Here is a 60728-nt window from a genome sequence, read left to right on the forward strand (position 1 = left end):
GGCTCCTCAAGGGCAAGGCCTGGGCCCTGGTCAGCTCCATGTTCCCAGAACCCAACCTAATAACTTGGAGGACTCGATATATAATGAGTAAATGAGACAGAAACAGAGAAAATGAATGAATGAATGAGTGAGTGAATGAATGAACAGACAAGAAGGTAAACAGTGAACTCCATGAGGACAGGGACCAGACCTGCCCATAAATATCCTGTACCTAGAATAGCACCTGTCACCTGCTAGGTACTCAACACCCTTGCTGAATGAACGAATGAGACAGAGACCGAAAGACTAGCTGAGCCGCTCTGCCCCATCTAGGCCATCCTCACAGCCCCTGTGCCCTGCAGAGCGCAGATGCTGTCAGGGTCTCCAGCCCACACTGGCCCTTACCTTTCTGCAGGTGGATGATGTCGGGGAAGTTGGAAAGCAGGCCCTGGTAGAGAGACAGTGTGTCGAGCATCCGGAAGAGGTCATTCTTGGGCTGCTCGGCGAACATCTCACCAACCATTTCATAGGTTCGGCCCGTGTGAGAGATGGCGCTGTTGAGGGCCTCAGAGCTGAAGGGGGGGTCCATCTGGAAGGCGTGGCTGATGGCCTGGAAGGCATTGCCCAGCTTCTGGAATTCCTTGCGGAAGCCCCCCACATGCTTGCGCACCAGCTCCGAGGCCACCGTGCTGAGCTGCAGGACGCTGTCGTCCATCTTCTTGCTGAAGGCTTTGAAGGTGTCTACGCGGTCCTCCACGTCCTGCAGGTCCTGGTGCTCCGTAGGGATCTGGAAGGTGAGCAGGAAGCTGGCGCCCACCATCTCGTCCTTCTCGGCCCGGCGTTTGCCCATCTTCCACTGCTTGTCATCCAGGCAGCTGAGGAAATGCTGGAAACCCTCATACTGGGACAGCACAGGGTGGCTGGTCATGTGGTCCATCCAGAGGATAAGCCGCCGCTTCCGCTTCTCAATGAAGTCCTCCTCAAAGCGACCTGTGGCCTGCTTCTCCGGGAGGTGAGGCACTGAAATGACAGTGAATTTGTGCAACAGACGGTTGTAGAGCCAGTCGAAGTGTTTGTAGCGCCGGTAGACAGGTGAGCTGGCGTGAGTGGGTGTGAGCTTGTAGGAGATGTAGCTTTTGATGCCCTTGAATTTGGTCTGTTTGGTGGGGTCCTCCACGGAGCAGGAAAACGGGTGGGGGTTGGCCTTCCACTGGGGGCCGCGAGGGCCCATTTCAATGGAGTATGTCTCAGCGATCTTGGCCATCATGGGCACGTCGCCCAGGATGAAGGCCTCCACACCAGAGCGCACGAAGCACGAGAAGCGGTTGAGGTTGCGCCCCACCACGCTGCCTCGCTTGGCAGAGGCCAGGCTGTCCTGCCGCTCCAGCGGTGGCTTGGGCCGGAAGGCCATGTGTTGGCTGGGGTAGGCACCAGGGTAGGAGAGGTTGAGCGGAGGGTGCCCGTTGGTGCCCAGCCCACCAGCCCGTGGCTCCTCCACCACCGTGCATCCATCATCCCAGTCATCCCAGTCATCGTCATCGTCCTCCTCGAAACTACCCTGGTTTGACAGGAAGCCACCACTCCTGGAAGTGTTGGAGCTGTCATACAAGCTCACCTGGGTGCTCAGAGAGCCTGCAGGGCTGCCGGAGTAGTCGGCATGGTTGGAGCCGGTGTCAGAACGGAGGATCTCCACATAAGAGGCAGGGAAGAGCCCGGTCTCCCCACGGCTGTTCTGGCCCTGCAGCCAGCCATCCAGCGAGGTCTCGCTGAAGATGACCAGGTCCTCGTCCTGCCAGATGCTGATCTCCTCCTTGTTCTCGCTGCGGAAGTCATAGAGGGCTCGCCCTTTGAGTGCCATGTCTGGGCCAGTGGTAGAGAACGATGAGGAGAGTCCTGTCCAGAACTGAGGACACTTGTTAGGGTGTCTGAGGATGCACGAGCAGCTCAAGGCCGGCCACAGCCCTCAGTCTCTCAGTCCTTACTGCGGGGTCTGAGCACCCACAGAAGGTATCCAGCCTTCCTCTCTTCAAAGCAATGTCCACGGCCCAGAATCGGCCCTACCAGGTCTGCTGGCACATGCCTGTGAGCGGGGAGGGCTCATGTCCCTGGTCTTCCTCCCTTCCTTCCACAGCCCCTGCACGGGAGAGTCTCTCCTCCTCCCACTCCTAGAAGAAAAGTCAAGTGACTAGGAGAAAACCAGCCCTGAGCAGGCAAAATTGGACACTCTCCGCTGAAACAATGTTCTAAAATAGAAGAGAATCACTGGGAAACCACCGTCCCAGAAACTCCGGCAGCTCTGGCTCCCAGCTCCTTCTGGCCCCTCCAGCCTGGGCCTCTGGAGGCTCTCACATTCCTCTGCAGATCTCCTTCCTCCTTCCTCCTCCTCTTCCTGGGCCACTGGGTTTTCAAAAATCCAGAAAATCCAAGAGGGGCAAGGAGAAAAGCGGCAGCCTCCTGAGTCGAATCCAGGGGTGGATGTGTCCGGCTTCACAACAAGCCAGGCCGGGAAAACAAGGACTGAGGCTTACACAACAGGCCGGCCAACTCTGCGACCCGGCGGCCCGGCCCGGCCCCCAGCCCCCAGCCGGCTCGGGTGCCCTCTCCCCGCCCCCAAGCGGCCAGCCTCCACCCGGGGGAAAGGAGGGGACGCGACGAGGCGCTCAGGCGACTCCTGGCCACTAGCTGAGTGGCCTCTTTTGTTTGCCTAATTCCTCAGCAGTTTCTGAGCCTGAAGATGACCCTGATCTGAGTCCAAGGACCCCCGTCCAAAGGTAATCCCCTTGGTAACCGGCCCCGGCGAGCCGGACGTAGACCCCTCACCCCTCGCGTGCACGCACACACTCAACAGGAGTTTGGAGAGTGAGCTCGGAGAGGTGATGGTGCGGCCGGCCGTCTGTCCAGCCGTCTGTCCGTCCGTCCTCTGCTCTGCCCTGCGGGATCCCGCCGGTGGGCGGCGGGTTGCGCCCCGAGCCCGCGTTCTTCTCTAGCGTTCGCGGCTCCTCGGCGCCGCCAGCGAGAAGCCAGATCCAAAACAACAGAAAAAAAGGCGATTCCGGGAGGTGGCGTCCCGAGGAAGGAGGGAATAGCCGGCGGGGGGACGGGGAGGGGGGGTTGAGGGGTGGGGAGAGGGAGGGAAAAGGAAAAGCAGGCTGGGGAATTGGACAAACTCCGCGGCACTTCCGTGCGTCCTGGCTGGCCAGGGACTGCCCGGCTCCGCCCTCCCGCTGGCCTGGGACGCAACAGCCCGGCTCGCGCCTACTCCTCTCTTTTCTCTTGTGGCGGGCGCCTTCGCTCACTCGCGGTGAGATCGGGATGCGAGAGCAAGGAGACGATCGATCGCGGACGAGAGGCAGCCTCCGGGGACAGCCCTAGGGCAGCCGCACCCCCGCAGCCTGTCCGCGCTCTCAGGGAGACACCTCTCGCCCCGAGGGGCTCAAGCGCCGCGCGGGGGAGCTCTCCAGCAGCCGCCTCGCCTCCAGGCCTCCGTCACCCTCTTGCCTTTTCCGTGACGCAAGTGAGGAAAACTCTGAAAGTTTGCAACGTGCGAGGCTACAAGGAGAGCGCCAGAGCCAGGACACGCGAGGAGGAGGAAGGGTGCGCGGAAACCCGCAGATCCCCGCTCCCGCTTCCCCGCCCCGCCAGCGCTCCGGCGGACGCGGCCGTGGCGCCGCCTGGGGATTGTTTTCTGGAGGGGGCCCCAGAGCCAGCGGTGCCCTCCTGGAAAAAGCTTGAGCAGGCTGGAATGCGGGCTGCTGCGGGTCCTCGTACCCTAGACGGACAGGGCCAGGAGAACCCTTGTCCTGGGCGACTCGCTTCAGGAAGAAAGACAAGACTCTGCATCTGTAGTGACAGGGAACTAGAGTAGGCACGATCAGGTTCCGTCGTGCTTTGGGCGGCTGGTGGAGACCAGCGTCTTGTCTTTGCTAGCACCAAGAAGAAGAGGGGAATGGTCGGGTTGGGGCTCTGGGAGGAGGTAAAGGGGACTTGACCCTGGTCACTGATTCTGCCAGACATTGTGCTGGGCACTGGGGATCACGGTACCACACGGTAGTGGTGGTGCCTGCCCTGCAGAGTTTACAGTCTACCCTCTTGTACAAGAAGAGCCCGCACATTGAAAGAGACCCTGATGCTGGGGAAGATTGAAGGCAGGAGGGGAAGGGGGTGACAGAGGATGAGACGGTTGGATGACATCACTGACTCCATGGACATGAGTTTGAGCAAGCTCCAGGAGATGGTGAAGGACAGGGAAGCCTGGCGTGCTGCAGTTGATGATGTACCAAAGAGCTGGACACGCCTGAGTGATCTAACAATAACAACTCTTGTCCTCTGTTCATTCAGTCTGTCTTTGTCTCATTCATTTGATCCTGCACTCAAAGAAACATTAACTGAGTATTCTGTACCAGGCCTCCTGGGCTACAAAGACGAATAAAGGCATTTTCCTCACCTACCGGAAGTTCAGATGGATCAGGAAAATAAAGCCATGTTCCCTGCGCAGTGCGGTCAGTGCCATGAAATGTGACTGGAAGGTCACCTATCCCAACCTGAGTTGAGCAAAGATCAAGGAACGCTTCCCAGAGGAGGAGTGTCAACTACAAATTGGCACTTGCCATCTACCTATCTAACTCTGTAAGGATTAAAGCGTGTGCTGCTGCAGCACTGACCTTCAACATCCCTGAAGGAGTTCAGGGTGGAAAGCAGAAATGAGGTACTCTATGCTCAGGGAAAAACAGGTCTTCAGATAGATATTCTCGGGAGCTGTTATGAGCGCAATTCTTGTATCAAAAACTAAAATCCTTAATGCTGATTAACAGAAGCTTCACAAGACTAGCAGAGACTTCTACAAAAAAGATTTGCTTGATTACAATGTACTCCCCCTTTACCAAAATCACGTATATACTGTCCTCCCCCCCACCCACCTCTGTGGAACAGTTTCTCAGAGCTATCTGAGGTGCTGTTTCCCAGGCTACAATCTGCATTTTGCCCCAGATAAAACTTAACTTGCAACTCTCATGTTGTGCAATTTTTTTAAGTCGACAGGAGGTACCCAAGATGAACAAAGGCTTCAGCCGCTACTCCCCTTCCTGGCTATGCCGTGAGCCTTGTCTACCTCCTCTAACTAGAACCTCCTTCCCCCTCATGCTCATACTTCCCACTTGTTGTAGATTAACTGGCACAAGGTGGTGCTGTAAAGGTGGGCACCTTGCGCTGTTGTTTTAGTTTTTTTCTTTTGGCGGCTTAGCATGCAGCATCTTAGTTCCCCAACCAGGAATAGAACCCATGCCCCCTGCAGTAGAAGCACAGAGCCCTAACCCCTAAACTGCCAGGGAATTCCCCACCTTGGGTTGTTTTGAAGGGTGTAATTTGCAGGCTTCTGGCTCCAAAAGGCAATTTCACTGGTTCAGTGAGTAGATCCAATGCCCCACGCAGAGCTGGCATTTGACCAGAATAAAGGTTTATGTGTAAACCCCAGAAGCCCAGGTATTACTTTGCAAAAAGAAATTCAACTGTCCAGGCACACCTGAATTTATGCATCAATAGATCAAGGCAATTTGAGCTGCTCCCTGGGAAGCCCAGTTACCAGAAGTTTGGTTCAGTGAAACTGAGTGCCCCAGGATGGGAGGAACCAATGGTTCTCTCGGCCAAGAAACCTTGAGGTCTGGTCCCCTCAACCATAGGTGCAGCCTTGATTCTAAGGACTCAGTTCAGCCTAGGATCACCAGGACCAGAGCCTGAATATGTTTCCTACATATTCAGGGGTGCTTTGGGGACACCCCTTTTCTGTGATCTCTCTTCTGTTTGCAGAACCTCTCTCCAAACTTGGTTTAACAGAAGCAGCTACTCCCCTAGTGCTTGTTGAGTGCTAGACTGTTGTAAATGTTCTACCTTTATTAACTCACTTAATAAAATCGATGGGATTTCTACTCACCCTACTAGTTGCTGTTCAACTAGTTGTGTCCAACTCTTTGTGACCCCATGGATTGCAGCATGCCAGGCTTCCCTGTCCTTCACTGTCTCCCAGCATTTGCTCAAACTCATGTCCATTGAGTTGATGAAGCCACCCAACCATCTCATCCTCTGTCACTCCCTTCTCCTCCTGCCCTCAATCTTTCCCAGCATCAGGGTCTTTTCCAATGAGTTGGCTCTTCGGATCAGGTGGCCAAAGCATTGGAGCTTCAGTATCAGTCCTTCCAGTGAATATTCAGGGTTAATTTCCTATAGGATTGACTGGTTTTATCTCCTCACTGTCCAAGGGACTCTCAAGAATCTTCTCCAACACCACAGTTTGAAAGTATCAGTTCTTCGGCACTCAGCCTAACCCCTAGTCTAACCCTACCCTTCAGAGGGAGCCCCAGTCACCACCCTGATGGTCTTTAGTTGGTTCCCAAATGCTTCAGTCACATATTTATAATTTTATTTATTTATTTTGGTTGTGCTAGGTCTTTGTTGGTGCACGTAGGCTTTCTCTGGTTGCAGCTAGTGGGGCTACTCTCTAGTTGTGGTGCACAAGCTTCTAGAGTGGTCGCAGTGGCCTCTCTTGTGGAGTACCTAGAGCACAGGCTTAACAGCTGTGGCACACGGGCTTAGTTGCTCCATGGCATGTGGGATCTTCCCAGATTAGGGATCAAACCCATAACTCCTGCATTGGCAGGTGGGTTCTTTACCACTGAGCCACCAGGGAAGCCCAAGTCACATATTTATACACATTTACACCTTGGATTTATTTCCGTATCTGTTGAGGGAGGTGGTAGTTTCTGTCTCACAGTAGCCACCCTATTTTCAGGTTCTTGAGGAAAACTCATTCTTAAGCTTCACCGAGATTTCCAGAACCTATATCTTATATTCCCAACTCTCTTCAAACCTATGGGTAACAGGACCCAGAGTTACCACTCTCAGGCAACTGCACTAACCTTTGTGGTTTCCCCACACCCTGCCCATTACTTTGGGAAATTTTTTTATTAAATTATCCTCGTGTTATTCTAATTGGAGTGTGTTCTTTCTTTCCTGCTGCGACCCTGACTCAGACACAGGAAACAGCACCCGTCCCCCATCCCAGCTTTCCTCCTTTAGGAAAGGAATCAGTAAGGGAGAACAATGGCCAGTGGTTTCCAGGCTGATTCTGCTGGTGGCTAGCATGGTAGACACACTGGACTTTTACTACAGAAATGCATTCAAGAGATGATGAAGGCCTGAGGTAATGGTCTGGGGAGAAGTAGATTTGGGATTTTATGGGGGTAGAACAGACTGGAATGACAACCAACAAGATGTCGATATTGAGGGAAGAGTCAATCCACATCTTTAAAAAATAGATTCTTGACTTCACTCCCCCGCCCCGCCGCACCCCACCTCTGGTGTTTTTTTTTTTTTTTTTGGCTGCATCAGGTCTTACTTGTGGCATGCAGGATCTTTGTTAAGGCATGTTATGGGCTCCAGAGCGCAAGGGCTCTGAAGTTGCTGCTTACGGCCTTAGTTGCCCCGGGCACGTAAGATCTTAGTTCCCTGACCAGGGATCAAATTCATGCCCCCTGCATTGCAAGGCAGATTCTTAACTACTGGACCATCTAGCAAGTCCCTTATCTGCTCACCTTTGCAGCAAAGTCCTCAAAACAGCCATCTCTAACAGCTGTTTGCAACATTTTTCCTCCCTTTCTCTTCTTAAACCCCTCTAGCCATTCTTTCAATCTCACACTCCACTGAAACTCTTCTTGTCAGTCATCAATGACCTAATGGTTATTCTCAGCCCTTCTCTTGTACTTAGGCTCTCTGTAGCATTTGACCAGGTTGATCACTCCTTCCCCCTGGATACACTTTCTTCGTTTGCACTGGCCAGCCATACTCTCCTGGTTTCCCTTCTACCACACTGGTTCATCCACTTCTCTCCAATAATTCTGTTGTTTATTTTTGGGAGGGGGAGAAAATAATTTTTATTTTACATCTTTTTTACAAATACATCGAAGAAGAATGCAATGCTGCCAGCACTGGATGCAATCCTGGGCCACAGGTCTGCACACTCCTTTGCAACTGATCCTGTAACAGCAGAACCCTTCATCTTGCCTTTACTGTTTACTATGTGCTCAGTTGCTCAGTCGTGTCAGACTATTTGTGACCACATGAACTGTAGCCCGCCAAGCTCCTCTGTCCGTACACGGACAGGATACTGGAGTGGAATGCCATTTCCTCCTCCAGGGATTGTTTACTCTGACCCCTGCATTATCTTCAAAATAAAGAAACACACCATCTTTTCTCCAGTATAAGTTTCATTGTCAAATTACCATCACTGGATGTACGTTCTTTCTCAGCTCTGATTTGCCTTTCTTGATTGTGGCCATCACCATGTCACCCACACCAGCAGCAGGAAGTCTGTTCAGTCATTCATTGATTGCCTTCACAGAGATGATATACAGATTTTTGGCTCCTGTGTGGTCAGCACAGTTGATCATGGCTCCAACCGGAAGACCCAAGGATATCCAGAATTTCACACCTCACTTCGACTTCTTGAATGCTGGAAAGGGACAAAAAGTCAATAATTCTTGACACCAGAGTGCCTACTAGTAGCGTGGTCCTCTTGTCTTTTTCTATTTTCACTTATTTGACAATTTCACCCAGACTCATGGCTTCAAACACCATCTTTCTGCCAATAATATCCCAAATTTTAAATCTTCAGCTCAGGACTTTTTCTGGGCTGATACCAAACTGAGGGAACCCCCTGGTGGTCCAGTGGTTAGGACTTGATGCTTCCACTACAGGGGGCATAAGTTCTATCCCTGGTTGGGGAACTAAGATCCTACATGCCTCGAGGTTTGGCAAAAAACAAAAATAAAAAATAAAACACCAGACTTACATGTCGTTCTCCTTGCCATCTCCCTTTGCATGTCTAGTAGACATCTCCAACCCAACATGTCCAAAGCTGAATTTCTAATCTTGCCGCCCAAATCTGTTGTTTGGCAATCTCCCCCATCTCAGGCAGTAAGTACTTTCTGCCACTTGCTTAGGTCCAAAACTGGAGCGTTGACCTTTTGACCTTTGCCCTTTCTCCTTATTCTGGAACTCCTCTCTCACTGGCATCTCACAACTGCTTTCCTGGTCCCAGCTACCACCCTTCTCACCTACATCACCGTAATTTCCTAATGGCCTCTATGTTTCCACGTCTGCCTCCTGACAGTCTGTTCTCAACACAGCAGTCAGAGTGGTTCTTTTAAAACATAAGTTAGATGTCAGTTCTCAGTTCAAAACCCTCCAGTGTCCTCATCTCACTCAACCTAAAAACCAAAGACCTTAAGAGAGCCTGTGGAGCCTCTGTTATCTGAGCCCCCTTTCCTCACCTACTGGCCCACTCTGCTCTAGCCAAGATGGCTTTGTTATTCCTCTTCTGAGATGCCAGGCACATTTCTATCTTAAGGCATTTGCACTCACTCATTTCCTCTTCTTGAAATGCTCTTCCTCTAGATATCCACATGGCTAACCCACCACGAAATATTACCTTCTCAGTAAGACCTACCTTGACATGCCCTGTTTAAAATTACAGCCCATCCTCACCCCAAGCTCTGTCTGGCTCAATTTTGTTTCATGACACTTATCAGCTGCTAACAAATATAATTTACTTATTTATTATGTTTATTGTCTGGGGAGAAGGGAGTTAACCGAGTCCTCCCACACACACCAAACAAAGGCTGAAGATGGAAGGGAGTGGGGCTGGGGGAATATGAAGGGTGGGGATGAAGTGCAAACTGGGAAAAGATATTTGCACACCATAGATAACTGGTTAGGGATTACTATCCAGAATATACAAATCACACCGTCAAACAAAGTAGAAAAAAAGCAAACAATCTGTATGTTTCCTATTGCAGCTGCAACAAATTACCACAAACTTAGTGGCTCACAACAACACAGATTTATTCTTTCACTGTGTTCGAGACCAGAAAACCAAACTGGATCTCACTGGGCTCAAATCAAGGTGTCAGCAAGGGCCATGTTCCTCCTGAAGGCTCTAGGTAAAAAAAACCATTTCTTTGCTTTTTCCCACTTCTAAAGGTTGCCCACACTCCTCTGCTCCTGGCTCCCAATCATCCTCAAAGTCAGAAATCACACCTGAGACTTCTGCATGCATCATCATATATCCCTGACTCTTCTGCCTCCCTCTTCACTTCTAAGGACATTTGTGATTAATGAGACTCAGTTAATCCAGGACAATGTCACTGTCTCAAGATCCTTAATTTAATCACATCCGCAAGATCTCTTTTCTCATATAAGGTAACATCACAGGCTCTGGGTGGACATCTTGGGGGGTGGGGGGGTCACTATTCTACCTACCCCACAAACCAACAGAAAAATACACAAAGAGGCATTCCACAGAGGAAGAAACATATATGAAACCTTTATTCATCAGGAAATGCAAATTAAAATCACAGTGAAATACCATCACACACTCATCAGATTCACAAATATTTAAAAAGTCTACCAACCAAGCACTGTCAAGAATGAGGAGCAAAGGAAACTCTCATGTAGTGACAAAGGAATATAGATTGGTACAGCCACTTTGGAAAACAATTTGACAATAGCTAGTAAAGCTGAGCCGGAGAAGGCAACGGCACCCCTCTCCAGCACTCTTGCCTGGAAAATCCCATGGACGGAGGAGCCTGGTAGGCTGCAGTCCATGGGGTCGCAAAGAGTCGGATAGGACTGAGCGACTTCACTCTCACTTTTCACTTTCATACATTGGAGAAGGAAATGGCAGCCCACTCCAGTGTTCTTGCCTGGAGAATCCCAGGGACGGCGGAGCCTGGTGGGCTGCCGTCTATGGGGTTGCACAGAGTCGGACACGACTGAAGCGACTTAGCAGCAGCAGCAGTAAAGCTGAGCATGCACTTTACATGTTCATGTATCCTTTACAACTCAGTAATTCAACTTCAAGATGTATACTAGAAGCTACTGCATAGGTACAACAGGAAACCTACAGGAACATAGCACTGCTAAAAAATAGTCACTCAAAAAAAAAAAAAATCCAACAGGAGATGGATTAATAAATTGGATAGAACCAAACAATGGTTTTTCTAGTAGTCATATATGGATGTGAGAGTTGGACCATAAAGAAGGCTGAGCTCTGAAGAATTGATGCTTTCCAACTGTGATGTTGGAGAAGACTCTTGAGAGTCCCTTGGACTGCAAGGAGATCCAACCAGTCCATCCTAAAGGAAATCAACCCTGAATATTAATTGGAAGGACTGATGCTGAAGTTGAAGCTCCAATACTTTGGCCACCTGACTCAAAGAGCCGACTCATCAGGAAAGATGCTGATACTAAGAAAGATTGAAGGCTGGAGGAGAAGGGAACAACAGAGGATGAGATGACTGGATGGCATCATCAACTCAATGGACATGAGTTTAAGCAAACTCAAGGAGATAGTGAAGGACAGGGAAGCCTGGAGTGCTGCAGTCTGTGGGGTCGCAAAGAGTCGAACACAACTGAGCAAGTGAATAACAACAAAACAATGGAATATAATGCAGCAGTTTTTTAAAAAGCAACTGCAGCTATATATAAAAAATTCCATATGTGATATCATCTAAGCAACACTTCTCAAATATCATGCATGCAAATTACCTGGGGATCTGGTTAAATGCAGATTTTGATTCTGTAAGTTCAGAATGGGGTCTGAAACTCTGCATTTTCAACAGCTCTGCTGATCCATGGGCTATGCTTCAAGTAAGAAAATTCTCAATATACTTAGGGATGCATAAAATGATAGAACTCTTTTTCTTTTTAAATAAAAGGCAAAGATAAACACTAAATTCAGGACAACAGATATCTTTACCTCTGACTGGGACAGTGGTTGAATAGGTCCTGGTGATGCTTTCTTAAACTGGCTGTTGGGTCCACAAGTATTCTTTGTATCTCACATGTTACGTATAGTATCGCCCATATCAAATATTGTATCTTTAAAAAAACAATGAAAAGCGTACAAAAAATTATAGGCAAAGAAGCTAGGTGGCGTCATAGTCTTGGGTAAATAAAGAAGTTAGTCCTGTAGAGCTACACTAAACTAAAACAGATATAATTTGCAGGAAAAGTGTTGTCTGTTCACTAAATACTCCAGAAATCCAACCTGCCAGGCTAATTCTTTTCAGCCCGGATTAAAGAGTAAGGATTTGTACTATCCAAGTTTTTCAAATTTAGTGGATTTTATGAATCACCTGGCATTCTTGTTAACAATACAGATTTCCAAGTGACTCCAGTGTAGATCCTGATTCTGGGCGTGCAGGAAGTAGCCTGGGAATCAGTACTGAATTCAAGCCCCAATTGGTAGGGTGAAAAAGCTTCGCCCGCCTCGTAATGGACTTGCGGTTAGTAGGCTGTGGGGATACTCGATCAGCCCCTGTCGGCTCCGAGAAGCCCCCACTCGGTGGGAGGGCAGCACCCTACCCCCCCCCCCCACCGCCCCCCTCCACAGTTAGCACAGTAAATCCATATTAGCGCGGCGGTCACCCCTCTTTCCCGGAGCTATCCTCTTTGGCTCTTCTGGAAGAGGCTCTCCAGAGAGGCCCTGAATGACAGAAACCTAAACAAGAGGAAATAATTACGGCACTAGGTAATTAATTCTCAGCAACTTAAAACCTCACAGACTCGCCTCGGAGGCCGCCTCTCCCACCCCCGGCCTCTCCGGGCGTTTCTTCCCTCCGCCTCCCTCAGAGAACGCGGAGAAGAAACGCGAGATACGAACACGGGGCGTGGCCTCATCCTGACCAATGGAAATGGGAGGCCTGGCCCTGAGTCTTCCCTTCATTGGCGCAGGGTCCCCAAGGCGGCCGGGTCTAGCCGTACTGAGGCGGAAGTCGCGCGACAGCCGGAATGCGCGCCGAGCCTCCGGACCGGCAGCGTTTGAGCCGCCATCATGGTGCGGAAGCTTAAGTTTCACGAGCAGAAGCTGCTGAAGCAGGTGGACTTCCTGAACTGGGAGGTCACAGATCACAACCTGCATGAGCTACGCGTGTTGCGGCGTTATCGGCTGCAGCGGCGCGAGGACTATACGCGCTACAACCAGCTGAGCCGTGCTGTGCGCGAGCTGGCCCGGCGCCTGCGCGATCTGCCGGAGCGTGACCCGTTTCGCGTGCGCTCCTCGGCCGCGCTGCTGGATAAGCTGTATGCGCTCGGCCTAGTGCCCACGCGGGGATCGCTGGAGCTCTGCGATTTCGTCACGGCCTCGTCCTTTTGCCGCCGCCGCCTGCCCACCGTGCTGCTTAAGCTGCGCATGGCTCAGCACCTCCAGGCCGCCGTGGCATTCGTGGAGCAGGGCCACGTGCGCGTGGGCCCCGACGTGGTCACAGACCCCGCCTTCCTTGTCACGCGAAGCATGGAGGACTTTGTCACCTGGGTTGACTCGTCCAAGATCAAGCGGCACGTGCTGGAGTACAATGAGGAGCGTGACGACTTCGATTTGGACGCCTAGCGGATCTCCCCTCACCAAGACTGCATTTTATAGATGGGGAAGCTGAGACACGAGCTTGAGATTCTCTGAAGGCGCGTCTCCGCAAGAGTGTATCAGCCAGTCGTCGGTTCTTAAGAACTTGCCTCCTCAGCTACAGGCCACGCGCGGAGCCAAAGGGTACGCCCTTTTCCACGAAATTTTCTTAGCCCTCGGACAATTGGTAATTCAGTGACTGCCGTAAGAAACAATGGGAAGCGGTTTTGTGCTGCACTGGGGAATTGTTATGTTCTTGTACCTGAAACATTGCGGTGTGAATGCAGGGACTTGGGATGGGGGAGGGCCTACCCTCGCCCCCAGCTTTCCTTTCATTTCCTTGTAACAGGAAGTGTGGTTTAATTTAACTCGGATCCTTGCTCTTGTTCGTGATTAAACTGTATATAGATGTCGTAGAGGTTGGTCTCAAGTTCTCATAAAATGGATGAGATTTTAGTGGTCAGAGTTCTTTCTCGTTTAAAGGAATGCTCTCCTAATGCCAATAAATGACCTACCTGCTTTTTAAGTGCAGATTTTTGTCTGGGTTTGTCACATAGGGTCGCATCTATAGGTCTCCCTGAATTCAGGAACCCACAGAAGAATAGTGATGGCAGTGAGCTGCCTGTGGGTGAGACCTGCCCTGGGTTCCACGTGTGGAGGCTGCAGGATGTTGTACAGGGCTGGGCAGATTTGTCAGTTTACTGATCCCTTCCTCAGAATGAGTGTTTTGGCAGAACTCTTCCCCACAGGACTTCCTGTTACTATTCCAGCCTCAGGAAATACCATATTAAAGGGCTGAAGTGTTTGCTTGCCTAAGGAAATAATCACCCTGTAGCTTGTCCATCTAGTGGTTAGACATAGCCCAGGAGGATCTTGGAAAATTCTTAGGAATGGAGCTCTCAGGAGGCCCCAGGGCTGCCTGCCCAGAGCAGCGGCTCCACAGCTACTATCCATCACAGCCTGCCATCACTACCTGCCCAGCCTTTAATTTAGAGAAAGGTTAATTGCCCAATTAGAGTGGGTTTTATTGAGGGACACAAAGGATGAATTGGGAGTCAGGGAGCCTAGCCTGATGACAATTGAAGAACATGAAGGGAGAGGATCTGTTCTAATGCTGCCGGCTCACTGGAAGGAAGACTACTTCTTTTACTCAGTACCACTACAAGGAAAATAATAGAATGCCAAGACCACTGGGTTGCTTTTACCTGTACCATCTCCATTTCCCCAGGTGTAAGGCAACATTTGGTGAAGAAACAAGAGAAGGTGACACTGGAGATGACAATAATAGCAGATGCTTCTACTGTATGTCAGACAATTAGTGCATTATGTATCTTAATCCATTTAATCCAACAATTCAATGATGTGGGGAGCCCAGTTATCTACTTTTCAAATAAGGGAACTGAGGCAGAGATGGGTCAAACTACCCCAGATTGTATATAGCCAATTAAGTGGTGGAGCTGGAATGCTTCTAAAGAGTCATGCGGGACTTCCCTGGCAAGCCAGTGGTTAAGACTCTGTGCTTCCAATGCAGGGGGCGCTGGTTTGATCCCTGGTCGGGAACAAGGATGTCCCATGGCACAGGGCATGTCCAAACAACAAAAAAAGTGCAAACATTGTCACAGCCAGCCCTTGGGAAACATCAGGGTTTAGAGAGAGTTCCTGAACCTGAGTTTCCAAGCCAGCAGAGAAGCAGCAGCTCTAGACAACATGGTTGGTCCCCAACAGGGTGTAAACGTTTGAATTGAACAAGGAGCACGCATTGAGTTGCCAAGGTTTGACTAACATTCATTGAGGTCCTGTCTGTGTTAAGCTGCCATTTCTTTTCCTAACAACCCTTACAGGTAGGTGGTGGTATTTACACATTTTCAGTTTGGCAAACAAATTTGGGAGAACTTGTCCAAAGCTGGGGTTCAGGTCTAGGCTCATGCAGCTCCAAAGACTGTATTCTTCTCAGTGCCATTCATTTAAGAGAAGAAGAAGAAAGAATCCCACTCCTCCAATGTGGTGGCTGAGCAGAATCTCTTGCCCATTTGAGGAGTGTCCTCAGGGATCTTAGAATTAAGGATCTTATGGGGGAGAGTTTGGTGGTTCTAGAAAGTGGAAACTGCCTGCAGCCCTCCAACTCTCACTAGACCCCACAGGGCAAGGCAGACTGGTCCCTTTGGTGTAGTTGAATCCTGCCCTTAGCACTCAAGCAGATACAACTTCAAAGTTCTCATGAAGGAAACTTGGTTTAGAAAGTTAGGAGTAAAATTCAAGATTCTTTAGAAAAGCTATTTCTTCTCTCTTCGGAGGGAAAGAGTGGAAAGAAATAACTTACCAGAACCTGTAACCAGAAACTTTGGGCTTAAAAAACAAACAAACAAAAAAACCCCTGCAAGACAAGTGATTCAGAAGGCCACCAGGTCTGTGCCCAACTAGCTGTGTAATGATTATTTTACTTGGCCTCTATGTGCCTCCATTTTCCTTGTCACAAATATGGTAATATAGAGTGGGGGGAAAGAATGGGAAATTATTATTTAATGGGTCCAGAGTTTCTGATTGAGGCAATGAAAAAAAAATGGGAAATAGATAGTGGTAATGGTTGTACAACATTGCAAATATAATACCACTGAATTGTACACTTAAAAATGGCTAAAATGAAAAAAAAATGGCTAAAATGACAAATTTTGTTATACACACACACACACCTGGAGAAGGAAATGGCAACCCACTCCAGTATTCTTGCCTGGGAAATCCCATGGACAGAGGAGCCTGGTGGGCTACAGTCCATAGGATCATAAAGAGTCAGACACAACTTAGTGACTAAACCACCACCATATACATACCACAGTTTATAAAAATGAAAAGGGAGATGGGTAATAATAGTACTGACATTTAAAACTATAGAGAGGAATAAATGGCTTAATTCCTATAAAGCCCTGACAGAAGTTACTGGCATGTGAGCTGAGCTCCCATCCTTTTTCCCCAGGTCACAGAAGTACAGGGAGATAAACATATTACACAAAAAAAAGCCTAATGGATTAAAAATTGTGCCCCTGGAGAAGGAAATGGCAACCCACTCCAGTATTCTTTCTTGGAGAATTCCATGGACAGAGGAGCCTGGAGGGCTACAGTCTGTGAAGTGGCAAGAGTCAGACAACTTAGTGACTAAGCAACAAGTTTATGACTTGCCAGGCAACAAACGGATGCACCCAAAGGAGCAACATCCCCAAACAGACTCAACAACAGCTACAATATAAATTTTCTTATCTGTGACTTCTAGTTTGACAGAATGGCTCCAGGTTAAACTTGTAAAAAGTTTAATTTTTCATGTTCTCTCTGCTGCCTTTGATTAGTCCTTACCTCTCTTCCCACTTACTTGCCTATATTTGGTGGGGCTTTGAAACATGTCTTTCTTAATACAATGACTCGGAGAAATTTCCAATGTAGTTCTTTCTTTTTGGAAAGAATAACATCTCACTGGTACATCAGGTCATTTTATCATCATATGGCTCTATTTTCCTGAGTCTCTCCAACTGACTGCTACTGCACCCTATGGCAACAGCGCCACAATCCAAACCTCTGGAAACTGACCAAGAATTTCGAATCAAGCATTCTAAGGAGGAAACTGAAACTTATAGAAAATATAATGGGCATTCTGTCTCTGATCTCAACCATAGAGAAGTAGAGAAGATTCTGTGGTAATTCAGTTCAGTTCAGTCACTCAGTCGTATCCGACTCTTTGTGACCCCATGAACCGCAGCACGCCAGGCCTCCCTGTCCATCGCCAACTCCCGGAGCTCACTCAAACTTATGTCCATCGAGTCAGTGATGCCATCCAACCATCTCATCCTCTGTCGTCCCCTTCTCCTCCTGCCCTCAATCTTTCCAAGCATCACGGTCTTTTCAAGTGAGTCAGCTCTTCGCATCAGGTGGCCAAAATATTGGAGTTTCAGCTTCAACATCAGTCCTTCCAATGAACACCCAGGAATGATCTCCTTTAGGTTAGACTGGTTGGATCTCCTTGCAGTCCAAGGGACTCTCAAGAGTCTTCTCCAATGCCACAGTTCAAAAGCATCAATTCTTCGGCGCTCAGCTTTCTTTACAGTTCAACTCTCACATCCATACATGACCACTGGAAAAACCATAGCCTTGACTAGACGGACCTTTGTTGGCAAAGTAATGTCTCTGCTTTTAAATATGCTATCCAGGTTGGTCATAACTTTCCTACCAAGGAGTAAGCATCTTTTAATTTCATGGCTGCAATCAACATCTGCAGTGATTTTGGACCCCCAAAAAATAAAATCTGGCACTGTTTCCACTGTTTCCCCATCTATTTCCCATTTAATCACAAATAAGCGTCCTCCCACCTCAGAGCCTTGTTTGCTCATCTGTGAAATGAAGATAATGTGATGATATCACAAAGCCCTCTAATGAGCTTGTGTGCCCAGATGGACTCTTGGGCAGGCCTTACTCTCAAGGGATGTCCAAGAGACTCTGGCTGGATCTGAAGAGTCAAAACGATAGGATTGGGACTTCCCTGGCAGCCCGGTGGTTAAGGCTTATGAGCTTCCAAACCAGGGGCTGTGAGTTCGATCCCTGGTTGGGAAATTAAGATCCCACATAAACTGTGGCGTAGCCAAAAAAAAAAAAAATTATAGAACCAAGCTGACCTGGGAACGTTGTGGATAAAAGCAGGTCCCAGGCTGCCATTCCACCTGAGGCCTTTGCACGTGATTTCGCACATGAGCTATGTCAAGGTAAAAATGTCTCTGACCACAGTAGTCAAGAGCAGCTGAGGGTTTGGGGGCTGTAGAAGCCAGAGGAGTAGCAACAAAAGGAAAGAAGAGCCCAGGCCTCAGTCTGTAAGTACTTAGGTCAGAGCTTTTGGCACTGCCCAGTTCTGTGCCTGCTTAGTCACATGCACATCTGGTCTGAGGAATTTTTTTTTAATTTATTTATTTTTAACCAAAGGATAATTGCTTCACATTATTGTGTTGGTTTGGTCTGGCCAATTTCTGTATCAGTTATCTATTGCCTCAATAACGGTGTATAACAAACCCAACCCGAAACTCAAGAGTTAAAAACAGTAGGCATTTATTTAGCTCATGAATTTGCAGGTCACCTGGCACTTCAGATCTTTGCTGGGCTCACTTAGATTTTGTGATTGAATGTGTATCGGATTAATGACTCTGCTGACTTTGACTATGCTGTCTCTTAAGTCTGGGGATAGGCTGGCTGGTTGTCAGCTGGTCTAGGATGCCTTGGCTGTGAAAACTGGCAACTTGGCTGAGATGCATTTGTCTCATTCCCCAGCAGCAGCAGTTAACTTGCATGGTATTTTAATATTAGTCTCAAGTTGCCTGTGGCTAGTGTGACTGCCCAAGAGTGTGGCTCAGGCATGATGGAAAATTAGCTGTGTCACCACCATGAGACCTAGGATGAGGCCTTGCATACAGTAGATGCTTAATAACTGCTTCAAATTTAGCCTGTTTGTAGTGACCAGCTGGGCTGGGTCAAGGTGAGGCAAAGGAGGGACTTCCCTAGTGGTCTAGTGAGCTCCCAATGCAGGGAACACAGGTTTGATCCCTGTTCGGGGAACTAAGATTCTGCATGCCTCACAACTCAGCCTTAAATGTGGGCTTCCCATGTGGCTCAGTGGTAAAGAAACCACTTGCCAAGCAGAAGACACAGGTTCGATCCCTAGGTTGGGAAAGTCCCCTTGAGAAATGGCAACCCACTCCAGTATTCTTGCCTGGAAAATCCCATGGACAGAAGAGCCTGGCGGGCTATGGTCCATAGGGTCGAAAAGAGTTGGACACAACTTAGCAACTAAACAACAGGGAACTGTATCCTGCATGCTGCAACTAAGATCTGGTGCAGCCATATAAATATTTTTTTTAAAAAAAGGGGAGAAGGCACCCAGGGCACTTTCTAGACCCCAAAAATGAGCACCTGCTTAAATTTTGCACCCTTCATTGTCTCTCCTTAGCTCCTGCCCTGGTGATAGGCATGGTGCTCTCAAAGCTCGTGAAAAATTAGTACAGAGAAGTCACAGTCCCTATCTGAAGAAGACAGAGGCTACAGTAAGCTGGCTGTTTACATCTCTGGACTCACTAGCAGCTGAGGGTTTGGGAGCTGAGCAAGCCAGAGGAGTATCTAACAGGCCTCTCTCTGGGTCTCCCAGGGTCTGGTCATTCTGAACCATTATCACACCATTTGCCATAGCCACTTCCCACTGGCATTACAGTGTAGTAAAGAACTTAACTTAGGGGACTTCCATGGTGGTTCAGTGGCTAACACTCTGTGTTCCCAATGCCAGGGCCCTGGGTTCAATCCCTGGTCAGGAAACTAAATCCCACGAACCACAACTAAGAGTTCTCATGCTGCAACTAAAAAAAAAAAAAAAAAAAAAAACCCACATGTCACAACGAGTAAAGATCCATCACAGTTAAAATAAACAAACAAATATTAAAAGAAAAAAAAAGAATATAACTTTGCCCCAAAAGGTCATCACCCTTTCTTCTGGGAGGTAATCCCTAAACTTTTGGACCATCATGTCTGATAGGAATGTCTTTGCCTGGTGCCCTTGGCACAGATAACAGCAGTGTGAGTTAGGGTGGGGCTCTGAGCCACACCACAATGAAGGGTGGGAGTTTTGGAGCAATAGTTGGAGTCCCGAAGGGGCTGAAAACTGCCCCGAGGTGGACAGTTGGCCATTTATTTTTTAATTTATTTCTAATTGAAGGATAATTGCTTTACAATGTTGTATTGATTTCTGCCATACCTCGACATGGATCAGCCATGGGTATACATATATCTCCTCCCTCTTGAACCTCCCTCCCACCTTCCACCCCTTCCCGCCCCCTAGGTTGTCAGAGAGCACCAGTTTGAGCCCCCTGAGTCATATAGCAAATTCCAACTAGCCATCTATTCTGACAGTTAACCATTTCTGTGTAACGGAGCCCCAGTAAAGACTCTGGCCTGGTGATCTTCTCCGGGGGGCAGCATCCTGTGCATATTGTCATCCATGGAAGCTAGCAGAAGAATGTTGTCCTGACCCCTTAGGGAGAGGACAATGGAAAATCTTAGATCTGGGCTTCTTCCCTTGGGTTACTTTATGTTTATTTTTTTTATGGCTGTGCTGGATTTTCCCTGCTGCTTGAGGGCTTTCTCTAGTTGTGTCGAGAAAGGGCTACTCTCTAGTTGTGGTGTGCGGGCTTCTCATGGCTGTGGTTTCTCTTGTTTCAGAGCACCGGTTCTAGGGCATGCTGGCTTCAGTAGCTGCAGCTCGTAGGCTCTAGAGCATGGGCTTCAGTAGTTGTGGTGCATGGGCTTAGTTGTCTGAAGTACGTGGTATCTCTCCAGAGCCCGGATCAAATCCATGTCCCCTGCATTGGCAGGCAGACTCATCCACTGTACCAACAAAGACGTCCCCTCCTGCCTGTTTTAAGTTAGGTCTTTTTGGTTGAGCTGTAGTTCTTTTTTGTATTCTGGATATTAGCCTTTTGTCAGATATTTGATTTACAAAATTTTCTCTGTAGGTTGTCTATTCACTCTTGACAAGGTCCTTGTTTATTTTTGCTTTCTGGGTTTTTTTTGGCCATGCCATGCAGCTTTAGGGAATCTTAGTTCCCCAACCAGGATTGAACCTGGGCCCCTGGGAGTGGAAGCACAGAGTCCTAATCACTGGACTGCCAGGGAATTCCCCATAGTGTCTTTTGATGCAGAGAAGTTTTTACTTTTGATGTAGTCCAATTTATCTACTTTTTTCTTCTGTTGCCTGTGCTTTCAGTGTCATAACCAAGAAACCACTGGCAAATTCAATGTCATAAAGATTTTCCCTTGTGGTTTCTTCTACAAGTTTTACAGTTTCATTTGTTTCAGTTTTGGTTCTTTTTTTTTTCCAGTTCTAGTTATTAAGTTTTTAAAATATGTTTATTTATTTTGGCAGTGCTGGGTCTTCCTTGCTGCTCAAGCTTTTCTTTAGTTGTGGCAAGCAGGGGCTACTCTCTGGTTTCAGTGCGCAGACTTCTCACTGTGGCTTCTCTTGTCAGGGAGCACAGGCTCTAGAGCCTGCAGGCTTCAGTAACTGCGGCTCCCAGGTTCCATAGCACAGGCTCAATAGTTGTGGGCCACTGGCTCAGTTGCTCTGTGGCACATGGGATCTTCCCAGATCAGGGATCGAACCATGTCTCCTGTATTGATAGGTGAATTCTTTACCACTGAGCCACTATCAAAACCCCAGTCACTTATTTACACACATATGCACCTTGGATTTGCTTCCTGCTGGCTCCAAGTTCCATACACTTAGACTTATTTTCAACTTGAGCAGGCATCAGAATCACCCGGAGGGCTTGTGAAAACAGATGCTGCCCATTTCTTCTGAGTTTCTGATTTAAGAGGTCTGGAGTGGGCCTGAGAGTTGGCTTTTTTTTTTTTTTTTTTTGGTCATGTCTCGAGGCTTGTGGGATCCTGGGCAGTGAAAGATTGGAGTTCTAACAGATTTCTCAGGTGGTCCAGTGGTTGGGAGTCTGCTTGCCCAAGTCTGCTTACCCCAGTTCCGGAAGATGCTGAAGTTCCAATACTTTGGCCACCTAATGCAAAGAGCCAACTCATTAGAAAAGACCCTGATGCTGGGAAAGACTGAAGGCAGGAGGAGAAGGGGACGAGAGTGATAGTCGGACATGACTGAGTGACTAAACTGGGAAGATTCCACATGCCTCAGGGAAACTAAGCCGGTGGGCTGCAACTACTGAGCCTGCGCGCCCTAAAGCCCAAGTTCTGCAACAAGAGAAGCCAACGCAATGAGAGTAGCCCCTGCTTGCCACAACTTGTCACCACTCACAGTGATGAAGACCCAGCACAGTCAATAAACAAACAACAACAAAAATAAATCAAAATAGAAAAAACAAACCTCAAGAGTCCTAACCACTGGCTGTTTGGTTGCTCAGTTGTGTCTGACTCTTTGTGACCCCATGGACTGCAGCTCACCAGGCTTCCTTGTCCTTCACCATCTCCTAGAGCTTGCTCAGACTCATGTCCATGGAGTCAGTGATGCCATCCAACCATCTCATCCTCTGTTGTCCTCTCCTCCTTCTGCCTTCCATCTTTTTCAGCATCAGGGTCTTTTCCAATGAGTCCCATCAGGTGGCCAAAGTACTGGAGCTTCAGCTTCAGCATCAGTCCTTCTAACAAACATTCAGGATTTATTTCCTTTAGGATTGACTGGTTTGACCTTGCAGAGTAAAGATTAGGACTTTGGAATCAGTGGGGCCTGGATTAAAATCCTCGCCCCATTGCTTTCTGGCTGTACATAACTTGGACAAGTTGTTTCAAGCCCTTTAATCTGGGTAAGCACTGTTGTCTGCAGGGAAGACATCCTCTTAGGCTAATCTGGGGTTGATTTATTTATGATGTAAGTAAATCAGTAAGGGGAAGTTTATCTTTTTGTTCTTGTTTGGTTTTCTGGCTGCATCATGCAGCATGGAGAACTTCCCTTACTAGGGGTCAAACCCACGCCCTTACCCCCTCCACAGTGGAAGCAAAATCTTTTTTAAAAAAATATATTTACTTATTTGGCTGTGCTGGGTCTTAGATGTGGCACTTGGGACCTTTAGCTGGAGCCTGTGGGATCTAGTACCCTGACCAGGGATCGAACTCAGGCCCCCTGCATTGGGAACATGGAGTCTTAGCCACTGGACCACCAGGGAAGTCCTGGAAGCAGAGTCTTAACCACTGAACCACCAGGGAAGTTGGAGAAAGGGTTATCTTATTAGAAGAAGTTAAATACAAACAAAACAACATTTTTGAGGACTTAGCCTGTGCCAGGTACTGTTCTAAAGACTTTACCTGGAATGACTCACTTAACTATAATAATCTTATGAGGTAGGTGCTATTAGCCACATTTTACAAAATGGGAAACTGAGGCATATGGGAGATGAAATAAACATGCAGGCCCCAGAGCCAGCAAGTAACTGAGTTAAAATTTAGACACAAGCCATCCAACTCCAGAGCCTAAAACCTTAATCACTCTTACATGCTTCCTGCAACCCAGAGCTGAGCCCCAGGAACTATGCTGGGATAGAGAAGAGGTTTGTCATGCCCCAGAACTTTATAGTCTCCTATGACTGAGTTTCTGCATCCTGGCTTATGGGACCCCTCCCACTGATACACGACTTTGTCATGCTCTCAGTTCAACTTCTCCTTCCTGCCACAAAACAGTTGAAAAAGTCCTCTCCTGCAGGTGTCTCCAAGTGGGCAGTGAGAAACACCGGTCCTTAAGATGGCGTAGGTGATGGCCTGAGTGAGTTATTTCAACTCCACAGTCTCAGTTTCCCCCTCCAGGCCTTAAATAATATTGAATTACATAGGGGAAAGCAGTTCCCTTTTCAGTTTCAATAACTTCAAGGGGAAAGTCTTCGCTGGGGGCTAGACTTTTACACATGTATAATTCTTAGAGACGTCTTCCTTTCAAGAACAGTAAGCCCTCTTGGTTTCTTTTCTAAACTATATCCCCAATCCAGCCCTTCCGATAATGTCCACGGCCACAACTTGAGTGCAAGTGCTGCTTACTGACCTCCTGACCTCCATGCTTGCCTGGCTGAATTCAGTTCTCTATCCAGTAGCCAGCGTACTCTCTCTGCAGCTCAAATTTGGTTATGTTACAGCTGTTTAAAAACCTTTGTTTCGGAGGTAAAACCCGAACTCCTTTCGGCCCACAGGCCTGTGTCCCGCCTGCCTCTATGACTCCCTCTGTCTCCCTCTGCTTCCCCCTCCTGCTGGCTTTCTGTCTGTTGTTGTTCAGTCACCCAGTCGTATATGACTCTTGGCGACCCCGTGGACTGCAGCATGCCAGGCCTCCCTGTCCCTCACCATCTACCAAAGTTTGCCCAAGTTCAGGTCCATTGCATTGGTGATGCCATCCAGCCATCTCATCCTCTGATGCCCTCTTCTCCAGCCCTCAATCCTTCCCAGCATCAGAGACTTTCCTAATGAGTAGGCTGTTCAAATCAGATGACCAAAATACTGGTGCTTCAGCTTCAGCAGCATCAGTCCTTGCAACCAGTATTCAGGGTTGATTTCCCTTAAAGTTGATGACTGATTTGATCTCCTTGCTGTCCAAGGGACTTTCAGAAGTCTTCTCTAGCACCACAGTTCAAAGACATTAATTCTTTGGTGTTCTTCTTTACAGTTCACCCCTTCATGGATCACTGCCTTGTCATGGCGAAGGGGCTTGTGTAACTCAATGAAGCTATGAGCCCTGCAGTGTAGCGCCACCCAAGACGGACGGGCCATAGCAGAGCATTCTGACAAAACATGATCCACTGGAGGAGGGAATGGCAAACCATCCTGTATACTTGCCGTGAGAACCTCATGAACTGTATAAAGGCTTTCTGTCTACCCTTCACACAAAGCCTCTCTTTGCACCCATGGTGGCCTTCCACTGGAAATGGTTGGTCTTCCTATCCTTGTGACTGGCTCCTTTTTTCATTATTTAGGTCTAGATTCAGATGTTACCTCCTGGAAGAGGAGTTTCCCAAACACTGTAGCTTCAGCAGCTCCACCCAACTCATTCTCTGCCCAGTCACCTGAGCTCCCTGGTACTGGTCTGCACTCAGCTATGGCATCTATTGTTTGTCTTTCCTACCACAGTTGGGCTGTAAGTTCCTGAAAGGCAGGCATCAACTCAGTCTTGGTCGTTTTGGTATCTCTTGGGCCTGGCACAGTACCTGACCAACAGCAGGCATTAAATACATATTTGTTAATTGACTGAGAGTGACACTCAGGGCTCCTCTTTGGGGAAAGGGTGGACACCTGTCTGCCCTCAATCTCCTATTTTCAAGGTAGAGATTCTTCTGCCTGTAGGTGCTTACCAGATTTTGTGTGCTCAGTCACTCAGTCCTGTCCGACTCTTCTGCGACCCCAAAGACAGTAACCTGCCATGTTTCTCTGTCCGTGGGATTTCCCAGGCAAGAATGCTGGAGTAGATTGCCATTTCCTTCTCCAGGGGATCTTCCCAACACAGGAATAGAACCCGAGTCTCTGGTCTCTCCTACATTGGCAGGTGGATTCTTTACCACTGCACCACCTGGGAAACCCTACCAGATTTTAGACGGTACACAAATTCCACCTTTTTTTGGGGGGGGGGGGGGCCATGTGGCTCAGCATGCAGGATCTTAGTTCCCTGACTAGAGGTGGAACCAGAGTCTTAACTACTGGACTGCCAGTGAAATCCCCAAATGACACCTTAAATAATATTCAGTCTTAGCATGAGAAAGTAGATGTTTGCTGTGAATTTTCTAATTATATAAAAGAATTCTGAGTTACTCCTTATGACTTCTCCAACACTTGCTAATCTGATTTTTACAAAGTCCACAGCCTTACACTTTTTTGTATACATCAGTATCTAGATTATAACATTATACTATTTTCACTGTAGAGTTCACAGGTACTTTCTATTAAAGTGGGAAGTGATTTAAGGTAATGATATGGTGTTCTTCTTTCAAATAAACGTACTCAGTTCAGTTCAGTTGCTCAGCTGTGTCCAACTCTTTGTGACCCTATGGACTGCAGCATGCCAGGCTTCCCTGTCCATCACCAACTTCCAGAGCTTACTCAAACTCATGTCCATTGAGTTGGTGATGCCATCCAACCATCTCATTCTTGGTCATCCCCTTCTCCTCCCGTCTTCAATTTTTCCCAGCATCAGGGTCTTTTCCAAAGAGTCAGTTCTGCACATCAGGTGGCCAAAGTATGGGAGTTTCAGCTTCAGCTTCAGCATCAGTCCTGCCAATGAATATTTAGGACTGATTTCCTTTAGGATTGAATGGTTGGAACTCCTTGCAGTCCAAGGGACTCTCAAGAGTCTTCTCCAACACCACAATTCAAAAGTATCAATTTTTCAGTGCTTGGCTTTCTTTATTTATTTTTTTAGTTCTACCACTTTATTGCTACCAACCCATCTCCCTCCACCCTCGTGTACACATGCTCAGTCATGTAACCCCATGGACTGCAGCCCGCCAGGCTCCTCTGTCCATGGACTTTTCCAGGCAAGAATACTGGAGTGGGTTGCCATTTCCTTCTCCAGGTTGGCTTTCTTTATAGTCCAAATCTCACATCCATATATGACTACTGGAAAAACCATAGCTTTAGATGGACCTTTGTTGGGAAAGTAATGTCTCTGGTTTTTAATATGCTATTTAGGTTTGTCGTAGCTTTTCTTCCAAGGGGCAAGCGTCTTTTAATTTCATGGCTGCAGTCACCATCTGCAGTGATTTTTGCAGCCCCAAAAAATAAAGTCTCTCACTGTTTCCACTGTTTCCCCATCTATTTGCCATGAAGTGATGGGACCAGAAGCCATGGTCTTAGTTTTCTGAACACTGAGTTTTAAGCCAACTTTTTCACTCTCCTCTTTCACTTTCATCAAGAGGCTCTTCAGTTCCTCTTCACTTTCTGTCATAAGGGTGGTGTCATCTGGGTTTCTGAGGTTATTGATAGTTCTTCCAGCAATCTTGATTCCAGTTTGTGCTTCATCCAGCCCAGCATTTTGAGTGATGTACTCTGCATAAAAGTTAAATAAGCAGGGTGACAATATACAGCCTTGACATACTCCTTTTCTGATTTGGAACCAGTCTGTTGTTCCAAATCCAGTTCTAACTGTTGCTTCCTGACCTGCAGACTTCTCAGGAGGCAGGTAAGGTGGTCTGGTATTCATTCCCATCTCTTGAAGAATTTTCCAATTTGTTGTGATCCACACAGTCAAAGGCTTTGGCATAGTCAATAAAGCAGAAATAGATGTTTTTATGGAACTCTCTTGCTTTTTCAATGATTCAACAGATGTTAGAAATCTCTGGTTCCTCTGCCTTTCTTAATCAAGCTTGAATATCTGGAAGTTCACAGTTCATGTACCGTTGAAGTCTGACTTGGAGAATTTTGAGCATTACTCTGCTAGCATGTGAGATGAGTGCAACTGTCCAGTAGTTTGAACAATCTTTGGCATTGCCTTTCTTTGGGATTGGAATGAAAACTGACCTTTTCCAGTCCTGCTGAGTTTTCCAAGTTTGCTGAGTGCAAATTTGTTATATTTATTAAATATATTGAGTGCAGCAATTTCACAGCATCATCTTTTAGGATTTGAAATAGCTCAACTGGAACTCCATCTCCTCCACTAGCTTTGTTTGTGGTGATGCTTCCTAAGGCCCACTTGACTTTGAATTCCAGGATGTCTGGCTCTAGATGAATGATCACACCATCGTGGTTATCTGGGTCATGAAGATCTTTTTTGTATAGTTGTTCTATGTATTCTTGCCACCTCTTCTTAATATTTCTGCTTCTGTTAGGTCCACACCATTTCTGTCCTTTATTGATAGACAGAGTGCCTGAAGAACCATGGACGGAGGTTTGTGACATAGTACAGGAGGCAATGATCAAGACCATCCCCAAGGAAAAGAAATGCAAAAAGGCAAAATGGTTGTCTGAGGAGGCCTTACAAATACCTGAAAAAAGAAGTTAAAGGCAAAGGAGAAAAGGAAAGATATATCTATTTGAATGCAGAATTCCAAAGAATAGCAAGGAGAGATAAGAAAGCCTTCCTCAGTGACCAATGCAAAGAAATAGAGGAAAACAATAGAATGGGAAAGACTAGGGATCTCAAGAAAATTAGAGATACCAAGGGAACATTTCATGCAAAGATGGGCACAATAAAGTACTAGGCTTTTCTAAAAAGTAAACTGGTTTAAAGACATTAAATACAGGTGTATGTGGTCAACCTTGTGGAGTGCAAGAGGCTACAGTTATGGTATCATTGTTGCAGGTAGAGCATAGTTCCCTTTATGGTAAACTGGCCCCAGATGAGCCCCTGGGCTGAGTGTCATTTAGTTTGTGTTTTTCAGTGACATGGGAAGTTATTCAGCTGGTGTGAATGATGGACTGGAGCCATTCTCCTGGACCTCAGTGCATGAATTTGTCCATGTCAGTCTATTTTCCTCCAGTGTATAGGGCTTTTATTTTCTGCGACCTCCGTGGTGGTGGGTAGAGAATGGTGGTTCTAAAACACAAAATACTTAATATCCTGGTGTCAAAGTCCGTCTCATAAATCACCTTTTATCTGCCGAGGCACCAAATAACCTAGTGCACAGCCTAATCATTGCCAAGTTAAAGCTCACTTACATGAATTCTAAATTTTTTTTTTACAAAATTGGTCTTCCAGGACCCCTCTGCCCTTCCATCAATCTGACCTCCAAATGGATGGAATCGTGTACATAAAATATGCAACAAATCCACACCTTGGCATTCCTTGGACTCAAAATGTGCCAACACTGTTTCTGTAGTATAGTAATATTCAACTTCCCTGTAAGACAACCATGCCGCAAACTTAAATATTTGGCTCAAAAGCTGTGTGACTTCCACCAAGTTACTTAACCTCTCTGCGCTTCAGTCTGTACTTCCTTGTATTACTGTAAGATTAAATAAGATAATGCATGTGAAACACGGTATCCGCCTCAACGTAAGTATTCAATAAATGGCTATTCACATTTCTATTTTGCATCTCTGCGGTCCTAGTTTACAAAGGCCGCTGTCTAGTTTGATTAACTTTCTAAACCTCAGCTGCTTCCCCCTACCCTTAGCACCAATTCAATCATTCCTTCACCAGTACCTTGCCGTTTGCCGGAGGCAGAAATCAAACCAGGTCCCTACCATTGCCAAGCTCACAGCCGACTAACGGGCTGTAATCAAGGTTTCCAGTGTTCTAAGGAGGAAATGGGGAGGGGACGACTGTGAGACTTAGGGGTCCGCGGGGCGGGTGGGGAGGAGGCAGTCATTCAGGGCAACTTGCGTTGCCTGTATCGGGCACGGGAGTGGGAGCGGACTGCAGCTGGACCCTTAAGGACTGTGAGGATCTTGGGGAGGCGACAGGACACAGGCGCTGGAGGAACTTGAATGCCCGGCCACGAGATCGGAGTTCCTGTTGTTGGCCAAAGAAACCTGGAGGAGCTTGTGCCAAGGAATGAGGCCTCGGTCCACCCAAGTCACCTTGCAGGAGGGTCACAACACAAAAGCAGAAGGAGGACCCCAAATTCGGGCGAACTGGAAAATACACGGCCGTTGCGGGCGGAAGTAATCGCAAACCTGTGACCGAATCGCGGAGTAACTCCCAGGGTTCTCAACGGCTGGAGGAGCCGGAAACTACCCGCGCGAGGTGGGCGGGCCCGGCGGCGGCCAAGGGGGCGTGGCCGGCTCTCTCACGGCAGCTGATTGGTCGGCCCGGCGGTGGTGGAGGCTGCGCGTGAAATCGTCACCTCGGCCTGGTGAGTCCTGAGTTCGAGCTTGGGCCTCACCGGCTCCGGCATTGTCCCTAGGCTCCCGGCGGTGACTCCCTCGGGCCGGCTCCACGCTCCCGGCCTCCCGAGGCATGATCTGGAGGGGCCGAGCGAGGCCGGGGCCTCTCTTTGGGCGGGCTTCCACTCTCAAGTTCCCGGCTGTCGAGCCAGGACCCCTCGGAGATACTTTTGTGGGGGAGGGACGAGTCATGCACCCGGTCCTTAGGGAAAAACAGTGGGGATGTGGCGGGGAGGACTGTCGAGTGGAGCAGGTAGAGGCCCCCGAACTGAAGCCCAGTGGGAGACGCCGGGGAAGCCCAAATCCTGGGCTGGGGGATTCGACGCGGGGGTCCCCGGAGGGGGAGGGAAAGGAGGAAGGAGCCGTGGCGGGTAACACGCGGAGTCTGGAGCTCGGAGGAGAGGCCTGGGCTGGTCGGAAATTGAGAGTTAGAGGATGAATGCAGGTGTTGAGACCGCCAAGTCAAAACCCTTGAGTTATCTCCATTCGAAGAATAGGTTGAAAGAGCAGGAGCTAGCCAAGGACAGCCACAAAGCGTGGTACAGGGGACCGGGCGGGGGTGGGGGGGAGTAGGGTGCCGAGCCGCCCCAGTATACAAGGCATCAATTTTAAGGATTTTATACTTCTTGGCAGAGCATGAGCCCACACCACGATAAGGCATGATGAGGCCTAATAAATGTATTTTTGGTTTGGTCATTACTTCAGTAAACTGAAGTCATAATATTTAAAAAATTTTATTATGGAAGTGTTCAGACTTACACAAAAGTATGGAAAAATACAGAAAATAGCATACAATTTAGAATCCTAAGTACTTACCACCTAGACTCAACCATGAATGGCCACCCCTAGTTGCATAACATGTATGTGTCAGTATGCCTCAAATCCATACTGATAACTTTTACGTTTTTGGTTTTTTTCCATTCATGTTTAGTGGGTAAAGTTTCCATTTTGCAAGAGTAGAGAGTTCTGGAAATTGCTTGCACAACAGTGAATGTAATTAACACAACTGGATTGTACACTTAATGATGAAGTGGTAAACTTTATGTCATGTGTTTTTAACCACACACACACAAAAGTTCCTTTCAAATTAGAAAAAAAAAAAAAAAAAAAACTAGGGAATTCTCTGGCTGTCCAGTGGTTAGGACTTGGTGCTTTCACGGTGGGGTTCCATCCCTGGTTGAGGAACTAAGATCCCACAAACCCTGCAGCAGACATTAAAAAAAAACAAAAAACAAAACCTAATGCTGTAAATTAAGAAATAAAATCTGAGTTCAAGTGTGCAATGGAAAATAACTCGTTGCCAAGTAGAGGCCCATAGAGTTGTGTTTTTAACTATGGAGGCTCTGAAATGAACCTGTTGGTTTTGATGCTGAGAGTACTGGACCTGGCCTGGGGTGCAGTTAAGCACTAGTGATGCCCTCTGGTTTATATTAGAACTTGAAGGGTTGGGCCAGCCCAGCTGTGTGAGTCAAATTTCTCCCAAATATTCCTGTTTTCTTACAGTCTGAGGCACACTTTTTTTTTTCCTGGCTGTGGCAGCTTGTAGGATCTTAGTTCCCAGACCAGGGACTGAACCCTGGGCAGGGAAAGCACAGAGTCCTAACCTTTGACTACCAGGGAATTCCCTGAGGCACACATTTAATCCTTGGGTTAGCACCTGTGCAGGGCTTCTTGGGTGGCTCAGTAATAAAGAATACACCTGCCAAGCAGGAGACTCGGGTTCCATCCCTGGGTGGGGAAGATCCCCTGGAGCAGGAAGTGGCAACCCACTCCAGTATTCTTGCCTGGGAAATCCCATGGACAGAGGAGCCTGATGGGCTACATACAGTCCATAGGGTTGCAAAGAGTCAGATTTGACTGAGCGACTAAACAGCAACAAGCTTCTGTACTGCCCCATGCTTTCATTCAGGGAAGGGTGAGTGAAGTGTGAAATCTTCTCTTTCCACTCCCATTCTTTAGGGTTGCCCTTGGTAGTCTGTCTCTAGTGTGACATCTACTCTCTGTCTCCTGAACGTGCCACAGTTAGTCCTTTACACTCTTAGGGCAGCTGGTGTTAACTGAACTGGGAGGCCTTCCATATTCTAGTTCTTTTCCAAGTGAGTCCTCCATATGTGGCCTTGAAACCTTGCTTCTGCCTGCCCCAAACAAACACACAAAACAAACTACAGACCAAGAAAGTAACTGCCAGGTTTGGGTTTTTGGCTCCTTGTCTTCCTCCCAAGGCTTCAGAACCAGCACTTTTCCTGGAGCTCGATTTTCTTGATGTGAGTTGGCATTTATTAGAAAACTAAACAGCCCATCAAACTTGCATCTGAAATTACTTTAAAAAAAATTGTCTTAAAAAGACAATTACATTAGTTATTGAAAAGCATTTTTAGAACTATTCAGGGAAAAACTCGATAGTTGATCACATCACTGAATTCCAATGATAGTAAGAAGGAATTAGTGATAAGATCCCTGGTGAATGATGGCAAAGAGCAAAAATTAGATTGAGTCACCAGGTAGATTTGCTTAGTGATTGATGTTGAAGTTTATACACTCAGAACTATCAAAATGATCATTATTAAAATATCTGTGAGGAAAAAAGTTTTTGCTCATATGTAACTCACCCTTTGATTTCCTTTTTTCCCTGATGGAAATAATTGTGATTTTGGATTAAGTGAGGTTTCTTAGGAATGTAGCCATCATGTTACATCATAACTGCCTATACCCAGGAGGTGATACAAAATGAATGAACCATTTTCTTATGTTTTCCTTTGTAGGGAAGATGGAAGAGCTGAGTCAAGCCCTGGCTGGTAGCTTTTCTGTGTCTCAAGATCTGAACAGCACAGCCGCCCCACACCCCCGCCTGTCCCAGTACAAGTCCAAGTACAGTTCCTTGGAGCAGAGTGAGCGGCGGCGCCAGTTACTGGAACTGCAAAAATTGTAAGAGATGTTTTAACTCCTTAGCTTCTCTCTGTAGGCTGGCAGCTGTGAACCACACAGGAGCTCCGGGCTTGTCTCTACAGAACCCCCTTCAAAGTGGACCCTTTGGAGATTGTTCTTGCTCACAAGGTCGGGAGGGATAAATCCTGGCAGAGGTAGACATCCTTGACATCCAGAGCTTGGGAAAAGGTGAGGAAGTAGGGAGAGACTGAAGTTTGAAAGCAAAAGCTCAACTGTCTGGTTAACTTTTTCTTTTCTTTTTTCCTGGCAGCAGTACTGAGCTTTGCAGTTTAAGGACTTATGAAAGTCACGCCCAGACTTCCATTCCCCACATTCCCTGTGTGGCTTCTCCTGCACTCTGACTTCTGGCTTTGGTGTGGGCTTCCTGTCTTCCTTCAGCCCAGATGTTTCTGTGGAGCCCTTGGGAGTTCCAGACAAATAATTCCACAGGGAATCTGAGGAAATGTCTTCCATACACTTCAGTCTCAGTGCCAAGCTGAGCAAACAGGGAAAGAGAGTTTATAGGATAGCGAGTGTTTGAGGCTGGGCTGCTTTGAAGGCGAGGCCTGTCCTTTTATTCTCAGTGCAACACAGGCCTCTTCTGGGTAAGGAATTAAGGATTAGGAGAAACTGTCAACAGCTGCAGTTTCGATGCAGTCTCCATTTTTGCCCACTGCTTCATCGCTAGATGTGTATAGCAGAGATGGTTCCCTGTGGCTTCTGGGTTGCTTGCAGATTACATTCTCAGATCGCTCCTTCCCCATAACCTCCACAGTTAATTAATTGTGATTAATTAGTTTGGAATAGATAATACATTCATATGGTTCAAAATTCACAATACATAAAAGAGTACATGGTGAAAAATCTGTCTTCTAGACATCAAGTTCCTTTCTCTCTCTCACTCTTTTTTTGGTCACGCTGAGCGGCTTGTAGGGTCTTAGTTCCCTGACCAGGGATCGAACCTAGGCCCACAGTGGTGAACATGCCAAGTCCTAACCACTGGACTGCCAGGGAATTCCCCACATCATATGGTATACTTGTTACAGCTGATGAATAAATGTTGATACATTATTATTAGATTTCCTTAGCTCTTCTAAGTGGTCTTTTTTGAAAGTTAGGAGAGATGCATTGCTGTTCCTCAGAAAGCCCCAGAAGCTGTCCCTGTCTCAGACTTCTCACTGCATCCCAGTGTTTCCTCCTTGCAGTCCCTGAGAGCCTTCAGACTGATGTCTGCCAGGCAGAGAAGTGTCAGCTCTCTGCATGGAGATGGGTGTCTAGGGTGGAGTGGGAGGGAGTGGGATCAGCCACTGGCAAAACTTGAAAATTCCTTTAAATATTGTACTTTGCTTGTTCCTAGGAAACTCTGAAGAAAGCCGAGTGTGCTTAAACTGGGTTTCCTATTTAGGATCTGTGAGGAGGTGGTCACTAGTTAAGGCTTACAAAGGAAATTCTATCATCTCTTACTCCCACCACAATTTCCAAATTGCTCCTGAATTTAGAGACTTTGAATTACATCTGTCATATATGACTTTTTTTTTTCCTCCCAGAAAGCGGCTGGATTATGTGAACCATGCCAGAAGACTGGCTGAAGATGACTGGACGGGAATGGAGAGTGAAGAAGAAGAAGAAAAGAAAGATGATGAGGAAATGGAGGTTGACACTGGCAAGAAGTTACCAAAACGCTATGCTAATCAAGTGAGTGGTCCAGAGAAGATTAGGTGTAGCTGGTCCCGCTCCATTTACTGTTCAATCAGAGCTCTTTACTTAACCATGAACAGAGAGGAAGAGACAGGAAGAATAGGAACTGCATTGAAAGTGCTGATGGGCAGAGCATTTCTGAGATGAAGAGATGGCTTACAGCTCTGTGTGCTGCTGGGTGTCGCTGATGGAGTCTGGATAGTGGGTTTCAGAATCATCACCCCATGCTGTTAGCAAAGGCTTCTGACCTGTTGCCAGAAACCCCTGAGCTATTGATATGCTAGTTGATTCCATTCTTCGCTTTCTCTACTAGTCATTATACAGATGTTTTAGATTAGGCCTGCCCACCCCAGCGCTGTGCCCCACCCCACCTCCCAGGTTAGTAATCTTTCTCAAGTGGTGGACTAATATGCCAGTCTTGGATCTTTACATTCAGGTGGTTGGAGGTTGGAAGTATAGCTGCCCTTGAACACTGGGACCTGCCCAGCACCTCCAGGCTAGCCAGCTGAGGTTGAGACCACTGTAACAGACCACTATATGAGACAACAGACCACTATAGCAAACTTCACTTAGTGCCCTGCTAATTCCAGAGAAGAAACCATTGTGGCTTGTGGTGCCATAGGGGAGGCAGGCCTGGAGACTGTCCAGTGCTCTGGGCAGCCCAGCTATTGCAGAGGTAGGGCGTGTATCTGAGTGGGGCCAGGGGTCTACCCTGCTACTGCATACTTCTCTCTGTGACCCAAGTGTCTTGTCACCTCAGCCTCCTCTCCTACTTGTAGAATATGGTTCCTGGGTACACACACTCCCATCCTCTTTCTCTGCCTCAAATATAGCACAGACAACATTTTCTGTGACAAAGTACAGTTGAGTTTTGTTGAGCAAGCCTTTGTGGATGCAGAATCTTAGTTCCCTGACCAGGGATCAAACCTGTGCAGTGGAAGCATGAGTCTTAACCACTGGACCACTGGGCAAGTCCCCAGCAAACATTGTTGAAGGCCCTGTTCTTTGTTAAGCTAGGCTATGCTCAGAAAGTAGACATGGGCTGAAAATAGCCCGTGCACTCCTAGAGTAAGTGTAGAGTATGTTTTTTTCAGTAAGAAAGTGCTATTAACTTCCAGCAGGGAAGGAAGCAGGGTTTTGAAATCAGGAAAAGGTTAATGAAAGAGAAGACAGCTTTGAATCATGGGTAGGACAGGCAGAGGTACAGAGCATTTGAGGGTGTTTCAGGCAGCACAATAAGACTGAACAAGAGGCAGAGGTGGGAGAGGAATATATGATGTGGAGAGGAATATATGATGTGTTCAGGAGGGATGTACAGAGGGTGTGTGCGGATGGAGCAGTGTAGGGTTGGGGGAGGTATAGAGCAGAAATATGTACAGCGATTTAGACTCTGGCCTATACTGTGAGGAAGCACTAAGAATTTTTGAGCCAGGGGCAGAGGTGGGACTTCATGGGGGGACTCCCACATCAGTGTGTAGAAAGGCCTGGAAGAGAGAGACTGTGGTAGGGAGCTAGGTTTGCTAAAAGAGCTGATGGTGAGTTTACTGAGGGCATAAAAGTGTATCTGGCTTTTTTCATTTAGCAAAAGGATTCATGTATGTTGTAGCATGTGTTAGAACTTCATTCCTTTTCAAGTAGTATTCTCTTGTATAGATATACCACATTTGTTTTTCCATCCATCAGTTGGTGGTTTGAATTGTTCCACTTTGGGGCTATTATGAATATTGCTGCTATGTATACTTGTTTACCATGTTTTTGTGAGGACATCCATTTTCACTTCTCTTGGATATATACCTGGGAGTGGAGTCACTAGGCCATGTGATAACTCTGTGTTTAGCCTTTTGAGGAGCTGCCAGACTATTTTCCAAAGTGATTATACCATTTTACATTCCCACCAAGGATGTGTGAGAGCTCCTTTCTCCGCATATTTGCCAGTACCTGTTATGGTCCAGCGTTGAGAGTATAGCCATCCTAGTGGGTGTGAAGTGCTGTTCCACAGTTTTAATTTGCATTTCCCTAGTGACTAATGACGTTGAGCTTCTTTTCATGTGTTTATTAGCCAGTATCTTTGGAGAAATGTCTGTTCAAATTCTTTGCCCATATAAAAGTGGAATTATTTGTCTTCTGTTATTGAGTTGTAAGAGTTCTTTATAAGTTCTCTATGAGATACGTGATTTGCAAATATTTTCCATTATGTGGGTTGTCTTCACTTTCTTCATGATGTTTTTGGCAGCACAGAAGTTGTCCAGCTTGATGTAGTCTGAATTTATCTTTTGTTTCCTCATTTGTGCTTTTGATGTTGTATTACTACTGTTGTTTAAGGGATTGTTGATTATGCCTTGGGTTTAAGATTGATTAACGTAGAGGGAGGTGATGATATTATTAATAGGGCACAGAATGCAGAAGGGGAAGGGTGGGTGTTTCAGGGATGGGAAGTACTTGGGGTACAGAAGGCAGTGAATTCTGTTTTGGATATGCTGAGTTTAAGGTACAGAGAGGACCAGCAGAGAAAGAGATACCAAGTAGACAGCTGGAAAGACGAAATTGGAGCAAAGGAAAGAAGTATGGAGATGAAAAAGAAGAGAATTAGGAGGCATCTTCTTTGGAATGACAAGTAAAGCTACAGAAGTAGCTGAGATCCACCCCTAACGGGGGACAGCATCTAAGAGAAAAGAAAAGGGGGACCTAAAACAGCCCCCTGAAGATTATTTACATGTTTTAGGGGCATGTATGGAGGACTGTTTGGAGGAGAAACAGAAAAGTCGTGTGTCATGGAGCCAAGGGAGCATGTGTCAAGGAGGAGAATATGACTGGCAGCATCACACCAGGAGTGGAGGAAGGAGGGGGAGATGAGGGAATAGACATGCTCGGCTGCAGGGAGGTAAGGCACATCTGGGGGGTAGCAAATCTGGACTGAGGGTGTCAGAGTGGGTGGGAAGGCAGCGGCAGGAAATATGAAGTATTAATAGTTAGAGAAAGTGGAAGAGCTTAATAGAAATGTAGAGTATAAAGGTTTCACTTTTGCCTTGGATTTGAGGATTAGCGGTTGTGTATTTTGTGGCCTACGGGGAAGGAGAGTTGGGAGAGACGGTAGATTCAATGGGAGGGATTACCTGATAGGCCAAAGTCTTGGTATCAGTGGGAGGGACCAGTGATGAAGGGAAGAGCAGATCTTCTCAAATTCCTTTTACCACAGCCTTTTTTTTCTTTTTTAAGGTAGATTTCCTAACATCTTTTAGTGTAGTGTTTGGGTCAGTAGTTTGGGACTTGATCTAGTTTAGAGTATCTCAAGGTAAAGGATTTTATTCATCTGTGAGGTATAACCCCTAGAACATAATGGTGTGATAAAGGTAGGTGGGTGGACAAAGGAAGGAAGGAAAGAGGGTCAAATCCTCCAGTATAGGAAGTGAGGTAGTAAGAATATATAAGGATGCAGATAAGGAAGGTGAGAAGTTCAGGGTGAACAGGAGATGAGTTGATTACTAAGAGCTAGTGAGGTGGAGGTCCCACTGTCACTGTTTTCTGTTCTCATTCTTTTACATGTATTTTCATTATAATATATACATGAAGTGAAAGTGTTAGTCACTCACTCGTGTCAAACTCTTTGCAACCCCATGGACTGTAGCCCGCCAGGCTCCTCTGTCAGTGGAATTCTCCAGGCAAGAATACTGGAGCAGGTTGCCATTTCCTGTTCCAGGGGATCTTTCTGACCCGAGAATTGAACCTGGGTCTCCTGCCTTGCAGCAGATTCTTTACCATCTGAGCCACCAGGGAAGCCATATATATACATATACATATACATATACACATGTATACACATATATATGTATATATACATATATACGTATATATACATATACAGACATATATGTACATATATACATATCCGTATATATACATATATATACACGTATATATGTACATATACATACATGTACATATATACATATGTGTATATATATATAATTCTTTTCTTCTTAATATTTATTTATTTGCTGCATTGAGTTCTTAGTTGTGGCAGGCAGGATCTTTCATTGCAGCTTGTGGGATCTTCCCTAACGAGGGATTGAACCTGGACCTCCTGCATTGGGAAGGAGAAGTCTTAGCCACTGAACCACCAGGGAAGTCCCAGGACATAAATTCTTTGTCACTGTAAACACAGGAGCAGCACAGCCCTGTTGACTGTTTTTTGTTTTTTTTTTTAATTTGTGGAAAATTGCTTTACAGTGTTGTATTGGTTTCTGCCATACAACAACTCGAATCCTCATCATTTATATCTCCCCTCTCTCTTGAGCCTCCCTCCTACCCCCATTCCACGCCTTTAGATCATCACAGAGCAGCAGGTTGGGCTCCCTGTGTTAAATATTAATGGCAACTTCCCACCAGCTATTTGTTTTACACATGATAATGTATATATGTCAGTGCTGTCTCTCAATTCATCCCATCTTCACCTTTCCCTGTTCTGTCCACAAATCCACTCGGATCATCAGCCTTGTTCACTTTTAACACCATTTTTTGTGTTCCCAGTTAATGCTCTCAGAGTGGTTAATTGACGTCCCTTCAGATTTGGGGCAGGAATGGATTGTGGTCGTGTGCCCTGTTGGAAAAAGAGCCCTTATCGTGGCTTCCCAGGTGAGTAGCCACTCCCATGCCCGTGCCAGCATGCCCAGCCTGCAACTTGAGGGGTTCTCTGCACGCTCTGTTTTCCTTATCTGTCAGGCAGCTGTGCCTGCCCAGGGATTGAAACACTGTGCTGCGGGAGGGATTTGGTGAGAGCCATCCTTGGACTAATGGCACCCGTGCAGAATGTGGAAGCAAAAGGAGGAGGAGACCTTGATGCCTGATGTAACTGTCTCTCCCCACAGGGTTCTACCAGTGCCTACACCAAGAGCGGCTACTGTGTCAACAGGTTTTCTTCCCTTCTGCCAGGAGGCAACAGGCGAAACTCAACAACAGCGAAAGGTGCCCACATAACGTTGTCTGTTTATTAAGTTTTATAATCAGTAAGAGACAGTGCTTGGTTACTTGCTTAGTTGTTTTAAAGACCCACTTTGAAAGAACACCTTTGGAACTGCACAAAGATACTGTCCTGCCCACTGGGCTCTCCTTCAAGGTCAGGCCTCCTCAGTTACAGAATAGTTGCCACTTATGAGGCCTGCTGAATTAAACCCCTGAATTAAAGTCAGCGCACCTTTCCCATGGATTTCCGTCACAAGGTTACAGGTGCGGTTTTCTGGGGAGAGGTCCCTCAGAAGACCAAGTGTAACATACAGTAAGCTGTTGCCGGGGGCTTCCTGCCAAATGCCCTTATCTCCTTTATCTTTGTCCTCACCTTAGCTTCTCCCTCCCACCTGGGGCCAGCCGAGGAGACTAAAGGTTAAATAACTTGCCCGCGGTCATTCAGCGAGGAGTTGGCAGAGCTGGGCCTACACAGTTCTCTTGTCTCTAAGCTCCCTTGGTGCTTCCTGCTGTCCTCTGTCCTGAGCCCCGACCCCGCCATTGTTTTTTTTCACTCTGGCCTGAAATGGGCCCTCCCCTGCCCCCTGCCCTGCTATTTTAGTCCTCTGATCCCACCAGACTGTTCATATCCTATCTGTTCGTGAAGCATTTCCTGCTATTCAGTCCCCTTTTCCTGGAACTCTCATTTCTCTTAGTTTGTGCTATACAGTGCAGCTCTTGGTTTTTTCCTCTTCAATCACCTTATCTCAACTGGATTGTAACTTCCCTAAAGGCAGGGATGACTTACAGTCAATACTCCCCACAGAACTCAGTGCCTATGATAGAAACTCAAAAGTAACTGTCAACTAAAATGGAAGATTCAGTTCAGTTCAGTCGCTCAGTCGTGTCCGACTCTTTGCGACCCCATGAACCGCAGCACGCGAGGCCTCCCTTCCATCACCAACTCCTGGAGTCTACTCAAACCCATGTCCATCGAGTCAGTGATTCCATCCAACCATCTCATCCTCTGTTGTCCCTTTCTCCTGCCCTCAATCTTTCCCAGCATCACGGTCTTTTCAAATGAGTCAGCTCTTCACATCAGGTGGCCAAAATATTGGAGTTTCAGCTTCAACATCAGTCCTTCCAATGAACACTCAGGACTGATCTTTAGGTTAGACTGGTTAGATCTCCTTGCAGTCCAAGGGACTCTTAAAAGTCTTCTCCAACACCACAGTTCAAAAGCATCAATTCTTTGGTGCTCAGCTTTCTTTATAGTCCAACTCTCACATCCATACATGACCACTGGAAAAACCATAGCCTTGACTAGACGGACCTTTGTTGGCAAAGTAATGTCTCTGCTTTTTAATATGCTGTCTAGGTTGGTTATAACTTTCCTTCCAAGGAGTAAGCATCTTTTAATTTCATGGCTACAATCACCACCTGCAGCAATCTTGGAGCCCAGAAAAATAAAGTCAGCCACTGTTTACACTGTTTCCCCATCTACTTGCCATGAAGTAATGGGACCGGATGCCATGATCTTAGTTTTCTGAATGTTGAGCTTTAAGCCAACTTTTTCACTCTCCTCTTTCACTTTCATCAAGAGGCTCTTTAGTTCTTCTTCACTTTCTGCCATAAGGGTGGTGTCATCTGCATATCTGAGGCTATTGATATTTCTCCCGGCAATGTTGATTCCAGCTTGTGCTTCCTCCAGCCCAGCGTTTCTCATGATGTACTCTGCATAGAAGTTAAATAAGCAAGGTGACATTACTTGCTTTCAAGCTTGAGCTTCTCTTAAACCTTATCTAAAGGTTCAGAGTTCACATGTGGCACGGCCTTGACCCCTCTTGTACTGTCACACCTCAGGCCACCTTTGGGCTATACCAGACAGCCAGAAAAGGCTGTGAAGAACTTTGTCCCTTAGTGCTGGTGCTTGCTGTGATCACTGAGGGTTGTTGGATGCAGTTCCCAAGCCCTGAAGATGGGGCTCCCTCGATTATGGTGGAGGGAGCCCTGATGGGTACCCTGTACTGACTTTCTGCCCGCAGACTACACCATTCTGGACTGCATTTACAATGAGGTGAACCAGACATACTACGTTCTGGATGTGATGTGCTGGCGGGGACACCCGTTTTATGACTGCCAGGTAAGGACTGATGCTCTCCTCATGTCTTCTCCTGCTTTCTCCTCCCTTCCCAGGAAAGTGGCTCAGCATGTGGGTTTAGTCCGTGACCAGCTTCTTGATGTTTACAGGATGTGGTATATCAAGAACATCATCTAATGTTCCTTGCATCTTTGAGTGTGTTTAAATTAGCTTCATTTCTAAAAAGAGGTAGGAGGAACTAAGGGAAGCATCACCATTCTCGAGGGGAGGAAAGAGAGGCAGAGTGGAGGGATAGGCTGGGACTTCGTGAAAGCTGTAGCCCTCCCCTCTCTCCAGAGTGGGAGGCTTGCTGGCAGGGAAGACTGTGGGTGGAGGGGATGCTGCCTAGTGCAGGCGGCACCAGGAAGAGAAGGTGGAATGTTAAGCACCATCAGATAGACTTCTGCCACCTCCACTCCTTACCAGCCACATCCTGACCCTGAATGTCAGAGCCTCCTTAGTATGACTATAAGGGCATGAACCCCTGAGGGGCTAGCTCTGGAAGCAGGTTTTCCAAGTGAGGAAATACACCCCCCCCAATATTCTCCCCTCAAGTTTCACCTTCCCACAACATTTTTCTCAGATTGGTGATACTTACAAGTGACAAGCAGTCATCAAGAGAGAGGCCAGGTCACCCCGCAGGGTCCATCTCTACTCCCGTGCTCCCCCAACCTTGTCCTGGTTTTATTTGTTGTTGTTTAGTCACCAGGTCATGTCCAGCTCTTTGCAACCCCATGGACTGTAGCCCACCAGGCTGCTTTGGAATTTTCCAAGCAAGCACACTGGAGTGGGTTGCCATTTCCTACTCCAGGGTACCTTCCCAACTCAGGGATCGTACCCACATCTCCTGCATTGGCAGGTGGTTTCTTCACCACTGAGCTACCTGGCAAGCTCTGTCCAGTTTTATAGTAGTGGGTTTTTAATGCTCCCTCTCAATTGTTAATAGTTTATCATTGTAGTTAACAATGTGTGGCCTTAGAAGGTTGTTCAAAATGCAAATTCTTCAACCTGTTGAATCAGAAACTATGGGGATGGGGCTTATGTTTTAACAAGCCTCCAAGTGATCCTCACAGAGGCCCAAGCATTCGAATCACAGGTTATCACCATAGGCTGCTTCTTTCCATAGCCATTACCCCAGCCTAGGTTTCCAAATCATGCCAGATGGTGGTAGTTCAGAATTTTAACATGCATCTAATTCAAAAAATAATAGCCAAGACCTGTATCGCTAAGCACTTTGTGAGCATGATCTCACTGAATCCCTTACAACGACTCTAAAAGATAAGTATGTACTATTGTTTTTACTCCTGACTGTTTAGATATGAAAACTGAGAGCTGCAGATGTTAACTACCTTGCCCAAACACAGAGCCAAGCCCCAAACTCAGAATTCACAAATTCAGTCCAGAACCTATTTTTCTTTAATTCTGTTGAAGGGTATTTCGTAACATACATTCACAATCTACAAATTTGGTAACTAAAGCCACCTATATTTTGATAATATGAAGAAAAAAGACTGTGGGGTTTTTTTTGTTTGTTTTTTTGGGGGGGTTTGAAAATTTGAAAAGAAAAAGAAAAACCCCTAAATATCAACAGAAGGATATGTATCAGAAGTAGTAGTTTATGAGAAGTTACAACTACAAAGTAGTTCCTAACTCTCAGGTAAAGTAAGACAAAAGTTAATACAATGTGCTTTGGAGTTGTAGAGTCCTGGTCCTGTGGTAATGTTGTGTGCGCCTGGGTGAGTGATGTAATCTCTCTCAGCCTGAGTCATCACCTGTAAGATGGAGATAGTAATAATGCAGTTTGGAGAGGATGGTTGATGATTAATACGATTATGTGCATAAGGTCCTTAGCATAGAGCCTGAAACATAGTAGGCTTCAGTGATAAATGTTGGCATTACTACTATTAACAATCCTATTGGATTTAAGGAAAATATATCCAAAGATTTTATGATATCTTCCTGACCTTATAGCAGTGTTTTAACAGAATTGAGGGTAATGAGAGGAGGGCTTATGTTTTCATCAATCAGGTGACTATTTTTTTCACAGTTTTATTGAAGTGTAACTGACATACAGCACTGTGTAAGTTTAAGGTGTACAGCACAATGATTTGATTTACATACATGGTACAGTAAGTTAACACCCATCATCTCATATAGATACCAAAAAAAAGAAAGAAATAGTTTTTCCTTGCCTTGAGAACTGTTAGGATCAACAACTTGCAACAGCTATCATATATACCAGACGGCAAAGTTAACCATAGTCATCGTGTTGTACTTTCAATGTCTAGTACTTATTTATCTTACAACTGGACATTTGTGCCTTTTGACCATCAAGCAGTTTTTAGAATGGAGTGTTTTTGTTCATAAAACAATATTTTGTTCATGAAACAGTGAGCCTTATTTCATCTTTCCCTGTCTCTTTGGCAGACTGATTTCCGATTCTACTGGATGCATTCAAAGTTACCAGAGGAAGAAGGACTGGGAGAGAAAACCAAGCTCAATCCAGTAAGGCCTGGTGTTAGGACTGCAGAGTTCTTTCTGGGGATCAGTTTGGATTGCTCTGTTGTCTGAATTCAATCATTATGGATAAAATTATCTTTATTTTTTCTTTTTGAGGCAGCATGGCATAGTGGGAAAAGTATGCACTCAATAGTCATCCAGATTCCAGTTTTGGCTTTTAACAATTACTTGGTTAAGTTAATATCTTCACTTGGCTTTAATTTCTTTATCTGTTTAATAGGGTTAATAACACCTACCTTACAGAGCTGTTCTGTGAACCAAATGATATAAATGTGCATGTCTTTCTAGCATAATACTTAGGGTGAGCACTCAATGAATAGTGGTTGATAGAAAATGCTAATAACTTCTTTTATTAATAATGCTATATAGAATGCTAGTATGGTGGTTCTCAAACTGTAGCTTGCATCCATAGCCACTGGAGGCTTGTTGAAATTCAAGCTCCTGGGCTTTACCCCCAGAGTTTCTGATTCAGTAGGTCTGAGGTAAAGCCTGAGAGTTTGCATTTCTAACAAGTTCCCCAGTGAAATTGGTACTGCTGGCCCATGAACCACACTTTGAGAACCCCTGCTTTTGTATCTGAGCTAAGAGTGACCTCATCTAGTGAGTTCCCTCTCTTTATAGATGAGGATGCAGGTGCAGAGAGAGGGCGCTGCCTTCCCCAAGGTCCCACAGTCCAGGATGATAGCCCAAGTGTCTTTGCTATTTGCTCAGTGATTAAACACAGGATGGCTATTTTCATTGCATTTTATTTGTTAAGCTCTGTAGACTGGCATTTGCTTGGGTTGCTTACAGCATTTTTAAAGGCAACTAGATAACCAATTACAGGACAGTAAATGGAGCTAGTACTTCTAGTGACGTTATCAATAAGGTCCAAGAAGAACATGGGTGCTGCTTCCTCTGAGATGCTGTTCTGTATGCTCTACCTGTACTGTCTCACTGTGTCTGCATGATAAGCTTATGCAGTGGATGCTTTTATTATCCCTTTTTATAGACAGGAAAATGGAGGCATATGGAGATTAAATGATTGACAGAGGTGCCCTTCAGACCCGAGCAATCTGACTGAGAGCTTGTCATAATCCTCATCACTTTGTTATGTTGCTTTAGTATAAAAATTTTTGCTGTTGTGGCATTTCACCAGCCCTTTGTTTGGGGCAGCTGTCATAGGGTTGGGAGAATAACAGAGTCCCCACGCCTAGTACAGGGTGGTGGTTCACAGTCTTGATCATATGTTAAAATCAACAGGAGAACTTAAAACACAAAAATGCTTGGGTCCCACCCCAGAGCAGTTCAGTCAGAATTTCAGGGTGAGGCCTGGGCATCAGTAATTTTTAAGAGTTTCCCAGATGGTTCTCCTGTAAAAAACAAGGTTGAGAATTCTATGCCTAGTAATTAGAGGACAGGTAGAGGGGGGCGGTTAGGGTGAGACTAAAAATTTTCTTCTTTGATTCATTATTAGCTCTTCAACTGCTGGAACCAGTATTGTTTGTAACCTATACTCATTATTTGTTCTAATTCATGTTTCAGTTTAAATTTGTGGGACTGAAGAACTTCCCTTGTACCCCTGAGAGCCTGTGTAAAGTGCTGTCTATGGACTTCCCTTTTGAGGTAACAAAACCATTGTCTTTATTGCTCTGACGTGATGGTGGGACACAGGGAAACTTGGCTACCTGGAGTCTTAAGAGTGCCTCTGACTTTGCTGTGTCAGAGCATCAGAAAAAGGGCTGAAAGCTGGCTCGTGGGAAAGGATGTGCTCATGACCCTTCAGAGTCAGATAAGTCAGAAGGCCAGAGCTGGAAGGGCCCTGAAAGGAAAGCTCATCTCACTCCCTCATTTTACAGATGGAGAAACTGAGGCCCACAGAGAGGTGAGGGTTCCATTCCTGGGTCCTTGTGTCCTCTGCTACAAGCGTGAGAATCAGCCCCATGTTTGACTGCCACGGCTGATTATGCTGTAAAGGCGCTTCTGTGGCCAACAGACTGCAGGGCTTTGAACTCCTAACCCTTCCTTCCTCCCACCAGCAGATGGTCCCCAGGGACGGCAGTGCATGCTGAGCAGTGGCAGGGCAGCAGGGTGACTAACTTGTCCCCGGTTGCCCAGGACTTCCCGGGTTCTAGTGCTCAACGCAAAGTCTCAGGTCCCCAGGGTCTGCTTAGCCCGGGGCAGCCTTTTGTCCTCCTCAGAATGTGCCAGTACCCTCTCCATAGACTTCCTTTGCCCATCGTACCCTTTAAAATTCTGCCTCGTCACCCACAAGTATTTGCTTGAACTGAATATAATTTTGCTAAAAGGACCATAGCTTCCCGAATAAGGAAATAGCGAAGGCTGAGCTGCCTTCATTTCTGGGAGTCAATTAAGAAGGTGGTAAGAACACCATCTTTATTTATAACCCTTATGCCCCAGTGACAATAAATGCTTTTTAGAGATGAGTCACTGAATCACAGAAAAGAAAATATGGGACTGTGGGAGGTCTTCCCGTTGAGAAAAACTGAGTTTCCCAGAACGTAGCTCTCAAACAATTTAGGGGGAGGTTCAGGCAGCCAGAAATGCTGGCTGCTTGGCCGGCTGCTTCCCTTGCACTCAGCAGTCAGGCATCTTGGAGGGGCTTGTCCAGTTTCCCCGCTTTGTTCCCTGTGTGGAGCACATCCCCCACTACTGGGACCTCCAGGTGGTAGGAAGTACATGGAATCAGAGGAGAGAAGACCTGGGCTCAGGGTGGATTGCTACTTCATCCTCAGTGTGTTTGGGGGAGGCCCCAGAACTCCCGGAGCCGGAGCAGCCCCAGCTCTCAGACACTTTCATGGTGGGTTAGAGAGTGAAATGGGGCTTTCCTGGTGGCTCAGATGGTAAAGAATCTCCCTGCAGTGCAGGAGACAGATTCCATCCCTGGGTCTGGAAGATCCCTTGGAGAAGGGAATGGCTACCCACTCCAGTATTCTTGCCTGGAACATTCCATGGACAGAGGAGCCTGGTGGGCTATAGTCCATAGGGTCACAAAGAGTCGGACACAACTGAGTGACTAACACATACTTGAAGAGGGTGAAATAGTGGGTAGGAAAGCACCCTGTAAATGGGAAAGTACTTTGTATGTATGTTTTTATATATTAAAATTTCATTTTCTAGGCCATTTCTTCATTTAGAGAAATGCATGTGTGAGAAATGAGGACTGTCTTTCATCTGGCAGTGACCCAGGAAAAAAGAATTGGACCATAGGAATTGTCACACTGTACATAGCTCTCCTGGAGACGTGGGCCCCAGAATCCCTTCTCATCCCAAGTTTCCTCTCTCGTAGGTGGATGGGCTTCTCTTCTACCACAAGCAGGCCCACTACAGCCCCGGAAGCACTCCTCTGGTGGGCTGGCTGCGCCCCTACATGGTGTCAGATGTTCTTGGCGTAGCTGTGCCAACCGGCCCACTGACCACCAAGCCAGAATACGCTGGCTACCAGCTCCAGCAGATTATTGAGCACAAGAAGAGCCAGAAGGAGGGCATAATGGGGAAGCTCACACCCAGGGCCTCTGAGAATGGATGCTATGAGTTGGAGCACCTGTCTACCCCCAAGCTGAAGAGCCCTCCCCAGAGCCCCAACCACCCGGAGAGCCTCATGGAGAACTAGGCAGGGCAGCCTCCTCTGGGAGGCACAGGATGGTGGCTGGTCTCAGAGGAGGGCTGGGGAGGTGGCCGGTGACAAGAACAAAGTGCCTTCATTTTAAGGCAGACCTTCCAAAGCCATTCCAGCTGGAAAGAGCTTGTCTCCTATCTGAAATGCTGGCTTTAACAGTAGGGGAAGGTTCCCACATTGGGTGGTCTTCGGATTTGAGCAGCAACTCCTGTGAAAATGTATCACAGATCCACAGTGTAAATATATGTCATTCTTAAGAAGTTATTTGTGGTTCTTAAACTTTAGACTGTCAGGAATCTCCCCCACCTCCACTCCTTCAGGCTACCTAAACCATGACTGTTCAAGTGTTGGCCTATTTCACTCTGTTTAGCACTTAAGCATTCTGCTGAGTTTCTGGTTGCTGCTGTTGGTAACGTCATTTTCTAAAAGGTCTTACCAGGAACTGCAGTTCTTGGTATTTGAATATGTTCCCTCTTCTGAGAAGACAAGTGTGATTTTCTCTGGTTTCGACACAGCCAGAGATAAAATGCAAATAGAGTTCATTCACTGCTTCCACCAACATTTGAACATCTTCCAGAAAATAAGCCTTGTGTTAGGTCCAGGGGTGTAGAGTGGGTTATGGTGTGGAACAGGATTTCATCCCTGCCCTTGAGCTCAGGATCCAGTGAGGAAATAAACCCACCAGCATCTAGATAGTGGGATGGTGGCTTTAGTGCAGAAAGGGGGCAGGGGAGATTGGGAGGAGCAGAGGGAGGTTTCAGAGCTGGGCTGAGACTCAGAGGAGGGACAGAAATGTGCTCTGTGGACAAGGAAGGGGGAGTTTCTCACAGAAGCAGGAGTTTATGCAGTTGCACCCCTCAAGAGCTGAGCAGGACTTGCTCTGGGGCCTGAAGTTGGTTCAGCATGGCTCAAGGTTAAAGGGGGGCTGGGAGGCTGTGGTAAAGGAGGCTGGAAAGAGATGGGCCTGACCGTAAGTGGCCTGTGTGTTTAAGGTGTGTTATACAGAGGTTTGGGGTTTTATATCATGGATGAAAGGGAACTGATGAAGCGCTTTGAGCAGGCAGGATCCACTTAGATTTGTGGACGGGAGCTCTGTGGCAGCTGTGGGGGTGGAAGGCGGCTTCTAACACCAACCAGTTAGATTCTGCTCTTTGTTCAGGAAATGTGTCCCATTTCCCATGGCCTCAATCTGCTCCCCATACTGCTTTCCACTTTTCTAGGACTTCTCTTAGTAGAAAAAAGGTCTTCACTATTCCACTCCAGTGTACTAGTATCCTGTGGAGAAAATTTCAGAAGGATCCAGGTCAGATCTTGTCTGACATGCAGTTGTTTCTTTGTGTTGGTCAGTTCTGGGAACGGATCCGGGCAGAAGCTGTGGTTAAGCAGAGCCTAATTACACAAATTCAGCACCCCACTGGAACTAGCCTCAGTGTTGGGCTCTTAGAGGGCTGCTCAGGCTGACACTGTAAAATTGGAGAAGGAAGAAACCCCCTTCCGTACCCAGTAATGACCCAGCTGGCCACAGATTTAAGCATGCCTACATCAGTAAGCTGTTTCCTGAATTTAGGTCAATTCGTAATAGGAACATCGTGTTCCTCTTGCCAAAAAGCATGTCGTAGGCTGCTTAGAGGTTTAGTCTCTGTTTAATGATCTTCTGAATGCTCTAGTTTGTGCTCTCAGCAGCCAACTGTATCCTTTCAGGAGCTGTGCATGCTAGTATCAGTAGAGACTTGACCAGACTGCCCAAAAATAATCTGGTCTGGAAGGACTATTTCCCTCAAAGAGTGCTCTCTGGGGACAGATGCATGAATCAAAGAACAAATCAGCCAAACTTATCACCAGGTACAACTTGATACTGTTGAATGGTACCTTGAAGGATGTTTCTCAGGGGTGTGCCCTCATGTTTTTAAATGAGCCAGTATGATTTATCAATCACTGAATAGACTGTGTCTCCTGGTCATATTTTTCTGAATTAGGAGTTCACCTCCTGCCACCCATTTCAAAGACGGTTGTGTTGTCGGTTTCTGTGATTGGATATTAGTTATTTTAACATCTAACTCCAAACTTAGATTGTGGAGGAAATGGAGAAGAGAGAGGTGGGACTTAAAGACATGGTGACTCGCTAGCTGTGAAATGAAAATGGACAGGAGGGGGAAACGGCAACCCGCTCCAGTGGACAGAGGAGCCTGGTGGGCTACAGTCCATGGGGTCGCAAAAGAGTCAGACATGACGAAGCGACTGAACAACAACAAAATGTGAATGAGTGTGAAAAATGTGAAGTATTGATTTGGGTGGTTTCCAGTTTTGGCAAATAGCAACAAATACCAAATCTGTGAAAAAGGAGGGCCGAGTAATTGTCTTGCCATAAATTATGCATAAAGACATTAAGAAAAAAAAAAAAAGAAATGGACAGGAATCATCAGAATGATTCTTAAGTTCCTAACTTGGGTGCCTATATGCTATTAACAAGGATAAGCATCTCAGGAAGAACATGATTGGGAGGGACTCCGGGGCGGAAAGATAATGAGCTCAGTTTGGGGCAAGCCGATTTTGAAATGGCTGGGAGATGGACTCGGCAGTAGTTAGGCCTTAATTCAAGTCTCCATCATTTCTCTCCTGCAGCGCTGCCAGCGTCTCTCACCTGGTTTCCCCTGCCACCAGTCTTCCCCGCCACCTCCCCCTCAGCTCTAATCTGTCTCTGTTGCAACAACTGGCAGAGTGACCCTTTGTAAAAATGCAAATCTGATCATGTTACTTCAAGGACTTCCCATGGCCTACAAGGCACGCGTAAAGCTCCTTGACCTGCTGTGCGAGTTTCTTCATGACCTGGCCTTCGTGTATCTGTCTCGTCTCATGTAATACCTTGCCGCTTTTACTGCCTCCTTTCTAGCCATGCTGCTTAATGGTTTAGTACAAACACGTGTTTCATATTTCTCCCCTCCCCACCTCCCCCAACCAGCCCTCCTCTCTCTGATTTCATCCACTTGGTGAATATACCTACCCATCTGTGTATTTTGGGCTGCTCCAGGTCTTAGTTGCAGCACATGGGATCTTTTTAGTTGTGGCATACAAACTTAGTTGCAGCATGTGGGGTCTAGTTCCCTGGCCAGGGATCAAACCCAGGCCTGTTGTGTTGGGAACATGAAGTCTTAGCCACTGGACCACCAGGGAAGTCCCTACCATCCACATGTTGAATAAACAGATACCTGTTTGGGACATTATCTCTGCAGGTGGAATTAGCCATTCTCATCTTTGTGCCATCCCCATTCCACTACCTATCTATTTCCCAAAGTTAGGATAGTCTCCAAGACTGTCCTTTGATTTGATAATTCACCAGAAGGACTCAATACGCTCACTGAAAGCTGTTTTATTCCCCGTTAAAGTTTATCACAGTGAAATGAAACAGATATTAAGTCAACCAAGGGAAGAAATGAATGGAGTGGAAACTTCCAAACATGGATCTTGCCCACTGGTCTTCTCCCAGTAGCATCATGGACAGCTTTAAATTTCCTAGTAATTGTGTGACAAAACTCATGGAATATTGCCAACCAGAGAATCTCACCTGTACCTTGGCGTCTAAAGTTTGTTGTTGAACTTGGTCATATAGACCTGGTTGGCCGACCTCATTCTCCAGCTGTTCTGAGGTCTGGCTGATTACGTGTCACATTGCTGGATTATCTGTTGAGGCAAAAGATACCCGTGCAAACAAAGACATTATTGTTAGTCAAGACATTCCAAGGGCTTAGAGGTTGCTTCCCAGGAGCCAAGGGCAAAGGCCAGCCTCTCTTTGGGCAAGGTTGAATTATTTATGACAGACTTCCGCTATTAGATGGTAAGCACTTTGAGGTCAGGGACTTGGTTTTATTCATGTTTTGATTCCCGGTGCCTGGCACTTTGACTGGTACTTGCACCAATAAATGTTTGCTGAGTGAATGAAATGATGAGCTGGAATGAGAATGCAGTCTGGAGGGGGACCCCCTCCCCTCTCTCCTGCCCAGGGGAGTGACCCTGGAGAGAAGACTGAGAGGAGGTGTGTAGGCTGCTAACAGGTGGTTGGATATGCTGCAGACGTCTAAGAATAAGAACTATATTTAATTTGTGAATGTGATTAAAAGGAGAGCCATAAAAGGGGACATCCTGGGCAGTCCAGTGTTTAAGCCCTTTTACTGCAGAGGGTGCAAGTTCCTTGATCCCTGGTGGGGGAAACTAAGATCCTGCACTTGCCACCTGGTGTGGCCAAAAAAAAGGACAGCCACGAAAGCTTTACACTACATACCTTGGAGGAGGGAAAGAAATGACCTTCCCAGCTATAGACTTCCTTTCTAACAGAGAAATCAATAAAAAGCTCAGCTGGTAAAGAATCCATCTGCAATACAGGAGATCCCAATTCAATTCCTGGGTCAGGAAGATCCACTGGAGAAGGGAGAGGCTACCCACTCCAGTATTCTTGGGCATCCCTTGTGCTTCAGCTGGTAAAGAATCCACCTGCAATGTGGGAGACCTGGATTCGACCTTTGGGTTGGGAAGATCCCCTGGAGGAGGGAACGGCTACCGACTCCATTTTTAGGTTCCATGGGCTGTATAGTCCGTGGGGTTGCAAAGAGTCAGACACCACTGAGTGACTTTCACTTACATAGTATATATTTAATTTATTTCAGGCTGCACTGAATCTTCATTGTTGCACTTGGGCTTTCTCTAGTTGTGGTGATCGGGGGTTACTCTTCATTGTGATCACAGGCTTCTCCCTGTGGTGGCTTCTCTTGTTGCAAAGCCTGGGCTCAGTAGTTGTAGCTCCCAGGCTCTCGGGCACAGGTCAGTATTTGTGGCGCACAGGCTTAGTTGCTCCATGGCATGTGGGATCTTCCTGGACCAGGGATCAAATGTCCCCTCCATTGGCAGGTGGATTCTTAACTACTGGATCACCAGGGAAGCCCAAATGTGTCTTTTTGAATTATGATTTTCTCTGGGTATATGCCCAGTAGTGGTATTGCTGGGTCACATGATAGTAGTTCTATTTTTAGTTTTTGAAGGAACCTCCAAAGTGGCTGTCCCAGTTTATATTCCCACCAATGGTATAGGAGGGTTCCCTTTTCTGCACACTTTTCCCAGCATTTATTGTTTGTAGATTTTTTGATGATAGCCATTCTAATGGGTTTGAGATGACACCTTATGTACTTTTTAGCCATCTGTATGTCTTCTTTGGAGAAACGTCTATGTAGATCTTCCATTCATTTTTAAAAATTGGGTTGTTCATTTTTTTGATATTGAGCTGCAAGAGCTGTTTGTATAATTTAGAGATTAATCCCTTGTCAGTTGCTTCATTTGCAAATATTTTCTCCTATTCTGAGGGTTGTCTCTGTGTTGTTGATGGTTTCCTTTGCTGTGTAAAAGTTTTAAAATTTAATTAGGTCCCATTTGCTTATTTTTATTTTTATTACTCAAGGAGGTGGATCAAAAAAGAAAGTGTTCTGCCTATGTTTTCCTCTTAGATTTTTATAGTATCTGGTCTTACATTTAGGACTTTAATTTTGAGTTTATTGAAATGGTTGAATGGCATCACTGACTCAATGCACATGAGTTTGAGCAAGCTCCGGGTGTTGGTGAACGACAGGAAAGCCTGGCATGCTGCAGTCCATGGGGTCACAAAGAGACATGACTGAGTGACTGAACTGAACTGAACTGAACTGAACTGAGTTTATTTTTGTGTATGGTGTCACAGAGTGTTCTAATTCATTCGTTCGCATGGAGTTGTCCAGTTTTCCCAGCACCACTGATTGATGAGACTGTATTTTCTCCAGTGTATATTCTTGTTGAGGCTGTTCTTAATCCACCTTCATTACTGCTAGCTTCCCAGCACTCACAGGCCCCTCTACACCTCGCCTCTGCCTTGTTATTAGATAGCAGACACTCTCCGGGAAGACGGAGCAGGAGGTAAGTCACAATCAATCAGGGCCCAAGATCAAACCTCTCAGTACTTGGAGGGGGAAACAGAATTTAAAAATTAATCTGTTTCTTCTTTTGATGTAAAGATTGAGTATAATAACAAAAGCCTAAGACAAAGTGGGACTCAAAAATCAGCTCATCTTACCGAAGCAACCAGTCATGCGCTGGCTAAAAGCTCAAAGCTTATCAATCTTTTCTGCCCTACATATGTGAAGGCATAAAACAAAAGATCATGCTTGCTTAAAAATATACGTTGGACTTCCCTGGTGGTCCACTGGTTAAGAATCCACCTGCCAATGCAGGGAACATGGATTTGACCCCTGGTCCAGGAAGATCCCACATGCCTTGGAACAACTAAGTCCGTGCACCACAACTACTGACTCTGCTCTGGAGCCTGGAAGCTGCAGCTACTAAGCCCAATGCTGAAAGTACTGAAGCTCGAAAACCTTAGAGCCCATGCTCCGCATCAAAAGAAGCCACAGCAATGAGAAGCTTGTGTGCTACAATGAAGAGTAGCCCCTCTTCTGCAACTAAGAAAGGCCTGCCTGCAGCAACAAAGACCCAGTGCAACAATAAATAAATCTTTCAAAAAAGACACATGCACCCCAATGTACATTGCAGCACTATTTCCAATAGCCAGGACATGGAAACAACATAAATGTCTATCAGAGGAATGAATAAAGATGTGGTACATATATATAATGGAATATTACTTAGCCGTAAAAAGGAATGAAATTTAGGTCATTTATAGAGACTGTCAAACACAGTGAAGCAAGTCAGAAAGAGAAAAACAAATACCATATGTTAATACATACATGTGGAATCTGAAAAAAATGGTATAGATGATCTTATTTACAAAGCAGAAATAGAGACACAGACATAGAGAACAAACATATGGATAGCAAGGGAGAAAAGGTGGATAGGATGAATTGGGAGATTTGGACTGACTGACATATATATATACTATTGATACTATGTGTAAAATGGATAACTAATGAGAACCTACATATAACATAGGGAATATATGGAACCTATGTATAACACAGGGAACTCTACTCAATGCTTTGTGGTGACCTAAATGAGAGGGGAATCCCAAAAAGAGGGGATATATGTATGTGTATGGCTAATTCACTTTGCTGTAGAGCAGAAACTAACACAATATTGTAAAGCAGCTATACTACTATACTCCAATAAAAATTAAAAAAAAAAAGATTAAGGGAAAAAAAGACAAACCTAAAGACTTAAAGCTACCATATGGTCCTGAAATCCCACTCCTAGACATATATAGAGAGAAAACCATAATTCAAAAAGATCCATGCACCCCAGTGTTCACTGCAGTGCTATTTACAATAGCCAGGACATGGAAGCAAGCTAAATGTCCACTGACAGAGTAATGGATAAAGATGTAGCACATATGTATAGTAGAATATTACTCAGCCTGAAAAAATGAAATAATACCATTTGCAGCAACATGGATGTACCTAGAGATTGCCAGGCTGAGTGAAGTAAGACAGAAAACGACAAATATCATATGATATTACTTATAGGTGGAATCTAAAAAAAAAAAAGAGTTCAAATGAACTTATCTACAAAACACAAATAGAGTTACAGATGTAGAAAATAAATTTATGGTTACCAGGGGGTGAGGGTAGAGGGAAGGTACACTGAGAGATTGGGATTGACATGTATACACTACTATATATAAATATAGATAATTAATCAGGACCTACTGCTGCAGGGGACCCCAAACCCCAGGCCATGGACTGGTTGGTACCAGCCCATGGCCTGTTAGGAGCCAGGTTCCACAACAGGACGTGAGCAGTGGGTAAAACTGAAACCATCTCCCCCAACCCTAGTCCATGGAAAATCTGTCTTTCACAAAACTGGTCCCTTTCCACAAAAAGGTTGGGGACTCCTGACCTACTGTATAGCACAGGAAACTATACAATACTCTGTGATGGCCTATATTGGAAAAGAATCTAAAAAGAGTGGATATATGTATATGTATAACTGACTCACTTTGCTTTACACCTGAAACTAACACAACATTATAAATCAACTATAGTCCAATAATTATAAAAGAATGGCCCCAGGTAGCAAATATCTGAGGGAAGGGACAGAGTCCCCAAAAGCAGGATGTGTATATTTGTTTCTCATATCCATTTCACAAGATGGTGAGTATTTTGAAAAGTTGATTTTTTAAAATCTGCTTTGATGAGGCAGAAAAATGACCCCAGAGGCAGCCTTGGAAACTGGGAGGTAGGCCTTGCTTTTGGACCCAGCCGAGGAGCATACTTCCCATCTTCAGGGACTATGTGGAACCGGAAGAGGCAAATTTTGAAACCTAAAGAGCTCTTCTGGCTGGGACTTTGCACAGACCATTAACATTTTTAGCAAACTTCCTCCATTCCTCCCTCCCAGTGGGTCGGCAGTCTTTCAAGTCTTCTGTCTCTTCCTATGTTTTTGCCCTTCAGGTTTTCTCTGCAGTCAGTCTGGGAAATAAAAGGTGGAACTCAAATCCATCAGTTCTGCTTCTCATTAGGAACTTTAACAAAAGTTTTTAAAAGGTAGGAAGTTGAAACTGGCTCAAATAAAGTTCTATCTATGGACCTTATCCATTCTTCTCTGGCCTCCCCACTAACACAAGTAAGTCAAAGAGAGTGAGAGTAAAGTAACTAATTGGTACCTTGCGCCTGTATTGAATATTTTCCCATGAGCAATTAAGTATCCAAGTAACCAAACCTATCTGGTACTCTTTAGCAGGAAATGGACCTTGTTTAGGGCTTCCCTGGTGGCTCACTGGTAAAGAACTTGCTTGCAAAGCAGAAGATGCATGAAACTCAGGTTCAATCCATGGGTTGGAAAGATCCCCTGGAAAAGGGCATGGCAACCCACTCCAGTATTCTTGCCTGGAGAATCCCATGGACAGAGGAGCCTGGTGGGCTTCAGTCCATAGGTTCACAAAGAGTCTGACTCAACTGAAGCGACTGAGCATGAATGCATGGACTTTGTTTGTGAAAAAAGGATGGGTCCATTCTTTTAGCAAACTTTGATTGAGTACCAGCTTCTCTGAACTATATATTATGCCAGATTCTGAAGGGAGAGCAGTGAATAAGACATTAAGGAACCCTCAAGGAATTCATGGTGCCCTCAAGGAACTCATGGTACCTTCAAGGAACTCATGGTCTAGTGGGGGAGGCAGACAAATAAGCAAATAATTACAATTCAGACTGTTGGGTAAACTCTAGACAATGGGTATCAGATATAGAAGTAACATAGACGAGTAACCGATAAGTCTGTGATCTGGGAGTGGTAGATAGGGGTGTTGGATAAGAAAACTGTGATGAAGACAGATCATATTTTAGCTTAGGGAAAAAAAAATAGAAAAAAGCAGAGAATAACAGTAGGTAAATACCAGGCCCTAAAGTATTTGGTAATGGGGGAACTGTTATCTATACAAGATTTTTCACCTTCCTTACATAGCTTACTTCGACCATCCTAGCAATTATAGATTTGGCCTATGAATAAACGAGAACAAATTTTTACCCTAGACACTGGTTAGTAGTATGACCTTATTTTTTTTATGTTTTTGATGTGGACCATTTTTTAAATCTTTATTGAATTTGTTACAATATTGCTTCTGTTCTATGTTTTGGCTCTTTGGTCACAAGGCATGTGGAATCTTAGCTCCCTGACCAAGGACTGAACCCACTCTGCCTGTGTTGGAAGGCAAAGTCTTAACCACTGGACAGCCAGGGTAGTCCCTGGCCTTGCTTATTCTGTATCTGTCTTTTAGACATGTCTTTCATAGGCAGTAGATATTTTGGAGCAATATTTAAGAGAACCTTTAGATTTTAGAAGTAAAGTTATTATGGGGGAAACTTTACAAAATTCTAATCACAGCTTTGGAAATACTCTATTCCTAGACTCAAACAAATATTTTAAAAGGCAGGAGAAAATGGTAAGACAGAGGTTTCAGCATTAAGGTGGCTGTCTTATTGATTCAGTCATTCAACATATATTCATGAAGGACCTGCCTACTAGGTACTAGGCTCTAGGCACTGAGGGTACCAGGACTAGCAAGACAGATGTGGGTCCTGCCTTCCTGGCTAAGCAAGCAGACACGAGGCCAGTGAACATGGAAACTTGTGCATAATTACTGACGGTGATCAGCTCTCTGATAAAGAATAAGAAGGTGCTAGGAGAGAGTAACAGGGAGCAGTTCAGGGAGTAGTCAAGATCTTGCTGAGGAAGTGACTTTTGAGCTGAGACCTTAAGGATGAGTCAGATTCGTCTGGTGAAAGAGGTAGGAGGAAGGGGAGGGTAAGCTTTCTAGAGACAGACTTGAAACCTGTGCTTTCAAAGCAAAAACAAATGTACAACCCCTAACACTCCTCTTCCTAACGTTCCCTCTTTGTAATTTATTTTCCACTTTCAGATTTCAGTTCATGTTAATTTAATAAAACTGATTTTTTTTTCCTGTTGCCTATATTCTTTCAACCCTCTAGCCTTCCTTTTGAGGCCCTGCAGCCAAGTATTGAAAAATCCAAGCCTTTGTCAATACATATGGATCTACTTAATACACACACACACACACACATACATATATATATATATATATATGTATATATATATATATGTTTTTTGGAAGATCAAAACTTCAGCTACCTCATACTGTAATGGTGAGATTAGATGAATTAAAAGAACAGAGTCTGGCACTTGGTAAGGATACAACAAATGTGGTCTATTAGTTCAGTGTATGTGTGTATCATGATTTATTTACTGAGTATCTTATTGATAGGCCATTATATTGTTTCTAATCTTTTATATTACAAATCATTTTGCAGTTTCTAAGATTTGATTGAACAGGAAGACAGTATTACACTTGATTTTGTTTGTCCAAGCCTGCAGTTCAAGGCAAGCCTTTGTACTCTGATTCTCCAAAGATTTCCTACTAAGAGCAAATCCAGCCAGCTGCCTTGCACTGGTTCTGTTCCTTACATCTCTGCTCAGAAACTTCCAAACATTATCCTGTTTGGACTGTGATAGGCAACAGTTCCAGAGAACTGTTCCCTTACACACCCACACGCCCACATACACAGCTGTGCTTCTGAAAACTCTGCTGAGCTCTCTCTCCTAGCTCACTCAGTTCAACCTCCCCCTTTTAAAATTTCTGTCACCAGATACCTGCATGAGGAATCAGAATGCTAGGATTCAAGTTTGAGTTCAATACTAATTAATTAGCTGTGTTGCACTAACCCCTGGTATCCTGAGGGTCATTGGCAAAAACAAGTGTAAATAGTGGGTTGAGAAACTTCAATCTCTTATACATCCACTCGGTGATTTGTACTACTCAGGTCTGCCATTTCCTACTCCAGCTTAGTCCTAGAGCCATTTGCCTGCTTCAGGATAGCAACTATATTTAAGTTACTATTTAAAAAATTTTTTTTGGAAAAGGTTATACATCCATGTGCAAAATTTAAACACACACACAATGTTGTTAGAAGTCAAAATAGTGGTAACTGGAGTAGTGATCAGGCAGGGACATCGGAGGACTTTGACAAGTTGGGAATTTCTTGATCTGTGTACTGGTTACATGGGTGTGTTCAGTTTACAAAAATCATGCTGTACACATATTTTCACCTTTATGTATGTATATTATACATCAGTAAAAAGTTCTTAAAAAAAACTTAAAATGTCTAATTGACCATATAGGGGAAAGTATCCCTCTTCCCTTCTGTTCCAAAGAATCCCAGTTCTCCTCCTGGGAGACCACCACTGCTCTCTTTCTTGTATATCCCCTCAAACCTTTTCGGTGCATAAATAAATTTACAAATACATATTCATTTCTTTCTTTATACAAGTGACAGCATGTTATACACACTATTTGGGTCTTGCTTTTTTCTCACTTAATAACATAGCTTAAGATGTTCCATTCCTTACATGTGGAAGAGACCACTGTCGACAGACTCAGTGCGTGGCATATAAAATACTTGTTAAATAGTCCTCCAGAGGACCAGCCGGTTACAATACTGAAACTAACTTCTTTATGGGGTAATGAACTCAACCTGGAGTCATCCTTACTGGTGCAAAGGACAAAGTAACCCCTCTGAGACAGAAACAAACCAGGGGTTTCTTTAATCAAAGGCAGCCTGAAGTTTGTATTGCAATGATGTAGAAATGAGGTGAGGACAGCAGTTACTTTTAACTTATTTTTTAAAAATATTTATTTACTTAGGCTGCCTTACATCTTCTTTGCAGCAGGCGGTCTTTCTCTAGCTGCGTCCAGCGGGGCCTACTCTCTAGTTGTGGCCTGAGGGCTTCATATTGTGGTGGCTTCTCCTATGGCAGAGCTCAGGCTCTAGGGCGGGTGGACTTCAGTAGTTGTTGCCTATGGGCTCAGTTGCCTTGCAGCATGTGGGGTCTTAGTTCCCTGACCAAGTCTGGAGTCCAATGTCTCCTGCATTGGACCACTGGGCCACCAGGGAAGTCCCACAAGAGGTTACTTTCTAAGTCCCAGAAGGAGCATCAGAACTCAGGGCATCTTCCTCTGTTGTCTGAGGACCCCTCCTGTTGGCCTCTGTGACCTCTCCAGCCGTCTACCCTTGGGACTAGCTGTGGCACTACTTGTTAACTGCATCCCTTTCAGAGTATCTTTGGTCTGGAATGATGCAAAAACATGCTAGACCCAGTCCTGCCTTCCCAGGGCCCTCTCTACTCCCCAAACTGACTCCCAAGACCTTCCCCAAGCTCTTTGCTTCTCTCGCCTTCATGAAAATCAAACGCTTGCATACACTGTGTGATTCCTGAAAGGGGTTCAAAATTGAATGGTGTTTCTGTTGAAGCACTAAAATTAACCACGCGGGTGATGGATTACGGGATACCGGTGGCAAGGGGTAAGAGCGAGCTAGGGCCGCGAGCAGCTAGCTACTAGGGTCTGTTTCTTCTCCCTGCGGACCCTGGACTTCGTAAGCAACCTTTCCAGGGGTCTTCCAGTCAGCAAGGGACGTGGAAGTGGATGACGACTGTGAGCTCCTCACAAGGAACGGATAGCAGCAAGTAACCCCAGTCCAGGTGCCTATGGAGCTAGTTTTCAAACACTTGTATTTTTCTTCCCCCTCCACCGAGCTTAACCTCACGAAACTCACACCCTTTTTCTTCCTTTTTTTCGCTCCGCGCGCTGCAGAAGTCCC

The 60728-nt window shown here is 45.9% G+C and overlaps 3 protein-coding genes and 1 long non-coding RNA gene across 9 annotated transcripts in view; 2 read left to right on the forward strand and 2 right to left on the reverse strand.

The window, feature by feature from the left end:
- The window catches only part of SNX33 (sorting nexin 33), a 14133-nt gene extending 10996 nt beyond the window's left edge, over positions 1-3137 (reverse strand). The window contains exon 1 of the mRNA XM_043921696.1: positions 385-3137. Within this exon, the coding sequence (XP_043777631.1) occupies positions 385-1837 (1453 nt within the window). The 5' untranslated portion in view covers positions 1838-3137. The remainder of the gene's footprint in view (positions 1-384) is intronic.
- A 4740-nt stretch (positions 3138-7877) lies between these two features.
- On the reverse strand, positions 7878-12747 carry LOC122706863. 3 transcript variants are annotated; one of them, XR_006344480.1, is made up of 4 exons: positions 12692-12747; positions 12165-12529; positions 11786-11907; positions 7878-8479 (listed from the first exon to the last, which is right to left on the reverse strand). It is a non-coding gene; the product is annotated as an uncharacterized LOC122706863 (long non-coding RNA). The 3 variants fall into 3 exon arrangements; XR_006344482.1 differs by lacking the exons at positions 12165-12529; positions 12692-12747 and adding an exon at positions 12591-12641; XR_006344481.1 differs by lacking the exon at positions 12692-12747 and having other exon boundaries at positions 12165-12590.
- Positions 12748-12784: 37 nt separating this feature from the next.
- IMP3 (IMP U3 small nucleolar ribonucleoprotein 3) lies at positions 12785-13955 on the forward strand. Its single transcript, XM_043922390.1, has one exon. The coding sequence runs from the start codon at positions 12863-12865 to the stop codon at positions 13415-13417; it is 555 nt and encodes a 184-aa protein (XP_043778325.1). The 5' UTR covers positions 12785-12862; the 3' UTR covers positions 13418-13955.
- Positions 13956-29261: 15306 nt separating this feature from the next.
- On the forward strand, positions 29262-47852 carry SNUPN (snurportin 1). Of its 4 annotated transcripts, none has more exons than XM_043922265.1 (10): positions 29262-29721; positions 32515-32677; positions 34225-34372; positions 37098-37256; positions 38903-39007; positions 39241-39337; positions 41359-41456; positions 43881-43958; positions 45498-45578; positions 47263-47852. In XM_043922265.1, the coding sequence occupies exons 2-10, from the start codon at positions 32520-32522 to the stop codon at positions 47584-47586; spliced, it is 1248 nt and encodes a 415-aa protein (XP_043778200.1). In that variant the 5' UTR covers positions 29262-29721; positions 32515-32519; the 3' UTR covers positions 47587-47852. The 4 variants fall into 4 exon arrangements, with proteins under 4 accessions (XP_043778200.1, XP_043778203.1, XP_043778202.1 ...); XM_043922267.1 differs by lacking the exon at positions 29262-29721 and adding an exon at positions 29804-29823; XM_043922266.1 differs by lacking the exon at positions 29262-29721 and adding an exon at positions 31662-31667.
- The last annotated feature ends 12876 nt before the right edge of the window (positions 47853-60728 follow it).

This window comes from Cervus elaphus, chromosome 13 (assembly GCF_910594005.1).
Source record: "Cervus elaphus chromosome 13, mCerEla1.1, whole genome shotgun sequence".
Taxonomy (NCBI): domain Eukaryota; kingdom Metazoa; phylum Chordata; class Mammalia; order Artiodactyla; family Cervidae; genus Cervus; species Cervus elaphus.

Excerpts from the sequence above, each read along its gene's own strand:
- IMP3 (XM_043922390.1), top strand. The coding sequence starts at position 12,863 with ATGGTGCGGAAGCTTAAGTTTCACGAGCAGAAGCTGCTGAAGCAGGTG.
- SNUPN (XM_043922265.1), top strand. The coding sequence starts at position 32,520 with ATGGAAGAGCTGAGTCAAGCCCTGGCTGGTAGCTTTTCTGTGTCTCAA. Across the intron at positions 32,678-34,224 it reads TTACTGGAACTGCAAAAATT|AAAGCGGCTGGATTATGTGA; the intron begins GTAAGAGATGTT and ends TTTTCCTCCCAG. Across the intron at positions 39,338-41,358 it reads AAACTCAACAACAGCGAAAG|ACTACACCATTCTGGACTGC; the intron begins GTGCCCACATAA and ends TTCTGCCCGCAG.